This window comes from Panthera pardus, unplaced genomic scaffold (genome assembly GCF_024362965.1).
Source record: "Panthera pardus isolate Hobbes unplaced genomic scaffold, ASM2436296v1 HiC_scaffold_12, whole genome shotgun sequence".
Lineage (NCBI taxonomy): Eukaryota > Metazoa > Chordata > Mammalia > Carnivora > Felidae > Panthera > Panthera pardus.
Genome location: NW_026526677.1, coordinates 54,846,889 through 54,918,977, shown reverse-complemented (window position 1 = coordinate 54,918,977; position 72,089 = coordinate 54,846,889). Strand labels below are relative to the sequence as shown.

General features: G+C 39.0%; 3 protein-coding genes and 3 pseudogenes across 3 annotated transcripts; 2 read left to right on the top strand and 4 right to left on the bottom strand.

Annotated features, from left to right (window-relative positions):
- Nucleotides 1-4,498: 4,498 nt before the first annotated feature.
- LOC109267085 (high mobility group protein HMG-I/HMG-Y-like) lies at nt 4,499-4,820 on the bottom strand (annotated as a pseudogene).
- Nucleotides 4,821-13,872: 9,052 nt separating this feature from the next.
- LOC109267113 (olfactory receptor 51E2) lies at nt 13,873-32,052 on the bottom strand. Its single transcript, XM_019449604.2, has 2 exons — nt 31,891-32,052; nt 13,873-16,255 (listed from the first exon to the last, which is right to left on the bottom strand). The coding sequence occupies exon 2, from the start codon at nt 16,195-16,197 to the stop codon at nt 15,235-15,237; it is 963 nt and encodes a 320-aa protein (XP_019305149.1). The 5' UTR covers nt 16,198-16,255; nt 31,891-32,052; the 3' UTR covers nt 13,873-15,234.
- On the bottom strand, nt 24,417-25,562 carry LOC109267114 (olfactory receptor 51F2-like). The gene is given in 1 exon segment (XM_019449606.2): nt 24,417-25,562. A coding segment is annotated over 1 exon segment (936 nt). The 3' UTR covers nt 24,417-24,626.
- A 10,715-nt stretch (nt 32,053-42,767) lies between the features above and the next one.
- On the top strand, nt 42,768-43,799 carry LOC109267027 (olfactory receptor 51F2-like). Its single transcript, XM_019449537.2, has one exon. The coding sequence runs from the start codon at nt 42,855-42,857 to the stop codon at nt 43,797-43,799; it is 945 nt and encodes a 314-aa protein (XP_019305082.2). The 5' UTR covers nt 42,768-42,854.
- Nucleotides 43,800-53,563: 9,764 nt separating this feature from the next.
- On the top strand, nt 53,564-54,733 carry LOC109267084 (olfactory receptor 51F2-like; annotated as a pseudogene).
- Nucleotides 54,734-71,101: 16,368 nt separating this feature from the next.
- Nucleotides 71,102-72,045, bottom strand: LOC109267026 (olfactory receptor 51F2-like; annotated as a pseudogene).
- Nucleotides 72,046-72,089: the final 44 nt, after the last annotated feature.

Sequence of the window (72,089 nt, the reverse complement as noted above, 5' to 3'; positions counted from 1 at the left end):
GATAGGGATTTCATTAAGTGTGTAGATTGCTTTGGGCAGTATAGACATTAAAAAAAATTTTTAATGTTTATTTTTGAGAGAGAGAGAGAGAGAGAGTGTGTGTGAGCAGGGGAGGGGTAGAGAGAGAGGGAGACAGAATCCAAAGCAGGCTCCAGGCTCCAAGCTGTCAACATGATGTAGGACTCAAATCCATGCATGGTGAGATCATGACCTGAGCTGAAGTTTGATGCTTAACTGACTGAGCCATCCAGGTGCCCTGGGAAATATAGACATTTTAACAATATTTGTTCTTCTAATCCATGAGCATGGGATGTCTTTCCATTTCTTTGTGTCATCTTCAGTTTCTTTCATGAATGTTTTATAGTTTTCAGAGTGTAGATCTTTCACCCTTTAGTTAGGTTTATTCCTAGGTATCTCATTATTTTGGGTATAATTATAAATGGGATTCTTTTTTTAAAATATCTCTTTCTGCCACTTCATTATTGGTGTATAGAAATGCAACATATTTCTGTGATTGATTTTGTATTTTGCAACCTTACCCAATTCGTTTTTCAGTTCTTGCAGTTTTCTTTTTGGTGGACTCTTTCAGGTATTCTGTATAGAGTATCATCTCTTGTAGAACTACTTGTAGTGTCATCTACAAGTAGTGAACATTTTACTTCTTTATTGATTTGTATGCCTTTTATTTCTTTTTGCTTTCTGATTGCTGTGGCTAGGACTTCTAGTACTATGTTTAATAGATTGGACATTCTTGCCTTGTTCCCAACAGGGGAAAAGTTCTCAGTTTTTCCCTATTGAGGATGATGTTAGCTATGGGATTTTCATGTATGGCCTTTATTATGTGGGCTCATGTCCTCTCTAAGCCTACTTTGTTGAGGATTTTTATCATGAATGGATATTGCACTTTGTCAGGTGCTTCCTCCGTATCTGTTGAAATGATCGTATGGTTCTTATCCTTTCTCTTATTGATATGGTGTATCACATTGATTTGTGAATATTGAACCACTCTTGCAACACAGGAATAAATACCACTTGATCATGGTGAATGATGTTTTAAATGTATTGTTGAATTAGGTTTGCCCAGTATTTAAATTTTTTTTTAATGTTTATTTATTTTTGAGAGAAAGAGAGAGCACGAGTTGGGGAGAAACAGAGAGGGAGAGGGAGACAGAATCTGAAGCAGGCTTCAGGCTCTGAACTGTCAGCACAGAGCCCAACGTGGGGGTCGAACGCATTCACTGCGAGATCATGACCTGAACCAAAGTCAGATGCTTAACCGACTGAGCCATGTAAGCGCCTCAGTTTGCCAGTATTTTGTTGAAGATTTTTGCATCTATGTTCATCAGAGATGTTGGCCTGTCGTTCTCTTTTTCAGTGGAGTCTTTGGTATCAGAGTAATGCTGGCCTCATAGATTAAATTTGGAAGTGTTCCTTCTTCTATTTTTTGGAAAATTTTTTTTTTCTTGCTGCGCTATTTTTTGGAAAATTTTGAGAAGAATAAGCATTAACTCTTTACGTGTTTGGTAGAATTCACCTGTGAAGTCATCTGGTCCTGGACTTTTGTTTGTTGGGAGGTTTTTGATTACTGATTCAAGTTTTTTACTGGTTATTGGTCTGTTCTGATTTTCTGTTTCTTCCTGTTTCCATTTGTTCATTGTTTTTCTAGGTTGTGCAATTTGTTGACATATAGTTTTTCATAATATTCTCATAATTGTTTGTATTTCTGTGATGTTGGTTGTTATTTCTCCTCTCTCCCTTGTGATTTTATTTATTTTAGTCTTTTCTCTTTTTTTCTTGATAAATTTGGCCAGAGGTTTATCAGATCTATTGATTTTTTTTTTCAAAGAACCAGCTTCTGGTTTCATTGATCCGTTCTATTTTTTTTTTTTTTTTAGTTTGTATATCATTTATTTTCGCTTTACCCTTATTATTTTCTTACTTCTGCTGGGTTTAGGTTTTGTTTTTATTTTTCTAGCTCCTTTAGGTGTAAGGTTAGGTTGTTTATTTGCAATTTTTTTGCTTCTTGAAGTAGACCTATATTGCTATAAACTTCTGTCTTAGAACCACTTTTGCTACATCCGAAAGGTTTTGGACCATCATGTTTTCATTTTCACTTCTTTCCATGTACTTTTGAACTTTTTTATTTCCTGGTTGACCCATTCATTGTTTAGTAGCATGTTATTTAACCTGTATATATTTGTGCTCTTTCCAGAATTTTTCTTGTGGTTGACTTCTAGTTTCATAGTACTGTGGTCAAAAAATATGCATGGTATGACTTTGATCTTAAATTTATTGAGGCTTGTTTTTTGGGCTAATATGTGATCTTTTCTTGGGAATGTTCTATGTTCACTTAAAAAAATGTGTACTCTTCTATTTTAGGATGGAGTGTTCTGAATATATATGTTTCATCCATCTGTTCCTGTGTGTCACTTAAAGCCATTTTTTCCTTGTTGATGTTCTGTTTACATGATCTGTCCATTGATGTTTGGGGTATTAAAGTCCCCTACTATTACTGTAATATTATCAATTAGTTACTTTGTTTTTTGTTATTAACTGGTTTATGTATTTGAGTGTTCCCATTCTGGGTGCATAAATATTTATAATTGTTCTATCTTCTTGTAGGATTGTCCCTTTATTATCATATAGCATCATCCTTTGTCTCTTATAGTCTTTGTTTTAAAGTCCATTTTGTCCAATATAAGTATTGCTACTCTGTTTTTCTTTGTCATCCATTTGAATGAAAGATATTTCTTCATCCCCTCACTGTCAATCTGGACATGTCTTTAGGTCTAAAATGAGTCTCTTATAGGCAGCATATAGATGGGTCTTGTTTTTTTAATCCATTCTGTCACCCTATGTCTTTTTATTAGAGCATTTAGTCCATTTATATTCAAAGTAATTATTGATATATATGTATTTATTGTCATTTTATTAGTTGTTTTATGGTTGTTTCTGAAGATCTTCTCTGATCCTTGTCTTTCTCTCTTTCATGGTTTGCTGATTTTCTTTACTGATATATTCTTTCACTTTCTTTATTCTTTCTCTTTATTCTTTGCGTATTTATTAGTGGTTTTTGATTTGTGATTACCATTAGGTTTGTATATAATGTCTTCTGCATATAGAGTTTATGTTAAGTTAATGGTCATTTAAGTTTGAACTCACTCTTTTTTTTCTGGAAAAGGATATTTTTAAATTCATATAACTGCAGATAGGGAAATCAGATTAGAGAGGAGGGTCCAGACTGGGACAAATAATGACTACTCTCCCCCGCCGCCCCAGCAGAACAGGGGAGGAGGTGTCCCCTATACCTCAACAGTCAATACAGGCCCCCTATCACTCTTCTGCAGCATCCTAGGGGCAGGGTGCCACCCTCCCTGGGCCTGGAGTGGTTGGTGACACAGTCTGCTTTGCCCCAGGCCCCTTCTCCTAAGAGCATCTTGGAGAAGAGGAATGTGGGCAGAATGGGAGAAGACAATGACAAGGAACATTTGATGCTGGTCATAGCAACAATGACTGACATCCAAAAATGGAAACATTGAACAAAAACAGTGCAACATTCCAAAGGTAGTTTGTGAACAGAGGAAAAATGGAAGCAAAACCATCAGGGGTAGGGAGGAGAAGAAGGTGGGGTGGGCAAGGCTAGTTCTTTGTTTTTAGTGTTCCATGTGAGGAAATAGGAAACTGAGGCCTGGGGTGGAAACAGATGGGTTTGAACAGTGGCTTAACCCCACTGTAGGTGGCTGCCACAAGGAACATGGGTCTCCTGGACTTCACCTGGAGAAAGGATGACTGCATTTCATCACTGCAGTAGATTTCAGGGTGGGAGTGAGGTGCACTGGATCCCATTTAGAGAGGGTAAAGGGCTCAATCCCTTCCTGCCTTTTCTTCCTGTGCCCCAAAGGGGGCTGTCCAACCTAGAGGAAGGACTAGGGAAGGTGGGGAGAAAAGTGGATGTGAGCTGCACCTCATGAAGTAAAGGCTGGTTGGGGACATCTTGGCACTGAGCACCCCTCTACATTGTCCATACCAGCTTCTGCCAGTGCTATGGAGTGGCGCATATTACAATGAGATGGGGCTGGGCCCCTTTTAAGGCCAGGGGAGCTGTCCCAGGCTCCTTAGTGGGAAGCTAGAGGGAAGAATGGGGAAGCAGAAGGGACCCCCCCCAGCCAAGAGCCCAGTCAGCAATGTCTGCATCACTGAGCATGGGGACACAGCAGAGGCAGGGTGAGGCAAGGTGCAAGGTCAGCTTCGTCTGGCAGGGCAAATGTGTGCATGGGTGAGAGGGGTTGCTAGAAACCGAGACCAAAAGAAACGGCTCCTCACTCAGCTCTGGGGCTCTGCAGCAGCTAATGTGCTGTGTAGTATGGTGGTGAGAACACAGGTGGGTGGCAGTGATGGGTAGGTTTGGGAGAGGGGTGGGGGCAATGGAAGTGGAGTGGAGCTGTCCAGTCCCAGAAGGAAACTGCTTCTTGGTGATGGAGCAGGTGGTATGGTGTAGTTACTGCTTTTTCTATGAGGACTCCCAGGAAATGCCCTCTTCTGCCACCTTCTCCAGTTTCTTTGGCTCTGCCCCTTGATTTCCTCCTGGGAGTTGTAGTTTTCTGCATCTTGACAGCACCCTTGTTGTTTTTCCCCTTTGGTTGGCCCTGAGGTTGCTTAGGTGCTGACATCTCACTGGGTTCCTTCTGACTAGCTACCAGCACCGACCCAGGACTCATTGGAGGCTACTTGCCCAGTCTGCCCCACCCCTGCTTCTCAGTACCATTCTTATCCTGCTTGAAGGCCAAGGGCTGGCTGGACTTTGAGTTCAACTCCTTCATCTTCCCTTCTCTCCAGAACAGGTAAGGGAGCAGTGGCTGGGATGCATGAGCTTCACTGCCAGCCTATGTACATTCTCCAGACTGCTAGGAGTGATGGTGCTGGGCACTGAGGAACTGGCCTGGCTCACTGCGGCTGCCACCAGTAGCAAATGCAGATGCCTTCTGGGGGCTGTGCCAGCACCAGATACAGCTCAGGCTTGGAGTCCCAATTGGAGGCAGTTAGAACCCATTCTTTACTCCTCTCCTCCCCATGTTTTAGGTATATGTTGTCATATTTTATATCCTTTTATTTTGTGAGTTCTTTGACTGATTTTTTTAATAGGTCTCTTCTTTCCTCCCCAAAAGTGGTCTTTTTAATGGTCTCTCCTTTCCACTCAAAGAGTCCCCTTTAATATTTCTTGCAGTGCTGGTTTAGTACTAGGTCACAAACTCCTTTAGTTTTTGTTCATCTGGGAAACTCTTTATCTCTCTATTATGAATGATAGCTTTGCTGGATAGAGTATTCTTGGCTGCAGATTTTTCCTATTCAGCACTTAGAATATATCATTCAACTCTATTCTGGTTTGCCAAATTTCTGCTGAAAATTCCCCTGCTAGCTTTATGGGTTTTCGCTTGTAAGCTACTGTTTTCTTTTGTCTTACTGCTTTTAAGATTTTTCTGTATCACTATATTTTGCCAGTTTAATTAAAATATGTCTTGGTGTGGATCTGCTTTTGTTGATTTTGATGGGAGCTCACTGGCCTCTGGGATCTGGGTATCTATTTCCTTCCCCAGGTTAGGGAAATTTTCAGCTAATAAATTTTCTCCCCCCGCCCCCCTTCTCTCTCTTCTTCTAGGACTCCTATAATTCGAATGTTATTATATTTGATGGAGTCACTGAGTTCCCTAAGTCTGTTCTCATTTTGCATAATTATTTTTCCTCTATTTTGTTCATCTTGATTACTTTCCATTACTCTGTCTTCTTGGTCACTAATTCATTCCTATGCTTCTTCCATCTTGCTGTTCATTCCATCAAGCATGTTTCTGATCTGGTTTATTGCGTCCTTTATCTCTGCTATTTCTTATCTCTGTGTTAATGGTCTCACTCATGTCTTCTACTCTTTTCTCAAGTCCAGTGAGTATTCTTAAGATCAGCACTTTAAATTCTCTGTGAGGCATGTTATCTATTCCACTTAGAACTCTGGCTGAGGACTTATCCTGTTCTTTCATCTGGGATAAAATTTAAAATTTTCTGTCTTCTCATTTTGTGTAAGTCTCTGTACCTGTTTCTCTGTGTTAGGAAAGTCAGCTATGTACTTTTTTCTTGAGTGTAATGGTCTTATGAAGAAGAGGTCCTGTAGTGCCTTACAGTATAGTGTCCCTGATTCCCTAGAGTCTGGCACTTCTGGAGTGTGCTCTCTTGTCTGGCTGCTTTATCCTTTAGGCCAGTCATCTGCAGAGGCTCTCTTTGCCTATTGTGGGCAGTATTTGGGCCCTGGCCTAAATGTGGTGCATTAACTAGGTGTGTTCTTATCTGTTTCTGAAATGAGGCCTGTTGCCACTGCCACAGGAACCAAGGCTCTGCAAAACTCCCTTGTTGGGAGACATGGTGTGAGCAGAGGCTTGTGCAGGACTTCTGGGGGAGGTAGTCCACCATGCTGAGACTGAGGCTAGTGTAATTGGGAGGGGTGTTTCTGCTGGAGTGGTGGGGCTGGGTGTAAGAAAGTTAGGTAGCAAGTGGCCCTGTGCTTATGCTGAAGGGGAGGGGAGGGAAATGGCACTGGCTAGTTCCTTTGTTCTTGGAGGAGTCTACCTGGGATTGCTGTCTCTCTGGGAAGTGCTCCAAGATGAGCAAATAACCTCCCCACTGTGTGCCCCAGGTACTCTTCATATCTCTGTTTCCATGCTGTATGTCTGCAAGATGTTTGCCTGCCTCCTCTCCAAGAGCAGCCCCAATGCCCTCCAAGCTCTCCCCGAGCCAAACATAGTGACCTTTAAAACTCCAGGCTTTAAGCCCCACTGGTTGCAGGAATTCATAAAATTTGTTGCCTCTTGCTTTCCAAGCCAATTGCTATGGGGATTTATTTTCCCTGTGCATTCCCCTCAGTGCTAGTCTGTCTCTGTGACTGCAGCTCCATTCCTGCCGCAATGGCCACAATCTATTTCTCTCCCAAACCATGCTCTGTACTTCCTACCTTTCTTCAGTGTCGCCTCTTCTACACCTTTAGTTGTAGAGTTTGTTATGCCAATCTTCAGGTTGATTTCTGTGGTATTTAGGATAATTTGTTAGTTATCTAGTTGTGTTCATGGGAAAAGGTATGTCTAGGGTCCTCCTACTCTGCCACCATATTCCAAACTTACTGACTCCTTAAGATTTTTTTTAAAGCTTTTTATTTTGAGATGTTTGTAGATGCACAAGCAGTATTAAGATTTAATATAGAGATTTCATGTACTCTTCAACCATTTCCTCAAATGGTAATATCTGGCAAAATAATAGTACAGTATCAAAATAAAAATATCAGCATTGCTACAGTGAAGATACAGAACACTTCCAGAGACACAAGGATCCCTCATGTTGTCCTTTTAGAGCCCCATCCACTTTTCTTCCTCCCATCTCCTTTTTAATCACTGGAAATTACTAATGTATTCTTTATCTCCATAATTTTGTGAATTCAAGAATATTATATAATTGAAATCATACAGTATGTAATCTTTTGGGATTTTTTTTTTCCCCACTGCATCATTCTCTGGAGATTTATCCAGATAATTTAATGCATTAAGAGTTCATTCCTTTTAAATGCTGAGTAGTATTACAGAGCAGGGCTGTACCACAGTTTGTTTAATCATTCTATTGAAGAACATCTGTGTTTCCAGTTTTTGGCCATTATGAATAAAGTTGCTATAAACATTTATATGCAAGCTTTTGGTGAACATAACTCTTCATTTCTCTGGGATAAATGCCCAGGAATACAAATGTTCAGGCATGTTACTTGCATGTTTAGTATTTTTAGAGATTGCCCAATTGTTTTCCAGAGTGGCTGGCTATATACCCTTTTACATTTCAACCAGCAATCCAGTTTTCCCACATCCTTGCCAGTATTTGATATTTTCACCTCTTTTTAAAGAAACTAGCCATTCTGCTAGATATATAGTGATATTCACTGGGTTTTAATATTTATTTTCTACTGGCAAATAACTGAGCTTTTCATGTGTTTTTTTTGCATCTGGTTCTTTTTCCATGAAATGTCTTTTCATGTCTTTTGCTTATTTCTACTTAGATTTTTTTTCTAGTTAAATTTTCAGAGTTCTTTATATATTCTAGATTCTAGGGCTTTGTTAGATATATCACTTGTAAATATATTCTCTCACTCTGGAGGTTTTTTTTTTCATGCTCTTAACTGAGTCCTTGACACAGAAGCAGTTTTTAATTTTAATGAATCCTAATTTATCAATTTTTCCTTTAAGGACTCATGTTTTTGGTGACAAGACTAAGAACACTTTGCCCTAAATCCTGAAGATTTACTCCTAAGTTTTTCTAAAAGTTTTAGATTTATGCTTACATTATTATTATTATTATTATTATTATTATTATTATTATTTTACATTTAAGTCAGTGGTCATTTTTGAGTTAAAGTATGTATTGAGGTACAATTAACAAATAAAATTATAATATATTTAAATAAATTAAAATAAATAAATTTATAAATATATTTGTATTTATATGATGATTTGGTATCTGTATACACTGTGAAAGGATTCCCACCACTGAATTAATCAACACATCTGTTATCTTACATGTTTTCTTTTCTTTCTTTCTTTCTTTCTTTCTTTCTTTCTTTCTTTCTTTCTTACTTTTTTCTTTCTTTTGTTCTTTCTTCTTGCTGAGAACATTTAAGTTCTACTCTCTTGGCAAATTTTAATTATCCAATATAGTATTACCAACTTTAGTCACCATGTTATACTTAGATCCTCAAAATTTATTCTTGTAACTGAAAATTTATACTCTTTTACCAACTTTCTCTATTTCCCCATCCACAGCCTCTGGCAATAACCATTCTACTCTCTATGAGTTTGACTTTTTTTTCTTCATTACACATATAAGTGATATAAGTGGTACTCTACAGTATTTGTCTTTGCCTGGCATGTTTTGTGTAGCATAATGCCTTTAATTTCCTCCATCTTGTTGCAAATGGCAAGATTTCCTTCTTTTTTAAGGCTGAATAATGTTCCATACCTTTTCTTGTTTCCATATCTTGGCTATAGTGAATAATACTGCAATGAATATGAGAGTTCACATATGTTCTTGAGATAATTATTTCATTTCCTTTGCATGTATATCCAGACAGACATGGGATTGCTGCATCACATATGGTAGTTCTATTTTTGTAATGCCCCAAATTTTGAATCCGAGAGACCACCAAGGAGCCAATACCGATGCAAATGCACGAGAGTTTATTTGCAAGCTCGAGCTTGGGCCCGAGTATACCTGACACAGCGGAGCAGGGACTTGGACCCCTAGGTTAAGAGGCGTAGCAGTTTCATGGGGGCCAGTGGCCAATGAGATTTATAACACACACAGAAAGTTGCATAGTCACATCAGTCCACACGCAGGTGGCCAATCAAATTACAATTTACCCTATAGTAACTGTTTGAACTAGCCCATCACTCTGGTCAGAATTGGCGTGCAAGTTTGGCGGGCAGAAGGCGGGGTTTAAGAATTGGCGTGCAGGTTTGGTGGGCAAAAGCCAGGGTTTACATTCTTTGGCAGTTAGGGGTTCCGCATTCCTATATGAGCCGGTTTCCAGTAAGGGTGTGCTCAGCAGCTTGACTAGAGTGGGGGAGTGTCTTAAGCAATAAGTAGGTCATGTGGGGGGGTTATACATGAGACGGTGGGTGTAGCACAAAATGGAGTTAGTCTTGCTCTGCTTGTCCAGGGGTAGGGGATTTTTGTTAACTTCCTTGGGTCCCACATTTTTAATTTATTGAGTAACCTCCATGCTGTTTTTCATAGTGACTGTACCAATTTACATTCCCACCAAAAATGCACAAGTTTTACTTTTTCTCCACATTCTTGTCAACACTTGTTATCTCTTGTCTTTGGATAATATATGACAACCCCTATAATATCCACTATTTTTTTTTGTTTTTGTTTTTGTTTTTGTATTCCTTTCATCTTTTATAGGTCCTGGAACATTGTAACTGATTCTTGAATGCTTAACATTGAATGATATTAAAAAATGGACTTTAGGCATGAATTTTGGCATGGCCTGGGAGAACTGGTGATGATAATCATTGGAAAGAATCTTAGATATGTGATGCTGCTAATCTCTGGTCATAAATATGGATTGAGAGTAAATCTTTTCTTCTAATAAAAGAAAAGTTTGGGGAAATCTCTGTCCCCAGAAACAAATTTATGTTCAATCATCATTTCTTGTCAATCTAGTTTGGAGCAAATGATTTGCTGCTCAGAGATGGGGACTAAATGAAATTACTGGGGGATGGAAACTATCCTACTTACCAGACAACCTCAGACTCTGACTCTCAAGGGCAATTGGCTACCTAAACAAGTGCCCTCCACTGACCAGGCCAACATAAACATGACTGGGAACAGGGCAGTGTTTTTTTGATCCTTGGTCCCTGGAGACCCCTTTTCACTGGGAAAGATACTCTCATTTCAGTGAGCACTTGCCTGAAACCCAGAGGCCTCTCACGGCAGGGGCTGCCTACGATCACCTCTCTAAGTTGACTCAGCTCTGCAAGCACCCAGAGGGCCTCCTCCTGGAAGCCCTTCCAGATCAATGGGAACCAGAAGTCAAACACTCTCCCAGGACTGTGGCCCATGTGAACAAGGAATAAGCAATGGCCATAACTATCCCTTTAGTTTGCCACATTCTAGAATGCAATCACATTTTCCTGGGACAGCTTTGAACAATATGACCTTCTGTTGGTTTTCTTCCTTTTGTACGTAAAATTAGTCATATCAATCCTATTTGAATCCCAGTTGAATCTTACTTCTCCCTTCTACCACACTTAGTCCTGGTGAGAGAGAGAGAGAGAGAGAGAGAGAGAGAGAGAGAGAGAGAGAGAGAGAGAAGCACATTTCTTAAACTCCAAGCTTCCAGGCTAATGTAGCTAGATGACTGTTTACAAAAAATCTGTGGCTTGCTTGCCACAGACAGAAACCACATTTCTATCCCTTCAATATCCCTGTGAGTCAGGGATTATCACCCACTGCCCTCTCCATGGTAATGATAATAATGAGTATTTATTGAGTTCAAACTATGTACTAAATACTGTGCTAAGCATTATATGTGGATTATTGCACATAATTCTCACTAAAACCCTGAGGGGTAGATAGTGTTATTATCCCTAAGAACAGATGAGGCAAACAAGGCTCACAGAGGGTGAATTGACTTGATGAGCCACAAAACTGTTTGGTCTTTCTATTGGATTGAGCTTCCTTTTAGGGAACTTGTGAATATTTTCTAGGGTGGAAAATCCCTGCCATTGAGATTTGAAACTGGGTTTCAAAACCCAGTTTTGAGTTTTGAAAGAGTCTTAATTGGTAGAGTTAGGGGTTGGTGATAGAATTGATAAATACTACCTTTGGGCAAATAGCAGGTGTGGCCTCAGGGAAGGGGTTTGGCTGTTTTATGTGAATCAGAAGGCAGTTTCCAGGAGTCCCTGCAGGGTTTCAGTTTTATAGGCCCTTTGGAATTGTTTAAGACTTCTCAATGTTCAGAGCACATTATATTTAGAATGGGATGGGATTCAGAGATTATCTAATTTAATCACCTTGTTTTATAGAGTTAATTCAGAGAGATTATGTGAATTAGACAAGGTCACTCACCTAGAGGCAGAATAGGAACTATACCTCCGAGCTCATAAATCCCATCCTAGAGCTCTTTCCTTCCCTTAATACAAGAGATTAAATATCATCCTTATTGGTTACTTTTATAAAAGGGTATTTTCTTTAACCCCGTATATCCAAAATACAATCATTTCAACATGTTCTTGATAAAAAATTGATAATGCTAATGAAAAATTTGCCTTTTTTCTTTGGTGACCATTTATTGTGGTGAAAGAAACATAACACAAAATGTACCACTTTAGCAGTTTTTTAAGTGTGCAATTTAGTGGCATTAAATTAGTTGCACATTGTTGTGCAACTATCACCACTATCTATTTCTAGAACTTTCTCATCAGTACAAATTGAAACTCTGTTCTCATTAAATAACACCTCATCATCCATTCCCCTAGCCCCTGGTAACCTCTATTCTACTTTCTGTGTCTATAAATTTGTCTATTCTACATATTCATGTAAGTGGAATCAAACAGTATTTGTCCTCTTGAGTGTAGCTTGTTTTACTTAGCATAATGCTCTCAGGGTTTATCTATATTGTCATATGTATCTAAATTTTATTCCTTTTTATGGCTGAATAATATTCTATTGTATGTATATACCACCTTTTGTTTATTCATCTGTTAATGAACACTTAGGTTGTTTCCACATTTTTGGCTACTGTGAATATAGTGTTGCTATGAATATAGGCAAACAAGTCTCTGGACTACTTTTGTTTATTTTTTATTTATTTAAACAATTCTTTTAACATTTATTTATTTTGAGAGAGAGAGAGCAAGCGTGAGTGGGGGAGGGGCAGAGAGAGAGAGAGAGAGACAGAGAGAGAGAGAGAGAGGGAGACAGAGACAGAGACAGAGAATATGAAGCAGGCTCTGCACTGTGAGCACTGAGCCTGATATGGGGCTCAAACTCACGATCTTGAGACCATGACCTGAGCCAAAATCAGGAGTTGGCTGCTTAACGGAATGAGCCACCCAGGTGCCCCAGTCTTTGGACTATTTTTAAAAAATGAAAATGTTATTTTACTTAGCATAAGTTAGTAAAAGAAAGACAAATACCATACGACTTCACTCATACATAGAATTTAAGAAAATAAATGAGCAAAGACAAAGAGAGAGAGAGTGAGAGAGGCAAACCAAGAAACAGACTCTTAACTATAGAGAACAAACTGATGGTTACCAGAATTGAGGTGGGTGGGGGGATGGGTGAAATAGGTGATGGGGATTAAGGAGTGTACTTGTTGTGATAAGCACTGGGTGTTGTATGAAAATGTTAAATCACTATATTGTACACCTGAAACCAATATTACACTGTATTTTAACTAAATGGAATTTAAATTAAAACTTACAAAAAATAAAAGCAGTGTTTAAAAGAAAAAAATGAAAATCTTAGGGCAAAGGGAAGGGTCGGGGAGATGGCAATAGAATATGAGTAAGTTGGGCTGCAGTGGAATACCATGAGAGATTTAAAAGCAAAAGATACATACTTTATTAAATTGTCAATATGGCCATGCTCTTAGGCATATGGAACTAGGTGGGAGGGTATGATTTGAGGTTGAGTAATACATAGGAAGATAGAAGAGGATGGAGGTTGTGGAGAGAGACATAATGAGGTTCAGTCTCATTAAATGAGTCTCCAGTCCTCATTATTTGGGGTGAGTCCCGATACCTGAATCTCTACTTTTACAGAGAATGGGCATCTCTTTGTTTCTTTAGGGAAGTCACTCATTTCTTCCATTCTAGTTCTTTCTCTCAGTCCTAGTCTATCTGTGTTGATTAGCTGTGTGACTTTGGAGGCCACTTGACTGCCTCTGAGCAGGGAATCACAATTGGATGATCACAGATACATATACTAGGAGGACCCTTTCTCCAGGGGAGAGGTTAAGTGTCTGATGTTTCCTTCTCCTAAGGAAGCTCTAAGGAGATTGGAGTCTCCCCCTTGGTTCATCCACCCAAATCTCCCACCAACATTTATTCAGTGAAGCTACTAAGAGACCCAATGATTGTAGTCACATTTCAGCTTCTCATCAGATCTGATTTCAACCATAAAATGGAAATATCCCACCTTGAGAAAAGATGCATTCAGCATCTTCACAGTTGTACAAACAATACCTGTGGTAGACTAGGAAAGTAGACTAGAGAATCTCCTGCATCTTCAAATCTGAGTTTATAGGATTCTATAAATATAAAAACAGTAGGCATAACACTTAGCAAAATTTAAAATAAAATTTTATTGTCTTATACTTAAGTTAAAACCCACACATATGAAATGTTTAAAAGATACAGGATATACTGACAAAAGGGAGATATGGGTGAGAAGATGTAATCTATAAGTAGACAAAAATACTCTCCCTTAATCTGGAAAGAAACAGGCTGTAGAACATGAAAGGTGACTATAAATCACGAAGAGCAATCTGGATTTGTTGCTCATGAGGGCAGGGTTATCTCTCAACACAAAGTCACTCATCTTAGAAGACACACAGCAGAGAGAAAACAGGATTTGCACAGGCTGAAGAAATAAATGGAATATATTAAACAGGAAGCAATATAATGTGGAAATTAAGTAACTATATTTGGTTATCAAACTCAATTTCAAATCTTGGCACAGCACCCACAAACTGTATGACTTAGTTATCTTGTTAATGAAAAGCTCATTTCTCTCACTTGTAATGGGACAAAAATGGTACCTAGCCCCCAAAATTGTTGTGAAGATCAGATAAAATCTCTAAAGCAGTTAGTATAGTGCCTAGAACATGGTAAGCACTTAAGAATGTTCATTGGCATTATTGTGTAGGGCTTAGATAAATTTTCAGATATTGCATAGTAAACCAACAATGAGGTCTTTGACAAGCTTAGGTTTGTGTAAATTATCAGTTTCATTTTCTTCATTTTGAAAGTTACACATGTCATTTAAACAAGACATCCATAATAAATAAATTTAGAAAGTCAAAACTAAAATGAGTCACTAATTTGAGCACATTTCCTTGAAGGCATAGATTGCTTTTCAAGTTAATTTCAATCATGTGTCCTTTTTATTTTATTTTTAACATTATATGCATGTTTCATTTTATAGCAGAGTCTTTAAAGGTCACATAATATTCTTTTAATATGGATTGTTCCACATATATTTCATTAAATAAATGGACCATACTCAAATTTACTATTCCTTACTTTTATATATTATATCCTGTGATCTTTAGTATATGATTAATAGTGGTGTAGCCAATGTATTTTATGAAAAACTGCTTTCAGCATTTAGGGATATTTTGTTAGGATAAATTTCCAAAAGTGAGAAAGCATTAAAGCATATAAGTTTTAAAAATTTCTTGCTACATATTGCCAATTATACCATCACTGTGATGCTCAAGAATTTATATTCCAAAATTGTGAATTTTCATTAATAAAAACTAATTTCCTATGAAAGGAAATCATGGTAGCCTCCAAAGTTTCATCCCAAGCAGAGGTAGCATTTGGAGGCCACAGCAGGAAAAATCATTAAATAGGCAACTAGAAATAAGCTAGTATTATGAAATCATTATGTCAAGCCACTAAGGATAAGGGAAAGTGGTAAAGATCACCTGCTTCCCACAGCCTGAGGGTCCTTGTCACAGCTGATCTTGAACATAGCTAGCATCCGAGTTCTGATCTTTTTGGTCTTGGCACCGTAGATGATGGGGTTGATCACAGGAGGCAGAAATAGATAGACATCACCCATAAGAACATGCACGATGGGGTCAAGGCTCTTTCCAAAACGGTGAACCACTGAGAGTCCAATGAGAGGAACATAGAAGGCTAAAACCACACCGATGTGTGACATACAGGTTCCAAAAGCCTTGGCCCGCTCTGACTTGGAAGGCAGTTGTAGAACTGTTCGTATAATCAGAAAATAGGACAAGGAGATGAAGAGGACATCCACGCCCATAACCAGCAGAATGGCAGTAAGACCATAGACCTCATTGGGCAATGTGTCTGCATAGGCCAACTTCATCATATCCTGGTGCACGCAATAGGAGTGTGAGAGCACATTGGAGTGGCAGAAGGCCAGCCGCTTGATGAGCAGAGGCAGTGGGATAAAGAAGAGGGATCCACGGACCACGGCCACCATGCCAATCTGGGCTGTTACTGTATTGTTGAGTACTGCTGCGTGGCGTAGTGGGTGACAGATGGCTATATAACGGTCAAAGGCCATGGCCAGCAGGATGGTGGACTCAATAGCTGAGAGGGCATGAATAAAAAACATCTGGGCAATGCAGGCATCATAGGTAATCTCCCGGGAATCAAACCAGAAGAGGGCAAGGATCTTGGGCATGGTGGATGTGGACAATGCCAGGTCAATGGCTGCCAACATGCAGAGGAAGAGGTACATGGGAGCATGCAGGCTGCGCTCCGTCCTTACGATGAACACCACGATGCAGTTTCCAAACACTGCTACGGCATACATTGAAAGCAGGGGGAAGCCGATCCAGAAATGGGCTTCTTCTAATCCGGGGATACCAATGAGTACAAAGGTGGCATGTGTGAAGTTGCAGGAACTCATAGCTGGCACCGAGTAGGGGGCACTGGAGAGGGTGAGGTCACACTGGCAGCCAGCTAGCCTGCAAGGACATGGAGCACAATCAGAGAGGCCAGCCCTGGAATCCTGGAAACTGAATGTTTCTCAGCTCTCCCTCTCCTACTGTCTCCTCCCACTCTTCCAAGCCATTTACACTCTTTCATAAGCTCTAAAGTCCTCTTCCAAAGGAAAAATGGTAGTTAAAATTCATTTATCAGGGAGCCTGAGGTGGCTCAGTTGGTTGAGCGTTTGACTTTGGCTCAGGTCATGATCTCACAGTTGGCGATTTCGAATCCCACATCAGGCTCACTGTTGTCAGTGGAGGGTCCGCTTTTGATCCTCTGTTTCCCTTTCTCTCTGTCCCTGTCCTATTTGTGCTTTCTCTCTCAAAAATAAACATAAAGAAATTCATTTATCAGTTACTATTCCCAAGGACCGTTTACATTTTTTAAAGGGAACCTGGGGAGAACAATGCTTATCCCAAAATGTATCCTTTCCAAATTCCTTCAGACTCCTGGCCCACACCTTCATTGTCTGGATACTGGGTGGTCCTTTTCTCAGATAAGTGTTAACAGATACCCTATTGGGAACCCCTTTACAGGTGTGTTCTCCTTCCCTTCCTTTCCTTCAATTGTTCATTCATTTTATAAGCATCTACTTATATGATCTACTATGTACAAGGCAATTTTCTAGATGCTCATGACACAGAGATAAAAGACACATCTTTTGCCCTTCAGATGCCTTGTCTATGGTGGAAGATAGACAAGTAACAAAATTATTAGAATTTTGGGATAAGTGTTAGCATAAAGTGTGCATTTAATGCATAGGAGGGGAAGAGAAATGATCCTTTTGTTTTTAAACATTAAGTAGGAATTAGAGAAGGGATTAATGGGTATACCAAGACAATGGGGATAGGTTTTGGGTTTTTTTTTTTTTTTTTTCCTTCAGACTTCCAGGATTTTAGGTCCCTAGGTCTAAGGCCAGCAAGGGAAGAAAGAAACACAAAAACAGGAATTTTCTAAAAATGAAAAAAAAAAAAAAACACTAAGGAAAAGAGGCCCACAAGTCAATCTATTGAGGAAAATAAGGAAACTCCTTTGGGAGTAGTTCCCTCCACTGACTTATCTGGGGATGAAGGTCCTGGCTTCCAGCAGATCAGGGTATGTGGCCTCCAACAGATCCTAGCTGCCTGGCATTGTCCCTTGTGAAGGCTCTTCTCTCTATTCCTGGCTGATGTGTTTCTCCACATAAGACAGCTGCCTCCAAGGCCATATTCCTTACCCCAAGGAGATCTTAGGTTGAGTCCTAACACTCCTAGAGCTTTGTCTTTTTTGGAACCTCTGCCAACAAGTCATTCATATTAGGGGAAGCTTTTTGCTTTTGGAAGCCCTGTCCTGACTCCCACTGGCTCTGCCCCTGCCCTCCCACCCACACACCTGGACTTTGACCTCATCAAACACTTTCCCCTGCTAGGCTCCCTAGGTGCCCTGGTTTTTAGAGCCAATTGTTTCTAAAAAGCCAAAGGCTTGGCTTCAAGAGGTAGGGCCTCTGAATCTTGGGAAACTCTGCAGGTGTCTTCATCAGTGATAGTTAGGTAAACCTGTTCATTTTCTCAGGCTTCTTCTTCACTCCTAATCTGAGTCCTTACTGCAACTGGGAGTCTCTCTTTTATTTGGCTTTAAGGGGGAGGGTTTGGAGACCAGCAGTCTTAAAATATCGTGTGATAAAATGGGAACTAAAAGATGTGACTTGGATTATCCTCATTGTGGATAAGCAAGGGAGAACAAATTCAAGTCAAAGGTCACAAAATTCTCAAGTCAAAGATCACAAATTCATACCTCTGACCACTATTTTCTCTTCTCCCTATCCTCAGATCTTATGCAAAGACATAATAGCTACTCTCCTTGGCAAATATGAAATCCTAAACTTAGCCCCAAGCTTCTGAATGAAAAGACCTTTTCATAGACAGATAATTGCATCCTTCAATGAGATGAAAGATAGCTTATGTCTTGTATCCATCCAGTCATCTATGTATCTATCATAGGTAGCTTGGGGTGGGAGATTCAGAAATCGAAACAAGTCAGGCTGAAAAGTATGGGTAATGCTAAGGAAACTTCCCTGGAGGGAGGCCAGCTCATTGGACCTTGGTTTCCAATAGAAATGGGGCCCCAAATGAAGGAAAAGTCATGGAGGGGGAGTAGGGGGAACACAGTAATGTATTTCCCCTTTCCCAAAGCCTCTTGCACATGTTACTATGTGAGTACCCACAGATATAAGGGTCTCTGTTGGCCACAGAGTTGGATCGTTTCCTGACTCCTCTTTCCGCAGGGCATCTTTTCTGCTTTGCAGGTAACAGTCTAAGACTTTGAACCATTATCTTGTCTCCCCAGTTACCTATCCCAGAAGACCTCATGTCTCTCTCCCATGTTGTCTGGCCTTCTGCCTAAAGTGACCTCTGTCTAGGACCAATTTCAGCTTCTCTTTGGGTCTGAATGTGGCTGTTGCATTCACTTTTACTTGCCTTTCTGGACTGTCAGCCAGTGCTCTGGGACATTTCTTCTCGGCCCATGAAGATGTGGGTTGGACAAAGGGGCTTTCCCCTCCTTCCATGAGACCATTATGGTGTCCTCAAGGTCTCTTAGGATGGCAGGAATTTTGGCTTCCTGACCCCAGGCGAGAGTGCACTCACTTGAAAACCATGCAGTCCTACTGAGAGAGAGCGCAGCTGGAGCTGGCTCTCCCTTTCACAGGCCTATTTATAGCACTGCCTAGGAGGCCCAAGGGGACAGACTGTGGGAGTATGAACTGAGGCCCCTGGGGCTTGGCAGGCAGGAGACAGTATCTCCATGTCCATGTGGGTGTCACAGGATCTCAGGATCTACATAAGAGTGAAAACATATGGTACCTGTCTTTCTCTGTATGACTTATTTCACTTAGCATAACACTCTCCAGTTCCATCCCACTGTTTTAGGTGTGTGTATGAGGGGAGGTGATCACAAGAGGGCACTGACTCTTCCGTCACTCCCACACTTACACATATAGGACTTTAGACAATCTATCTGCACTCTTCCAAATAACTCAAATTTCCCCAGTTAACAACAGAGGTTAGAGCGTTTCCTCATTAGCCACTTTCTAGACATGACAGGCAATATGGATCTATAGTTATGTCCCTGGGCTCTAGGAGTTCACATCCTCTTTAAAAGCCAAGATGGGTACACAAAACCAGTAATTTCCATAAGTCAAAATAAGGGCGTGTACTTCTTCAGATTTTCATTCCCAGCTTTTCTTTCAGTTGATGAAATAGACCTTGAAGTAGGGAAGCCACTCTATTGCACCTGTGTTAGGTGCACACATAAGGCATGGATGAGATAAAGGCTCTTTGCCTTGGTTGCAGAGTTATTCGTGATAATACTGGTTGGAGAACTAGGTATGCTGATTCTTTATTCATTCACATTTAATGAATATTTATCAGGGGTCTACAATGTAATAAGATATACAAAATTCTTTTTTAAAAGTCCACCCTCATGAATTATACATCCTGGTAAGAGGGACACATGGTACATGGTTATTATGTGAAACTAAATAGTTTCTTCTTATAACTACCTAAAGAGAAAAAAAAAGTGAAGAAGAGAATAGGTAAATATTAGGGTGGAAAGTTGAAATTTAAAAAAAAATTTAACATTTATTTATTTTTGAGGGACAAAGAGAGACAGAGCATGAGCACGGGAGGGGCAGAGAGAGAGAGGGAGACACAGATCTGAAGCAGGCTTCAGGCTCTGAGCTGTCAGCCCAGAGCTCGATGTGGGGCTCGAACTCATGGACCACAAGATCATGACCTGAGCGGAAGTCCGATGCTTAACCAACTGAGCCACCCAGGTGCCCCTGAAAGTTGAAAAAACTGTTTGAGAACAGTTTCTTCAGAAAGAGGGTGAAGGGATGCACAAAAAGGCACTGAGCTCCTGGACCACTAGACCACCAGAAATGAAAGTTGAAATTTTAAATGAAGTTGTTGGGGGAATATCTCACAAAATGGAGACATTTGAGGAGAAGCCTGGAGAGAGTAAGAAATATATCCATGGAGATCTCTGAGGAAGGCTATCTGAGGAAGAAGAACAGACGCTACAAAGCTGAGAGAGAAGTGTATCTGGGAGTTTAGAATAACAAGGAGGCCAGTGTGTCTGAGCAGAGAGAACAAAGAGGAGAGCAATAGGGAGATAGGATCAGATAATAGGGAATTGGATCATATAGGACTTTATAGGACTTTTTATAGGACAGTTAAGTATTTTTACTTATAGTATGAATTCAGGTAGCTACAATAGCAGCTATGTGTATACTACTCACCTCAGCTTTCAGGAACTTTTCTAATTCATTATGAGCTTGTCTACCTTGGTCAGAGGTGACATTTGCTCTTCAAACCACCTATTCCCAAATTGTCCAAATTACCCACTTCCTAGTGATAAAAGCTTCCAAGTTTCCAGGATTGTTGGATAGTGGGACTGTCCATAGGTTAGTGTGTATGTAGGGAGTGATGAGGTAGGGGAGAAATACTGTAGAAGTACTATGATCATCTTGGCTATCTGGTTTTTTAGACTGACGTTCCTTCTCATTCTGATTTTTAGGACTCTGTGTACCTCATCATTCTTCTCTATGTTTCCCTTCCTCTTCCCCCACAAACAAATAAATATCAAGTCTGTAAATGTACATCATCTGAACTTTTTCACTTCTTTCCAACAGTGAATGAATGAGTCATAGTCCCTGGTCATAGGAAGTGGGCACAGAATCTATGGTGAGGAAGTAGTTACAGTAGGGTCTGAAAAGGGATGTCCTGAGAAAGAGGCACAAAGTTCTGCAGAAGCACCTGGAAAGGACACCAGATGGACTTGAGAAGTCAGGAAATGCCTTTGAGATTAAGTCACTTCTATTCTAAGTCAGGAGAAGGGAGATAGTGAGGGTGCTACAGAGGGAGGTAACAGCTTGTGCAAAGGGTTGTAAGTGACCCAGAGCAATCACAGCTAAGAAATGCAAGTGGTTTGTTGTGCCTGCAGCCCTGAACAGAGGGCAGGTGATGAGGCTTGAGACCTAAATAGAGCCAGGTCATCCAGGGTTGTTATTATTTTATTATGTGGCAGACCCTAGTTTGGAGTCTGGAAGACAGAATGAATGAAACAAAGTTCTTATTCTCAAAGACCTTACCTTGTAATAGGGAAACTAGAGAATAAATAACTATTTTGGTGGGGGAGAGGAATACCAGGGATTAAAAACAAAATAGGTAATGAAGAGAGTGAATGTAGACAGGAATTGCGTGAGTGTTGTTGTTGTTGTTATTTTTAATGTCAAGGGCCCTGTAGTAAGGTAACTTAGGCAGAGACCTGCATGAGTTGAGGCAGTAAGCCATGAGGGTGTTTGGGGAAGAACATTCCAAGTAGGGAGGACAGAAAGTGAGAAGTTCGATGTTGAAGTATGGTTGGTGGGTTTAAGGAAATATTTGGAGGCTAGTGCAGGTATAGTAGAATGAATAAAGGGGAGAGTAGTAGGAGATGAAATTGGGATGGTACAGGGGAGTTAAATCATATAGATCCTCATGAGATATTATAATGACTGTGAATTTTCCCTGGATAAGACACTGGGATATGTTGAACAGAGGAAGTGGTATGATCTTTTTTATGCATTAAAATAATCACTCTAGGGGTGCCTGGGTAGCTCAGTCAGTTGAGTGCCTGACTCTGGATTTTGGCTCAGGTCATGATCCCAGGGTTGTGAGATTGAGCCCTGTGCTGGGCCCCACACTGAGTGTGGAGCCTGCTTGGGGTTCTTTCTCTCTCTCTCTCTCTCTCTCTCTCTCTCTCTCTCTCTCTGTCCCCCTCCCCTGCTTATGCATTCTCTCTCTCTAAAATTAAAAAAAAATCACTCTAGGGACACCTGGGTGGCTCAATCGGTTGGGCACCTGACTTCAGCTCAGGTCATGATCTCACAGTCTGTGAGTTCGAGCCCTGCGTTGGGCTCTGTGCTGATAGCTCAGAGCCTGGAGCCTGCTTCAGATTCTGTGTCTCCTTCTCTCTGCTCCTCCCCTGCTCATGCTCTGTCTGTTTCTGTCTCAAAAATAAATAAAAACATTAAAAAAATGGAAAAAAATCACTCTAACTACCATGGGGAAAATAGATAGTAAAGCAAAAGTGGTGGGGTGCCTGGTGGCACAGTTGGTTAGGCATCTGACTCTTGATTTTGGCTCAGGTCATGATCTCACTGTAAATTCAAACCCTAAGTCAGGCTCTGTGCTGACAGTGTGGAGCCTGCTTGGGATTCTTTGTCTCCCTCTCTCTCTGCCCCTCCTCTGCTGTCTCTCTCAAAAGTAAATAAATAAACATTTTTTTCAAAAAATCAAAAGTGCTGAAGAAAGATCTACCAGGAGACTATTATATTTCAGGTCCAGGATATTGTTGGCTTGGAACATGGTGGTAGCATCAGAGATGGTTTAAAGAAGCTAGATTCCAGGTATCCATATGTGGAATATCTGAAAGAAAGAGTCATCAGCATTTGCTGATAGTTTGGATGTGGAGTGGGAAAGACAGACAGGTGTCAGAAATAGCTCCAAGAGTTCTATATCAGCAACATGAAAAATAGAATTTCTCAGGGAAGATGTGGTTATGTGAATATTAGGATATGGTTTTGGGCATGATAATCTGAGATGACTGTTAAACATTTTAGTAGGAGTACTGATATATAGCATATGAGTCTGGACTATAAATATTAGTTTGGGATTTGCCAGCATGTCGATGGTATTTAAAGCCATGATGCTAGATGAGATAACCAAAAATGGGAATATAACAGAGAAAATCAGGTCTGAGAACAAAATCCTGGAACTTTCCAGCATACAAAGATCAGGGAAGTGAAGACCAACAATAATTGAGACTGAAAATGTTATTGTCAAACATACTGAGAATTTTCACACCATCCTTTTTATTATAGTACTGTTGTCACCTAATAAACTTCCTGTAGATATGACGGACTACTCCTTCCTTGCTGGAACTGATACCACCTTAAGGGGCCAACTTTACCGAATGATATCAATGTGTCATTGAAACGTGCTGTAAATATTTGAGAATTAATGGACATACCCAGGTTGGAAAAAATAATTAACTTGTTGGATTAAGCCTTTATATTAAGCATATGGCCACAAATTGAACATTTCCAAGTAAATGATACAAAGTGAAATTCATTTGCAGTTCTTAGTCATTTTTCAGTTTCTGCTGGAGCAGAAAGTTGGTGGAAAGCAAAGAGAAATTCTGGAATACGTTTAGTTGGGAAAGAACAATCGGGTAGAAATACATTTGTACTTTTCAGGTTTGAAAATTCTATTTTGGGGTTTTTCTCCATAATGTGGTTGAAAATTTCTAGAGGATAGAGTTGTGGGGTTTTTTGTTTGTTATTTGTCTGTTTATTTGTTTTGCTTCTTTATGTCACCCAAATACAAATTACATGGACTCGTATATATATATATATATATAATATATATATATAATATATAATATATATATATAATATATATAATATACATATATTATATATATAATATATATAATATAATCATGTATGTGTATATATAATTATATATGTATTATATTATTATAGGTAAAAATATAGTTGAAGTTAGGAGTGTTGGGGACCCTGGAGTCAGTTTGCATGCATGTGAAGTATGCTTTGTTGTTTATGAGATGTTTAAGCAAGTAACTTAACATTTTTGTGCCTCAGTTTTTTCATTGATCAAAGAAATAACTACCTTATAATGTTGTTTTAGATGTGTTAATAAATGTAAAAAAACACTAAGAACCATGACTAGTCAAAAGAAATAATGTTAGTAAAAATTATTTTTTTAAGTTTATTAGAGAGAGAGAGAGTGGGGAGGGGCAGAGAGAGAGAGAGAGAGAGAGAGAGTGTCACAAGCAGGCTGTGCACTGTCAGTACAGAGCCTGATGTGGGGCTTGAACTCAGTAATTGCAAGATCATGACCTGAGCTGAAAGCAAGAGTCAATCGCTTAACTGACTGAGTCACCCAGGCGCCCCTGTTAGTAAAAATTATTATTACAGTTAAGAAAGTACTACCTATTTCTCATAAAGGAGTGGCTTTCTCATAATGTGTCATTCTAACTGCTATAAAGAGGACCAAGTAAGAAGATATAGTCTGTTGGCAGGATAAACAGTTTAGAACAAACAGTGGTGGGTAGGAGAAATTCTAGACTTAGGACTTTACACTATTCATCCTTTCTATCTTCAAGTCTCTGTCTCCTCATCTGTAAAATAAAGGGTCAAGGTAGCTGATGTTTTACATATATTCCAGATTTAATTTTAAATTTTTGTTTCATGATCACAAGTTTTGTTTTTAAATTCATAACGTAGACCACTAGAATTCTATGATTCTATGTATCTTTGGAATGGAGAATTTTTATCATAGCTCTGTGTATCTTCACACTATAGATGAAGGAGTTCATTACAGGAGGGATCAGGAGGTAGGTGTTAGCAATCATTGTATGAACATAGGCTGGGGCTCATGTCCCAAATCTGTGAACAAAGGACAGACTGATCAATGGAAAATAGAAAATAGCAGCAGTCCCAATATGGGAAATACATGTGCTGAAGGCTTTCTTCCTCTCTTCTGGGGATGCAATGCTGAGGACAGTCTTAATAATCAAAATGTAAGAAAGGAGGATGAGGATTGAGTCAACACCAACAGTAGAGATCATGGTAGTCAACCCAACTGCATTGTTGATCCTAGTGTCTGTGCACGAGAGCTTCATCACATCAGGGTGGAAGCAGTAGGAGTGGTGGAGCACATGGCTGTGGCAGAAGGACAGTCTTTTAAGAAGAGCTACCATTGGTGTTAGCATTAGTGTCCCCCTGATGACAGTTGCCACTCCACTTTGAGCTATTCTGGAATCAGTTAAAATGGTGGCATACCTGAGTGGATTAGAGATGGCCACAAAACGATCAAAGGTCATGGCCAACAACACTGAAGATTCCATGACAGTGAAGAGTTTAATAGAGAGCATCTGTGACAAGAAGGCATTAAAGCTGATCTCCCTGGCATCAAACCAGAATATACCCAACATGGTGACCAGGGTAGATATGGACAGGCCGAGGTCAGTGGTGGACAGCATGGAGAGGAAATAATACATGGGTTCGTGGAGGCTGGGCTGAGTGACAATGGCAAAGAGAATCAGGCTATTTCCTGAGAGGGCGGTTATGTAGAGAAAGCAGAAAGGAATGGAGATCCAGGTGTGGAAGACTTCCAGCCCAGGAACACCAGTTAGCAGGAAAGTGATGGACGTAGATGTGATATTCTGGAAGTTTGACATGCTGGATTAAAAATACAGAGTTCCAAGATGAAACTCTGAAACAACAACAACTATATTTTTTGTATTAATCTAATTATAAATAATGTTATCAATCAAAAACAAACCAAAGATGAATATTTATATACTATGTAAAAGTGAATTACTCACTTAAATTAATAAAGGAATTGTAAGATTTCAACTTCTGTAGTAGGTATCATTCTTGTATGTGTCCCAGACCATCATTTTTATGTCCTAGAACCCTTTGTTGGTAGTTATGTTTATACTATGTGACCCTTTCCCTCACTTGTCTAGCCAGAGATAACTAGACTAAGTGAAGACACCCTACTAAACATAGGTCAATAATATTTCATCCTTTCTGGACTTCCAAATGTGATAAAGAGGTAGCAGTTTAGTTTTTCTGTGTAGTTGGCATCAGCGAAAAATAGACTGGGACTGTTAGAACAACGATAGTACATCAGCCTTAAGTATAGGAAACAGATAAGCTTACAATTTGGGAAGCCAGAAAATACTGAGAAAGAGATGGTTATGATACAAAGCAACACATATGAAATAATAATAAATGGCTTAGGCACTGGGTGCAGTCATGTGCAGATATCTATGGTATCTAATCTTTAAATTGACACTTGCAGTATAACATCTGGTGTTTCATTTGGGTAATGGAGTTAGAACACAGATCTACCACCATAGAGACAGAGGCCTCTGCTCCCCATATGGTATAGCATGCTGCCTTATTCAAATATATTTCTCTCTTCAATCTGCCTGAAGACTAGCTGTTTTACATTCTGTTAAGACATACTTCTCAGGAGATATTTAATAGAATTTTACTATTTTGCTTTGGAAGAAAAGATATAACTTTACTGTGAACATTGCATTTCTTTTTTCATTGAGTACAGAATTGCAGGCTAGTCAGATGGGCATGTATGTGTTGGAAGAGGGGGTCTTGGGAAAACAGACATTAGGGCTATGACTGGAGAGGGTTCGATCAGTAAGGTAACTGGTTGTCAGGGGAACCTAAGTGTTTCCCAACCACTCAAGTTCACCCAGATAAAGTGCCTCAAGGATTCCCTAAAGAAATCTTAGTTTTAAAAATTGGGAACTTTTTAAAATTGAGATCAATGAAAAATTAGAGGAAAAAGAAATGCTAAGTTACATGAATTGACTCAAAAAGTGAACTATAACTTTAGACTACAGTTTAGAGTCATGAGAATATCCTCAGGGAACCAATGAAATCACTGTCAGAAATGTATTATACAACCTCTTAATAGAAATAAAAGTTGACAGAAAGGGAATGTTCATTAAGAAAGGGGACATTTTGGGGCACCTGGGTGGCTCAGTCGGTTGAGCGTCCGACTTCGGCTCAGGTCACGATCTCACGGTTCGGGAGTTCGAGCCCCGCGGTTGGGCTCTGGGCTGATGGCTCAGAGCCTGGAGCCTGCTTCCGATTCTGTGTCTCCCTCTCTCTGTCCCTCCCCCGTTCATGCTCTGTCTCTCTCTGTCCCAAAAATAAATAAACGTTAAAAAAAAAAATTAAAAAAAAATAATGAAAAAAAAAAAAGAAAGGGAACATTTTCTTTTTGACACTGCTTCCAATGACTGTTTATTGAGTGTCATGATACAACCAACATTACACAGAAGTGAAATGGATACAGATTTGTTCACCTGGCATGCATTTCAGTTAATTGTGAAATTTTGAAAGTTAACAAGTTTACCAAATTTGTGGTTTAACAAATTCTATTAGCACTTTTCGTAAATACATTGATTTCTGAAAAACATTCTTAGTAACTCTATTTAGCTTTTAAAAAGTATGTATTGATCAGAATGGCAATCTAAAAATCTACTTGTTAAATGAATAGTACTTGTGATCATTTTATTTTAAATTATTATTATTATTATTATTATTATCTCATTTTCCACAAGTCCTTGACCTGTGTATTTACTATTAATTTCCAGAACGCAGGTCTCAGTTTTTGACATTAGCAACTTCCTGGGGTCCATGGGAGCTAGGGTAATTATGAAAAAGGGAACAGTTCAATTGTGTATAAAAGGTTTGGGGTATCTGGAGAAGGCTTCTCAGGAAAATAAGTGATTGAAAGATTGCTATGCTTTCTGTAAGTAGAAAGGAAGTGTTCAATCAAAGCTTTTAGAATGGTATATGTGGAAGTGTTGAGCCAGAATGAATCTATAATATCTCTTCCTTTGCTCATGACTTACACTCTCAGGGACATTAACTGAGCACCTACTTTATGCATAGTGTGGTTAGAAACCAACAAAACCTCTCTTAAAGAATTTAAAATCAAGTGAGGGAGAAATAATAGCACTGTTGATAAATAACTTCACCATCTAGTGTATAGTGGTGAATAACAAAGAGGGTTATGGAGGTGCAGAACACCTCCATATGTGTCACTCAAGTCTGGCTATTACAAAGACTTTTACGATGATTATTACTATGACATGCAATGTTTGAGTTGTAACTTTTGTTATTGAGTTCCAGGAAATTTTATGAGAGATCTTTTTTTTTTTAATTTTAAAATGTTTATTTATTTTTGAGAGAGGGAGAAAGACAGAGCGTGAATGGGGGAGGGGCAGAGAAAGAGGGAGACACAGAATCCAAAGCAGGCTCCAGGCTCTGAGCTGTCAGCACAGAGCCCAGTGTGGGGCTCGAACTAACTGTGAGATCATGACCTGAGCTGAAGTCGGACACTCAACTGACTGAGCCACCCAGGCACTCCAAGAGTTCATTTTTAAAAATTGCTATCTGAATAATTTCTCTTTCTTCATTATTTCTCCATGGCTCACTTTACATTATTTTATTAATTCAAACAATTTATTCATTGAACATTTTTGTTCTTCTTGTCAGTTTTCCCCCTTCCCTTTCTTGTTGAGAGATCAGAATAAGAACATAAAGTATAGGCTGAACTAATCTGAGCTGAGTCTGGCAGAGGGAAGAGAACTCCCTCAAATCCCTTCCTTTCCATTGCTCTACAGCTGGTCTTCCTGTACCCTCTCCTCATCCATGCTGGGTGTAGACACAGAAGATTCCTTATTCCTTTTCATAGCCAACAACTCTATTTAAGCTCTTGATCAACCATCATCAACACTTAGTTCATTATAGTATCAAACTGGGAGCTCACTGGGTATTGTTTTAGCACTAAGGATATGAAGCAAGAAAAATAACAGTGGTTTAGTGCCTGAGAAAACCAGAGAGGTTGTCAACATCTCATCTTCTTAAGGCTGAAAACTTTATCTTTAATAAGAGCCCAGTGACTCCTGTGAAAATGAAAACTTACCAGTTTTGAACACGTACTACATGCCAGGCACTGTAGTAGGCACACTGCATAATAGGAGGAGTCAAAGAAATACCACTAGCTGTAGAGTAGACAGGATAAGGTATTTCTAAGTGATAAGACAGAATAGTGTGGAGTGACAGATTCTGAGTGTGCGTATGCATGAATGTGTCTGTGTGTGTCAAGAGGAATTTATTCCAAGAACTCTTAACCAAGAAGATGAATTATAATTGTGTGAAGTTTTGATGGATGAATGTAAGTTTATAAGGATGAAAATGAGGAAAAGGGTGTTCTTGACATACATAACAACATGAACAGAAACTGAATGAAATAATAGCACAGAAAGTTTGTTGGACAACTACAAGAAAATTAAAATTCTGGAGACTTAAAAATGATCCAGGTGACATGGGAGACAAGCTAGAGAAATTCACAGGGCCAGGACATGAATATCTTGCATTCCACAGATAGGAGAAGGAACTTCGGTTTTAGTTGCAGAACATCAAGAGCTAGGCATTTCCAAATATTTTATGAATAAGTAAACAAATCATTCTTCATTTCTTCTCCCTTAACTCCGAGAAAATTCCTTTCCTTCTTTAGTATCTTCAATAGTACCAGTGGCTCCTTTTATGCAGCTTCACTTCAATACTCAACTTATACCCCAAACCATTAATGAAAACTTCCCACACGTTTATATAGATATTTTCAACACATTCAATTCAACTAAGATATATTGACCATCTTTCACAGTTGGCCACTGTGCTTTGCTAGTAAGTGAAATAAAACACAAACCTTGTTTCTCCCTCAAGTTACTGCCTTACCTTTTGCAATGACAAAAATGTTCTTTGAAGGACCATCTGCCTGGCTTTATTTTTCCTTCACCTTCAGTGACAATCTGGGTTCTTTCTCCAGTGACTCAGGAAATTCTCCAACTTATGTCACCAATGACTTTCTATTTTTTTTTTAATATATGAAATTTATTGTCAAATTGGTTTCCACCAATGACTTTCTAAATATCAGGTCCAAATGTTTATTTTCAGATTTGTTTTCCTCTCCCTCATCTCAAATTTTCACAGTTGTTGGCAACTTTTCTTTGAAATGCTCCTTCATTAGCTTCAATGATAGTAATTCTGTAGGTTTTTTAAAAATCTGTTTATCAAACAGTGGTTTTGTTCTTTGTCTTTTCAGTTGTTCTTTAGGAGTCTTTTTCTTTCAAGAAACCCCTGTTCTTTTCTTGCTGTCCAGTATTTTCTCTTTGGAATATCTTAGTTTTTCCCAAGGCTATAAATAGCACTTATATCCAGATGATGCGTAAATCTGAAATCTAATTATAGCTTTTCCTGAGTTCTATAGTTCAAAAGTTAACAGGATCTTTGAAGCCATGGTAAAATGTCTGGGCTGAAATTCGAAGGCAGTAATGAATCATGGAACTAGAGTGAGATGATCAAATAGGCGTTTTGGGAAAACTAACAGGCAGCAGTTTGGAGAACAAGTCAAAGCTCTCTGCTAAGTGCCAGTGAATAAAAGGTGAATAAACTACTTTATCTACCCTTGAGGCATACCCCACCCATTATCTCTCAGACACTTCCACCTCAATATGAGCCAAACAGAACTCATTCCTTTCCCCATTCCAAACATGGTGCTCTCTCTTCTGCCTCATTTATCAGTAAATGACATCAAACTCGAACAAATAATCTAATCAGAGTTACTGCCTTCATACACACACACACACAATCTTCTCCCTCTCATCCCCTATGTGCAAATGTTTTTAAAATATTTATTGATTTTACTTCTAAAATGTCAAAAACTGGAGAATGAGGAGGTTTATGTTTGAAGGCTAAGTAATAGCAATGTGGTTTGTAGTGGGTACTTGAAGTTGCATTTCATTGTGCTTTTCTTAACTGGAAAACTTATCTGTTCATATCAAAGAATAAAGGGGGACTAATAGATATTATTAGGAAGAGGTACCAAAATTCCCCCAAACAACTCTTCATGCTGCCATCACCCTGGAATCTGTTTAATCCATCCTCTCCAATCCATGTACAACCTTCCTTTTCACATGTGAGATATAAGCTATAGTCTCTTAATTTTCCTGCCCTCTCAGATCACAGTGATGCTCTTATTTCGTTGTACTGTTGTGAGCTATAGCTTGTGGCTATGTCTTTAGCTGCTGAAACAGACCATATAGCATTATCAATATTGTCCAAGCCATTGCTCATGGCATCACTGTAGCATGTGACTGATCTCGGTTCAGATCCTTGCTTAAACATAACTACTTTTAAGACTCTTTATAGCAATAATAATAAAAAAAATTACTCATAACAGCAGCTACCATTTCTTAGAACTTATTTTGTGAATGTTGCAGAGCTAAGCACTTGAGAAACATTCTTTCAATTCTTACTACAACATCATTTGGCAAGTATTATTAAATTCACTTTGATTCCCTTTTCCTGATAACTGAGTATCAGAGGGGTTATGAAACATATTCAGAATCACACACAGCTAATGAATGTCAGACTTGGGGTTTTAAACCCAATTAAAAAAAAACTTCAACACTCCTGCTCCCGAAAACTATTGTTTTGTGTACAAGTAGTATAAACTTTCTTTGATCCAGTTTCTCCATCTAGAAGGTAGACTGTATACAGTGCCTAATACTGTGCTTGGCATGCAGTAGGTGTTCAAAATTAGTACTTTTACAAAATTTTTAGTCAGAATAATTGGGCTTAGAAATGACTTTTCAACTCCTGACAACCTCTTTGTTTTTCTCAAGCACCAAACCACTAACCATGATAAACATATAAGCACTCTAATAGAGCCATTTGCTTAACAAACCACAGGCTATCCAACGTACGCTGGGCAGAACAAAATGCCCCTTCTTTGCAGGTTTCCTGAGAGTAAATAATTCTATAAATTCTACTGTCCATATCAGCCCACCATCTCACTATCTAATCTAATTCTGCACATTGTGAGGAAATTCTTCCTGTGGATAAGAAAGTTCAGCTTGCCTACAGTCAAACGTTTTCATCGAACAAAATGGTTTTACTTACAGAGTTTCTATAGCAGTTTTGCTGGTCTCTTTCAGGCTCAGAAAGCTGAGGAGGCTTTAGATTCCGGGCGAGGACCAAGTTTATGAGAAGACTTGTTCCAGCCTGGATAGAGACAGGCCCAGAGCTGAGAGGTCTCTTCCTGGCAGTGGTGTCACTCACTGTGTCTCCAGGGTGTGGTGGTTCCCAGAAGACTTCTTTTGCCTTATACAGTCTTTGTCTGTTCCATTATGCAATTACTTATTGTGACTATGTGCTTTTTAGGCTGATGTAATTTTTTTCCTTGTGCCCTTTTATTGAAGTGTTTTTTGTAGAAACAATTTTGAGATATAATTCACAGATCATAAAATTCGCCCGTTTAAAACGTACGAATTCAATAGTTCATAGTAAATTCACAGAGTTGTACCATAAGCATCATCATGGTCTAATTTTAGAAAATTATCATCACTGTAAGAAGAAATCCATGCCGATGGGCAGTCACTCTGAAGAGGATTCTAAAAAGTATACTAACTCACTAAAAGTCATCTCCTCTGGTGAGTGTAAATCACACTCCTCTCCATAACTTCTTAGCATCTATTGCTATTCGTGGCAGTTCTGTTTCATAAGCCTACCTGTGCTTCTTAGCAGACTCTCTTACAAGTAGGAGAAAACATAATTTACTCATGTATACATACATGCCAGATAATATTGCATAAGAGTGTCCTATATTCCAAACATCATGCTAAGTGCCAGAGATTTATAAAAGGGGGGGGGGGGAATACAACATAGTTCTTAGTGTCCAGGGGCTCTTAGTTTAGTTTAGAAATACACAGTTAACTGATAATTACCAATACTGATAATCAATGATAATGTTATCGTAGAGGCATGAACCAAGTGCTTGGAGAATATCATAGGTAGAAATCTCAGTCTACAATTGTGTGTGCAGAAAATAAATAATTTTCTTTTTCATAATTCAATCTATTTTCCGTTTAGAGTCCCAGCCTACTAGCTGGAAGGAAACTAACAACAGTAATTTGGGTTTCTTCCCACTTGTGTTTAAATTTTGTGGATCTTAGATTGTACCAAGGAATTTGAGTATGTGGGTGATGGATCTGGCCAGTGATGCAATCTGATATGAGGTGACATTTGCCCTCTTTAGTCTTGAATAAATAGAGTACCTGCAGATTGCTATAGGCTGTCTGTCTTCTCTACTTATGGCCCCTTTAGATTCTCAGATGTTCCCACCATTTCTGGACCACTCTAGAGCATATGGGTCTTAGACTCCATCCTTGATTTCTGTCTCTTACACTCTGCATATAAACCTGCAAATCCTAATACTTTTGAAACTATAACTGGAATGTAATCACTCTTCATCACCTCCAAAATTTCCTCCCCCTTCTGAGGCACCAGATAATTGGATATCTCTCACTTGGATAATTTCAGTAGTTTCCTAACCATTCTCTCTGCTTCTATCCTTAACTTTCCCTACTACCAAGTCTGTTTCACCACAGACAATATCTTGGCCTGAAATATTTCATTCTTTATAATATAACAACAACATTTTACTATGCATTCTCTGCCTAAGGTATTATGAAATGTTTGTGGTAGAAAAAATAATGCCCCCCAAAGATATCCATCGCCTAATGCCTGGAACCTGTGAATACATTACCTTTACATGGCAGAAGGGATTTTGCAGATGTGATTAAAGTTGAAGAGATGAGATGAGGACATTATCCTAGATTATCTTGGTGGGTTCATTCTAATCACAAGATTCCTTAAAAGTGGAGAACCAGAGAGGTGACAGCATTAAAAGGACTTGATCCACTATTGCTGGCGTTGAAGATGGCAGAGGGAGGGAGACCATGAGCCAAGGAATGTGGGCAGTCTCTAGAAGGAGAAAAGGCAAGGGTATTGATTCTCCCATATGCACTCTAGAATTTAGTCCTGCTGATGCCTTGATTTTAGCTCCGTGAGACTCATGTCAGTCTTCCAGTCTGCACAACTGTAAGATAATAAATTTGATGGAAGAATCCATTATTACTTTGATTTATACAGTTACCAAAGATTAGAGAATTTAAGCAACTTACTTGGGTCTCTCAGTTAATAAGTGTCACAACCACTATTAAAAGCTTGGGCTACTGGAGACCCTTTCAGGTTTTAAAACTCATTCCCTAGAGAATCTTTACATGACCATTCATCGACTACTAATTCCAATTCAGATTGCTCTAAACCTAACAGCATGTGTGCATGTGTATGTGCCAGACTGGATTTTAACATGTTGTCACCTGTGTGTGCTTATATTTTGTGTATGAAGGTTAGTCTTTTATATCTCCTCACATTGAACTTCTTGAGATCATTGGAAACATTTTCTCCACCAGGCTGGGCAAATTCTAGGGCACTGACTGCTTTCCGATCAGTCTCAGAAACTACTTGGGAATGTTTATGTTTATGTATCCCCTGGCCAAAAGAATGTTATTTTTTCTTATAGCAATAGTGTTATAATAACATTATAGTATATTCTGAGCCAGAGCTTGGTGCATGCACATGGAACTGTTGTGCCTGCTGTTAGAGCACTGGCACACATTGTACACCTATTTTCAAAGTATGGTCCATCTCGCTGTCCTACACTTGCACCAGTCCAGCAGAACAGTAGCTGGTTATTCAGTTCAGCCTTCCAAAAGTCTGAGCAGAATGCCTCTCAATGAAGTCACATAGCCCCAGGAGTATGTAGTTATCAATATATCAATATCAATACCATTGAACCTGGGAAATACCACAGTCTGTGACATCATTACTGCATATAAATGTTTTCCCAACTTGTTAATCCAAATAGGAAGAGCAGAATTAGAAACAAAAAAAATTGACATAAGGACTTGCAATAAATATTACATATTGAGTGCCAATGTATTTACTACAGTAAGTAGTAAAATATTCTTGCCTGTCAAATTAGCAAATTTTTATTTGCAAAGTTTTATAAAAAACTTATAATGCACAGTGTTATATTGTTGTGTTATCATGGACTAAATACTGTTTTACAGTAGAACTTTGTGAAAGTGTATTTTCCAGTATATTGTTGGCTTACAATGTCCATAAGATTCTCTTCCTAGAAATTTATCCAAAGAAAAAATAGAGATATGGACAATGCTTTATAGAGAGGAATATTTATTGTGATATTATTCATAGTAGTAAAAATGTAGGTAACAAAAATTCTCAATCACATAGAAATAAGTAAAGCATTTTCTCCAGTCATAGGATACAAGCTTTAAAATTCACACATGAGTAGCTGATATGGATGGTCATCCTAAATCAGGAAATGGGAAAGCAGAATTCAGGGCTGGAAGTTTCCTGAAGCAGTAAGCAGTGTAGGTTCTGAAAGAAACAGTCTGAGACAGGAGCAAAAGGCCAGAGACAAATCAGGTAATCTAGGGTTAATGTATCCAAATTATAGAAACAAATTTAAAAAGCAAGGAAAGAATAACAATAATAACAAACACTGGTTGCTGCATCAGTATTTGTGTTTAGAAATGATCTGTTTGCTATTTACCAAAAATATGAAGCTCCTACAACTCCTACTGGCCCTCCATGGTCTGGTGAAAGTTTCATTCTCTTCTCCTGGATTCAGCCATGTTGAATTATTAGTAGTTCTACCCTGTGGATATGGCCAACATTAATGATTCAATTTTAGTCAATAAATAAATGTAGCTCTTTCTTTACTCTATCACCTTCTTCTGGCTATTTCTATTATTCCTATTTATCCCACTCTTCTCTGCTCCCACCATGTTTTATACACACTTCCATCAACATTCTTCATGCATTCATTTATCATTACGAAAATAGTGTATGCATACTATGTGTCTGTTATTGAGCAAGATTTGAGGTTATAATAGTGAACACAATGGATATTGCTCCAGATGTTAAAGAATTTAGTGGAGGATGAAATTAAGTATGTGGGGAGTTACAATACTGTGTTATAGTTACTCTAAAGAAGGAAGATTAATAGAGATTTCTGCTACTAAAGAACCAATAGCATCAGCATCACCTGAAAGCTTGTGAGAAATGCAGGATATCAGATGTACTGAATCATAATATGCATTTTTTTCAAGATACATAAGGGACTCATGTATCTCATTCAAGTTTGAGAAGCACTGATGTAGATCACATGGATATTGAGACCTAGCCCTATAGTCAAGGGAGGCTAATCAAATATAATAGCTAAAATGAGATCTGAGGAAATAAGGATTTCCTGAAAGAAGCTAGGGCTGAGGATAGTAGCATAGAGGGTAGGGAGAGGCAATAATAGCAAATTAGGGAAATGTTGCAGGAACGGTCAACAACATGGTCAATAAAACAGGTGTTTTATTCTAGAGGCAGACTGAACATAATATTGGAGAACTGTAATTCAGGGAAGTTAAAAAATAAACACAAATATAAAACAAAAACAAAGGAAAATAAAACAGTCCACAATATTCGGCTTCCGTTAATTTATCTTAAAATTTTTTAAAATGTTTTATTTAGTTTTGAGAGACAGAGTACAAAGGGGGGAGGGGCAGAGAGAGAGGGAGACAAAATCTGAAGCAGGGTCCATGCTCTGAGCTGTCAGTACAGAGCCCAATGCAGGGATCGAACCCCAAAACTATGAAATCATGACCTGAGCTGAAGTCAGATGCTCAACCAACTGAGCCACCATTAATTTATCTTTAATTTTGAAATAATAAAATCTTAGAAATAGCTATTTTAAGTTTAATGTAAATGTAAATTTTATGTCAATAAAAAATAAAATCTTTTTTGAATTACATTTGAGGCAGAACTTAGGAATCAGTAAACAGCTTACTACTGCCTTGGAGAACAAGGCTCAGAGGTGAGCAAAAGTGGCCCTTGGTTAGGGAGTTGGAGATGAATTCAGTAGGGTTGAAGCAGAGAGGGTGGAAAGACAGTGCTTTTAGGATAGAGCCAAAAGGCCTACAAAGCCAGATTCCTCAGAGATCTGTGAAGCCAGAGGATTGGAAGCAGGGTGATGTCCTTATCAGATTTCTTTTATTACAGTGACTGTCTTACCTGTCAGAAATGTGAACTTCTTGAGGGTAGAGACTACACCTTTTAATTCTTGATATCTGGAGCATAGTATCTGACACATACCAGTCACTAAATAATAATTTATTAAAATTTCTATATTAATGAAAAAGATAATTGTAATGACAGTCAATAATCATAAATATTGACAATTGTTAATAACCTATTATGAGTGAGTACAAAGTGTTCTATGCTAACTTTTCTATAGATTAATATTGGGTCACTTTATTTATTACATGAACTAAATCTATGGAGCAGATACAATTATTATCCCCATGTAAAATTGAAGAAATTGAGTGGAGGTGGTTGCATAATTATCCCATGGTCACACTTTTGATGACAGAGCTAAGTTTTGGATCCTGGCTATCTGGTTCTAAATACTTTGATTTTAACCAGTGCTTGTCAACTCTAAAGGAATAGGTGAATGCAGAGAAGGTATTCAAAATATTCAAGCCTTGGGACACGCCAATTAGAAGAGACACTCTATCAACAGAATGAAGGAGGGTCATTATGCCCTCTGTTTGTGTATCCACTAACCATTAAACTTGGGCTGTTGAATGGTTTAAATCCCTCAGTTTGCACTAGAAAAGAACCTGAAGTTCTCCTAACAGAATACTAGCTCCAGCAGCCCTGTTCATGGACCAAGGCTCTTTAGATTGGAATCCTTAGCATGACCAGCAAGATTTTCACATATATGTCCCTGTAATAGCCTGGCTATCCCCCTTTTGCTTCTGTATCTTGGAAACAACTGTTTGAATTATGCATTTTTCCCATGGAGTCTCAGTCATTTCATGACAAATTTATTCAGGGCTGTGAGGATGTCTGCCCCATCTGTTAAAGTGCTTTCTGCAGGAAGACTAAGTTTCTATATTAGTCCTGAAGATACCTCAAATGGGTAGCTTATTTTCAGATTTTTGATGAACTCCTGGAAAAAACTATGTCTTTCCAGACTTTCCTAGGAATCTAGAATCTTGTGACAGAAGGAAAAAAAAAAAACTACACAGAACAAGTAAGCAATGCTAATGATAGTGAATACCTCATTCGTTTTTTCCATATAGCAGAACTTTGCAAGGCAGTGCCCTCTTGGCATAGCTTTTTATGCCACGAAGTATGTTTAATTAGTTACTGTTCTTGAAACTACCAACACTCTCAGTCCCCACAATTGTCAAAAGGCTGTATTAGGGGCGCCTGGGTGGCTCAGTCGGTTAAGCGGCCGACTCTGGCTCAGGTCATGATCTCGGGGTCCGTCCGTGAGTTCGAGCCCCGCGTCGGGCTCTGTGCTGACAGCTCAGAGCCTGGAGCCTGTTTCAGATTCTGTGTCTCCCTCTCTCTCTCTGCCCCTCCCCTGTTCATGCTCTGTCTCTCTCTGTCTCAAAAATAAATAAACGTTAAAAAAAAAAATTAAAAAAAAAAAAAAGGCTGTATTAATGACCAAAGTCTGAGGGTCATTAATGAGTATCCATATGCACAGTTTTAACAGAAGCTGTCAAACATAGTTAATGTCTCTACCACAGGGATAAATGTATTAGTGTCAGTTTTAGACCAGTTATCAGAGTAGTATAGTGCCTGTGGAAGCTTGCAAGCCACATCTTGATTGCTCCCAATTTCTGGCGATGATGAATAAAAAATAAACATTCATATGCAATTTTTGTGTAGATATAAGTTTTCAACTCCTTTGGGTATATAAGGAGTGAAATTGCTGGATTGTATAGTAAGAATATGTTCAGTTTTGTAAGAAACTGCCAAACTGTCTTCTAAAGTGGCTGGACCATTTTACATTTTTCTGGACCATTCCTTCAGCCATGAATGGGAGTTCTTGTTGCTCCACTGACTTTCAGGATTTGGTGTTGTCAGTGTTCTGGATTTTGGCAATTCTAGAATCATTATTATTTTAGTTTGCATTACCCTGATGACATATGATATGGAGCATCTTTTCATATGCTTCTTTGCTGAATCACTTTCTTTTAAGTTATCATTTTATATGCCTGTGTACAAGTTAGGAACAACTCTCCAGATATTCAGAATGCTCAGGAACAGTCATGGGCTCTGAACCAGATAACACTGCAGTGGCCTCAGTGAATACAGTTATTCACCCCTCCTCTCCTACCTGTGTTATCTATGTGTTATGATTGCTGCACTACTGGCAAATGACTGGTAAGCAAATTCACGGGTGATCCATTAACACCCCTTTTCCCTTACTTTTACTCTATGAAAGGTTTTGACTTAACAGCTGTTTAGGGGTCAAAAAGCTCTTGAATGAACTGGAATCCTGGAATCTCCAAGATATTTCTTTGGTGAATTAAGAATGAAGCTGCATGCAAAGAAATTGCTCTTTGTGGTCTTTCAGGGCACAAAGGGTTAGCAGGACACAGGTGTATAGTTCTCTCCTAGGGATTTGATTTTCTGTTGGGAAAATAACTCTCACCAGGCAGCTTCTGAGCCCTTTGTAAAGCCTGCTTTTCTGAGGTCTGATACCTGAGTATTCTGTTTGAGTTCTCTTGGCAAAAGAGAACCTCTTTGGAGATGGCTTAATGGGGCAGGACTGGTCAGGAAGTGTTTTCCTAGCCTTGGGACAGAAGCATCTTTCTGCCCATAAGGTTTTGAGGTTGAGATAATCTCTCTCTCTCTCTCTCTCTCTCTGGCTTTAAAAGACTCTCTGCTGCTGTGTGGGATGACTCTTCAAAGAGCAGAGGGTAAGAGCAAATGACCTCCCTTTCCAGACTCAAGATTTCTCCTTTGCATAAGGTGTTTTAGTGCATTGAAATCTTTTCTGAATACATCAAGGACTCTACAATCTTAAGATAGTTTATAAAACCAACAGTTCAGAGAAAATTGGTGAACTTAGTAGTATATACTTGACAAATTCATATACTATATATATTCATATATCAATTTAAAAACAATTGATATAATAAAATATACATTAAAGTCATGAAACTATGAGCATGTGTTCATCATTGAACATATTTTAAAAATTAAATTCCTTTTAAATAAGTAATGGCAAAGCATGGCATTTGAAGTCAGAGAGAATAGAGTTTAATTTTTAGATCTGCCATTGTCATGTTGTATAAATGTGAGAAAGTAACATGATTCCTTTGAGCCTTGGTTTTCTAATTTTAGCTTCAGTTTTCTCATCTATAAAAGGAGCTCATAAGACCCAGGGCATGTTGTGATAGTGATGGATGCAAAGCTTTATAGTGGGGGCAGTCTATTTATATGTTCTTGGTAGTCTGGTTACAAGGATTTGTTAAGTCATGGCCCTTGTCTTGGAAGAATTCTCCACTGGGGAGAAAGAGACATTTAAGTATACCTTCCCACGAATAGTTATTTAATATTTGCTCATTAGTTTTAGTGCAAGAGGACCAAAGGAGGGTTAGGAATCATAGAATTAAAAGGAAAAAAAAGCTATTATTTTCCCACAAGCTTCACTAATGGAGTTCCCTGCATTGGAATAGTCCCACTCTGTTTTCCTTTGATTCAAAAAAGAGACCAGAGGAAGCATGCAAAGCAGTGGAAAGAGGATTCAGAGAAAGAGATATAATGAAGTAAATTGTTACATAGTAGGCATTTAATACATTATCAGTGTTGTTACTAAAGAGAAGGCTAGTTTGGATACTTAGATAATCCTTTGGGGGTCTCTTAATTTATTTAACTCTAATACAAAGAACATTAACGCGAGAACCTGTTTCCTCATCTTTAAAATAAAGAGGTTATTATTTAAAGGTCCTTACAACTTCACACAGAAAAAATTATTTTTATCACCAGGTCTATCTTTGTATAGAAATATATCTGGTAGGATGAATACTAGATTAATCAGAAAAAGTGTTGATCTCCCATTTTAATATATGCCAATATGGTTACATGAACTTTATTACTAATTTGAAGGGGTATCTATCAGGAATCACAATACATGCCTGATATTAAGGGTCTAGGGTTTATTACTATTACCAGATATAATGAATTCATTCATTGAACAGATACTCTTAGAAACTGTTGTGCCAGGCATTTTTCCTGGCTCTGAGATCAGAGGTCTGAGAAAAACTGATGAGGGCCTTGTGTTTTCCTGGGGGTTTATTTTCAGCTTAGTGGCACGCCTCTCCAGTCTCATCAGTAGACTTCTTCTTTTTTGAAAATACTGCTATTCCCCAGGGCTCTTTCCTCTGACCTCCTTCACTGTTCCTATGACTTTAAACCAGCCATCAGTTAGACAATGCAGGAGTCACTTTTTTGGCAAAGCAAGTTAAGTACATATTCTAATTCTTGCATGTAAGTCACAGGTGAAAAAGTGAGATTTGTCTTCCAACTGATGTACAAGCATTGAAACCAACCAATGGATTTTATTTTGTTATACATTGCCCCTCAATTCAGATTTTCTAGACATTATTTTTTTGTGTGTGTTTGAGTTCTGAAGAGCCTTCCTATATTGAACATTTTTCTCTTTTCTTCTCTTCAAATGCCCTCTTCATCACACTTCATGTAATGAATTATCCCCACTCTAGTCAAAGCTACTGCCTGTTAATAGAGTTGGAATGAAACTCACCAAGTTGACTTATATACACTTCGATATTTTCTTTCCCAGAGTCTTGGACAGGCCTTCTTGTGGTACCAGATGTAATTCTAATTGCACACGCTGGAATTTTGTAGATATTTAAATATTTGTTGAGTCAATACACACGTGAATGAGTAAAAAAAGAGCACATACCTTAAAAACCAAGTATTATTTCTGAAGATAAAATAGGGTGTAAGAACACTTAGGACAAGAATCACTATAGAGGAACTTCTTTAATCCTACAGATTTCTTGATGTGGGTGAACATGTCATCATCCTTCACCTGAATGGAGATTAACCCAGATTCATGACAGTTACTAAGGGACCACACCCACCAAAATCTCCATTCATTTTCTTATTCTTTCACAATAATGGAATATTAAGAATCATAATCAGGTAATTCCTCTCTAATTGTTATGTCTTAGCTTGAAATTAGTTCCTTTTTTCTTGTAAGGTTAACTTTGGGCCATATTTCTTCAGGGAGAATTTCCTTTAAACAATATCCGATTCAAGGCTACTACCTATACAATGAAACGCTTTATCAGTTATCACCCATTGCAGTCTATTTGCCAGATTGAATTTGCTCTTCAATAATATTTAGTTTTTATCAATAGCCATTGTGCTATTTAATCAGTGGTATTAGAAAATATTTAATATTGTCTTTATGATCCTCTTTTATTTGGATGCATAAGGACTTATCTTTTTTATTTAATGTTTATTTTTGAGAGAGAGAGAGAGAGAGAGAGAGAGAGAGCGAGCATGCGCAAGTGGGAGAGGGACATAGAGAGGTGGGCAGAGGATCCAAAGTGGGTTCTGTGCTGACAGCAGTGAGCTCAATGTGGGGCTCGAACCCGTAAACTGCAAGACATGAGCTGAAGTCAGGAGCTCAACCAACTGAGCCAACCAGGTGCCATAGGACTTTTAAGCCTTAATGGACCTCTTAAGGGGAAAAGAGAAGTGAAGAAAAGCAGGATGAATTGGCTTTTGTATTGTCCCAGAGTTGCACAGAAATATCCTATCTGTCCATGTACACGGAATCATAAAACTGGAAAATATGTTACTGTTATCTACTCTAACCTCCTTTTTTACACATGTATGTGAAAATGTACTGAAGCCTAGATATAACATGTTACTCTTGCTAAAACCCAGGTGTCCTTGTATATGATTTAGTGTTCTGTCTCTTTCCTTAGTTCACCCAAGATGGACTCCAAATCTAAGAAAAGGATAATTGGGTTTGCACTTCCATTGAAGAACAAGACAAGGCTCACTAGTGATCCTGGATTGTATGATGTGTAGAAGAGAGTGAAAACATTTTCCTTGCCTACTTGTATGGTCCTTTCCTTCAGGGAAATCTGCTTCCTTCACTCATCATGTCATCCTTCAATCAGAGCATTTTCCACCCTGCAGTCTTCTTTCTTACTGGCATCCCTGGCTTTGAAACTTACCATGCCTGGCTCTCCATCCCTTTTTGTTGTCTCTATGCCATTGCCATCTCTGGGAATGGCATGATCCTGTTTGTGATCTTCACTGAGTCGAGCCTCCATGAACCCATGTACTATTTCCTCTCCATGCTATCTTTCACAGACCTAGGACTATGCCTTTCCACATTGGTCACCATGCTGGGTATTTTCTGGTTCAATGCTCGAGAAATTAGTTTTGATGCCTGCATTGGTCAAATGTTCTTTATCCATGGTTTCACATTCATGGAGTCCTCAGTACTCCTGGCAATGGCCTTTGATCGCTTCACTGCCATCTGTAACCCACTGAGATATGCCACAATCTTAACCAATTCAAGGATCATCAAAGTGGGCTTTGCCATTGTTATTAGGGGGACAACGGCTCTAGTGCCTTTACTCCTGCTCCTAAAGCGTCTGTCTTTCTGCCATGGCCATGTTCTGCACCATTCATATTGTTTCCACCCTGATGTGATGACGCTTTCATGCACAGATACCAAGATCAACAGTGCATTTGGTTTGGCCATTGTTATATCTACTGCTGGCCTAGACTCTGTGTTTATCCTCCTTTCCTATGTTCTGATCATCCACTCTGTGCTCAACATGGCCTCCCCAGAGGAGCGGAAAAAGGTCTTTGGTAGCTGTGTCTCACACATAAGTGCTGTTGCCATCTTCTACATTCCCATGATCAGCTTGTCACTGGTGCATAGATTTGGGAAGCAAGCCCCTCCCCTTGTGCACACTCTCATTGCCAATGTTTATCTGCTCATCCCTCCTGTGATGAATCCCATAATCTACAGTGTGAAAACCAAGCAAATTCGTAAGGCAGTGCTCAAAATATTCCTTTCTAAGATGATTTAGGAATTTTTTATTTTATCTTTTCTTCCCATAGTCTAACTCATATTTGATTATTATATTATTTATTTATTTAAATTAGAGTTAGGTAACCTACAGTGTAGTATTAGTGTTAGGAGTAGAGCCCAGTGATTTATCACTTATATATAACAGCTAGTGCTCATACCAACAAGTGCCCTCCTAATACTCATCACCCATTTAGCTCATCTCCCACCCAACTCCCCTCTAGCAACTCTTGGTTTGTTCTCTGTATTTAAGACTCTCTTATGGTTTGCCTCCCTCTCTCTTTTTATCTTATTTCTCCTTCCCTTCCCCTATGTTTATCTATTTTGTTTCTTAAATTCCACATATGAGTGAAATCATATGATATTTGTCTTTCTCTGAATTATTTAGCTTAGCGTAATACACTCCAGTTCCATCCACGTTGTTGTAATGGCAAGATTTCATTCTTTTTGACTACTGAGTAATACTTCACTGTGTGTGTGTATATATATATATATATATATATATATATATATATATATATATATATATAAAACACCTCTTCTTTATCCATTCATCAGTTGATGGACACTTGGGCTCTTTCCATACTTTGGTTATTATTGACAGTGCTGCTATAAACATGAGGGTGCATGTGTCCCTTCGAAACAGCACACCTGTATCCCTTGGATAAATACCTAGCAGTGCAATTGCTGGGTTGTAGGGTAGTTCAATTTTTAGTTTTTTGAGGAACCTCCATACTGTTTTCCAGAGTGGCTGCACCAGCTTGCATTCCCACCAACAATGCAAAAGAGATCCTTATTCTCTGCATCCTCACCAACATCTGTTGGTCTGAGTTGTTAATATTAGCCATTCTGACAGGTGTAAGGTGGCATCTCATTGTGGTCTTGATTTGTATTTCCCTGATGATGAGTGATGTTGAGCATCTTTTCATGTGTCGGTTAGCCGTCCGGATGTCTTTTTTGGAGAAGTGTCTGTTCATGTCTTTTGTCCATTTCTTCACTGGATTATTTGTTTAAAAATTTTTTTTTTAACATTTATTCATTTTTGAGAGACAGAGTGTGAATGGGGGAGGGGCAGAGAGAGAGGGAGACACAGAATCTGAAGCAGCTCCAGGCTCTGAGCTGTCAGCACAGAGCCCGATGCGAGGCTCGAACTCATGGACCATGAGACCATGACCTGAGCTGAAGTCAGATGCTTAACTGACTGAGCCACCCAGTCACCCTTGGATTATTTGTTTTAAAAGCTTGATATGTTTCTCGTACCAGAGAGTACTGCTGTATTAAAAAGGGGTCATACACTGTCCAGGGCTTGGCACTTCAGGAAGTGTTTCTGGTACATGCTGTGTGCACTCGCTGTTGTGTTGTGGCTGCTCTTTCCCCCCTGGTCAGGCCTCTGCAGAGCTCCTCCTTGCTTGCAGTGGTGGAGTGTTTGGACCTTTAACTAGGTGTGCTTTGATTTGCTTTCTGAAGTAACTCTGGAAAAAAGAGGAAGGAGTAAAGCCTGATCCCATAAAAAGAGAAAAGGAAAGAGAACGATACAACAAAAAACCAAACAGAGAATCAAAAAACTATTATAAAGCTGATTCCAAAGAAAATGAAAGGAAAAAACAGAAGAAAAGAAAAAAGAATAAAAAGAAAACAATAAAAATGACCGATTAAAAAAAAAAAAGGAAATGAAAAAAACAAACAAGAAACTATGAGCCTGATTCCAAAAAAAAAAAAAAAAAAAAAAAAAGAAGGAAGACAAAAGGAGAAAAGAACTCTCAGTGTAGTGTTGAGGCGTGATTTTCAGTGCACTTGGTGCATGAGGGGTGCTGGCTATGCTGGCTCTGGAGGAGAGGCCTACCCAGTTGGCTCAGAGTCAGGCTTGCCCCAGTAATTAAGTAGTTGCCAGGCAAGAGGGGCAGGGTTTGGTGTAAGGCGGTCCACTTCACTGGGGGCTGCTGTGTTTCTTTCTGAAGTCGCACCTTGTTGATGTTGGGGATAAATGGCACCACCCCAGTCTCTCTTGCCCAGATCAGGGATCTTACAACCCCTGCTGTTCAGGCAGCCCTCACAGAATAGTGAGCGCAGTCAGCTGGCCCTGGGCCACAACTCCCCCGCATTTTTTCTTTGGCACATGGCCGGGATTCAAAACCTAGAGTCTTAAAGAACTGGCACTGTGCAGAATTGAAAAAGCCTATTTATAAATGCTTTCATTCTGTTCTGATGATGCAATAGCTTCGTATTTAGTGAGTTCAAGAATGTAGATTCTTGGGGATAGGGACTGTGTCTCGTGTACCTTTGGCCTTGTCACAAATGCTTCCATTGGCACAGAATAGGACCACAGGTAAAATATTTCTACAAAGTGGACAAATGAAGTCATGAATTGGGGTTTAAACAGCCTTATAACCTCTGAGGTACAGCATGATTCAAGGGATATTTGATATAATTTCCCTCAGTAGGAAAGTCTAAGTTACAGTAATTCTAACCATTTATTGGTAATGCTTATTATTTCCCCAGATAGACTACTCATGGCCACAGAACATGAATAAGCCTAGAAAACATGAAGTCAAATAAAAATCAAACTTACTTAATTCTTAAAAGGGTTATTCAGGTCCCTTTGGTAAATGTATTAAAATTTTAACTATGTAATATCCAGTGATTTATTCTTCAAAATACGTGTCTAATGGGGGAAAGTGGGCCAAGATGTGTTGTGATGTTCAACATATCATTATTCGTTGCAATGCAAATCTGGAAACTGCTTAAACAATTATTTTAGGGTATTGGTTAAATAAAATATAAACTCTCATGCAACCAGCTAAATACTGACATAGGTATAAATTTATATATTATTAAGGGAAAAGATAGATTAGTTTACAGGGTATGTATCACTGTTTGTGTATATATTTCATGGGAACACACACACATACACTTGCATATCCACTCACACATATACATTGTAAAAGTGTGGATAGATATGTTCCAAATGTCAAAGTACTTGTCTTCCGATAATTAGAGATTGGCTTGTTTATATTTTCTGTGTACTTTCCTGCAGTTTAAAAATGCTCAATAATGAGTGTTTAAAATTTTGCAGGTAGTGAAATAATTGATTTCCATTTAACACCCACTTGAAAACACAGTAACTTTTTTGTTCTTCATCTTCCCTTGTAACTGCTTCCCCATGGGTCTTCACAATCTGTCTTCATACCACCAATTTATAATATGACATCCACTTCCTGCTTTTGTCCATTGCTGTACTAACTGTGGTTCAAAACCAGGGCATCAGAACAACTTAATGTCTTCAACCCCAACCTGGAACTACTTAATCAGAAATTCTTTAGATGGAGCCTGGGGATTTATATTTTAACAAGCTACCTCCAGGTTAGCAGGCATGTTAGATAACACTCTTCTGGGATGTTTTCACTTCTGAAAAAAATACCATAAATATCTTGCTGTTTGTCTTTGATTGTTTTGTGCTCTATAACTGAAATATTCACCTGCTCTCCACCCGCCCCTAGTAGTTGCCTTTTCCTTCTTCTAGGTGCCATTAATAAATCTTTGTCTTATAGGCAATTAGGGCCATCTTCCCTGACTGACTTAAAAATTTTTGAAAACAGCCATTGAACTTTCAAATTAATCTATCATGCACAGATATAAGCATAGTACTTTATTAATAATAGCTAATTTAATACATGCTTACTGAATTAACAACTTTTACATAACTTTGCAAATATTTTTCTTACATATTTTGGCCATTTTCATTTTGGCAAGTGCTGTGGAATGTACTGGTGTTGAAACAGTGAAAAATGAAGACATAATTTCTATTTTTAAGGAGTAATAATCTGACTAAACATATATAAATTCAAGTAATGTTTAAAACAGTTTGTTTCTTTTGAATGAGACTGGATAAAACATTGAAGCAGATACTAAGAGGAATCATTGATGGTGATCTCTCTGTTTGCCAGGAAGAACCTGAACTAAAGGGGATATCAACAACTCAGGAAACTCTTAGTCTGAAGAGGAAAATATACCTCCTAGAAATTTACTGTTTAACAGAGGAGATATAATACACATTCAATTACTTCTAAGGAGTATACTTAAGGAGTATACTTCTAAGTATAAACATAACAGATTCAAATTGCATGGATTCTCAGGAAAAGTTTTAAAAATGGAGAACTTTGAAGGTAGAGAACCATATATATTTTTTCTTTGAGTATAGTTGACACACAATGTTACATTAGTTTCAGATGTACAATTTAGTGATTTCACAAGTTTATATACACTGTGTTATGTTCACCATAAGTATAGCTATTTGTCCCCTTACATTGCTATTACAATATCGCTGACTGTATTCTGTATGCTGTGCCTTTTATTCCCGTGACTTACTCATTCAACAACTGGAGTCCTGTGTCTCCCACTCCCCTTCACCCATCTTAAAAGTGTACCAAATTTACCCAATTTATGTTGTAGGAAGATACATTTATCTGCTGTGTGTGGGGGTAGAGGTAGAGACAGGAGTGAGCTGGTGCATATATGGCAGGTGTTTTGTTTGGGAATTTTTACTCACAGACTCACATTTAGCAAGGTCAAGGCACTATAATACCAGCCCATGGATGGAAATGACAAAACTAAATGTAGTGAGATAGAAAGGGAAGAGAGTCATGAGGTGGAATGAACCCTTGGGAAACTTGGTACTCGGGGGCCGCAGAAAAGTCCACCAGGGTTTTCTGATTAGGAGATTTCATGAAGCCTGAGTCATGGCTCCTTATATGTGCTACCTGTACCTGAGGAGAAAACCTCCACTGCTCCTCAAATCCCTTTCTGGCAAAGAGGACAGGAAAGAAGACAGCTCCATACTTTGTAAGTAACACTGTGCGCTTAGGGAAAACATCAAGCTTCACACCCACCGGTTTCCTTTAGAATGAGGAAGAGTTAATTAACTGCAAAAAGCCCTCATGAGTGTCTCAGGAAAACTGTGGAAGGGTTTTTCCTGAAATCAGTATTTGGGTACATCATGTTCTGGCCAATGGGGTTCAGTTGATCTGTGGCCCATATGTCTTGACTCTTGGAGCAAGTTGTTAGCAGGTCCTTGAATTGTGAGTTTTTTGGTTAGTTGAGTACGTTTCAAAATCATTGCCTAAGGGCAGCGGGCAATGCTGCAACCACCTACCACCAGCATCAACCTCATCCTCATTTACCATTGTTAAGTGCTTCCCCAGTACTCGTTAGCAGATTAAATGCTTCACAAATGCTATCTCAGTGATCCTTACAATGAATGCTATTGGTAAACTTAATTTTATGGAAGTAAAACCTAATATAAAGTGCTTATTTGGAGAACCTCAGCTAGTTGGTGGCAGAGCCAACACTTGAAACTAGGTTTGCCTGACCGTACAACCATGTTAGTGACTCTCTGGCATCAGAGGAGAGAGCTAACTCAAGGTAGTCCTGCATGGGAGCTGTTGCATGTTCTTACTATGGGCCTGGAATATTGTTTTCACAGAAGAGAGAATCACTATTGAGAAGTGGAGGGGGGCACATAAAAGTTTACCTTAAAATGCCAGCACAAACCTTTCATTAAAAAAAGCCTCAACACGTGCACACACACACACACACACACACACACACACACACGCTTCCTTTTGTGGGAATGAAAGAGTTCACAGAGATGCTTCCAGTAGTCACATCTGTAATTTGAAGCCAAATAGCATAAATTAAATACCACAAGGCTGTAATGTGTTAAGATCCTGATATATTTCCAGAATTCCTTGTCAGTATACAACCCTTGGATTTAATTTTTATCAAAAAATATCTATTGACTTCCCACACTGCACAGTACAGTTCATGGTACAGGGAATATAATGGTCTACCTGCCCATAGCTGATTTCAGTTAGAGAGGCATATTTTCAAGTAATTTATGATCATGCAATGGAATTAACACTATTCTAGATGAATAAATAAATAAAAATATGACTCCAGAGGAAGAAGTAATTCCTTGTGACTTGACATGGAGAAGGTGATTCCATAAAATGCTTCCTAAAGAAAAGAATGAATCTAAGAATGAATCTAATGAATCAAAGAATTTAGGCTTATTCAAAGAAGAATGGGAAGTACATGACTTAAGCAAAGCACAGCACTGTGAGAGAACTTACTATATTTGGTAATTTGGTGAGGTAGGAAAGGCCCAGGTTGATCATATCAAAAGGTTCCTGGGGGGAGGGAAGAGGTTGGGTATCAGGAAAAGTAGATTTTTGTTAGATTGGGAAGATCCTTGACGGCTATAATAAGATAGGAAAGAGTTTCAACCTCGTGCTGAAGACAAGGAAGAGTTCTGTATGAGGAGTGACAAGAAGCTGTATTTTTGAGAGGTCATGCTGGCATCAATATGGAAAAAGTTTGTAAACACTTGAAACTCAAGGCAGGGAAATTACTTATGAGAATATAGCTGTAGTTCCTGCAAAAACTAATGAGACTGCTATGTAAAATAGAGATGATAGAAGTGGAGGATAAGGATGGTCAATCAAAGGACATTTTAGAAGCCAAACCTATAAAAGTTTATAGATTGGTTGGCCTGGACAGTTTTGGCAGGCAGCATTCTAAAAAGGTGCTGACGATTCCTGTCCCCTATGAGTATAGTCCAGTATGAAACCCACCCCCTGAGTGTGCGCGGTTCTATGGATGTGATGGAATATGTCATGTTGTACGTATGGCAAAGAGAGTTTGCAGATGTCAGCGAGGTTGGTGATGGCTTGACTTTGAGTTTTTCAAAAGGGAGATTATGCTGGGTGGGCCTGCCCTAATCATGTGAGCCTTTAAAAGAGACAGGAGCCAGCAGAGAGACTCCTCTACTGGGTTGGAAGATGCAGCCTGTTGGGAGAGGTCCAGATGACTGGGCAGAGGGTAGAGGGTAGTCTCTAGGAGCTGGGAGCAACCTCCAGTCAATGGCCAGTCAGAAAGTGGAGACATCAATTCCATACCACAAAGAATGCCAACAACCTGGATCTGTCTGGAAGGGACCCTGACCTCAAGATGAGGACACAGTCCTGGCTGAAACCCTGATTTTAGCCTTGTAAGACCCTGAGCAGAGATCCTGATACTTCTGCTTCTGCTTAGGACTTGCTGAAATGTGAGTCAATGAATTTCTTGTTTTGAACCTTGAATTTGTGCTAGTTTTTCATGCAGCAATAGACAACTAATCCAACAGAGTATGCTTCAGTACAAAAAGAAGCAAATTTCAAGAATAGGTGTGAACTATTTAAGAGGGAGATGAGGAAAGACAAATATTCAATAAGTTGTTGGTGAAGGGAAGGAGATACATGCGACAGGAAGGAGGCAGAGTTATGTTTAGGTTGGGAAATAAATTGAAATATTTATAGACGGTGCTAATGGTACAAATGAAAGTGTCCAAATTTTAATAAAAATAAAGAAGGAAATTTGGTGGGGCTATTTCACAGTGCAGAAAGACATCTACGTATTCTTTATGTTTTCAGTGTTTAGAAAACGTCCAAATTCCTTACCCTTTGATGGTGATAAAATAATTCCGTACTGGACTCCTGCTACCTTTAAACACTTTTAGCACCTTATATCTCATGTCTTAGTGACATTTGTAAATTATCTAATACAACATACCTTGGACATGCTTAGAGTATCTTCATGGTGATTTTTACCTAGCATCCCCTGCACAAGTGTTCTTTATATTCTCAAAGTAGCCTCTCTTGATCCTTCCCCCACAAGACTTTCTAATACATTCAACCAGTGTGTTTTAAACACAAACCCATTATTTTATATATCACACTGCATTTTATTTGTCTGTTTACATGTTTGTTTTCATAAGTATCTTATCCTTTCCTAAATATCCTTGAGGGCTGGTACCATGTTTAATTTGGTTCTGTATCCATCTAGCGGATTACAGCCTGCACTTTCTTTCTTTCTTTCTTTCTTTCTTTCTTTCTTTCTTTCTTTCTTTCTTTCTTTCTTTCTTTCTTTCTTTCTTTCTTTCTTTCAAGAGAGCGAGCACAGGAGCAATAGAGGGAGAGAGAGAAAATCTTACTCAGGCTCCATGCTGGGCTCATGACCCTGAGATCATGACCTGAACCAAAATTAAGAGTCGGTCACTTAACACACTGAGCCACCCAGGGACCCCACATGCACTCAGTAATTTAATGTTAAACTATACTAATATCCAGAATTCATTTAGGGGCTTATGTGGTAGGGTTGTCTTTGGAAGTGAGCAATAGTTTTTCTTCTGAATCAGGAAAGAATGTAGAAGAAAAATCATAGCTGTGGAGGAAGAAGGGACCACATAAAGAAGATATTAAGCAGTAGGCATTGCCCAAGTCAGACTTAGATAATATTTTCACCTTTTGTCTCAGCTCAGAAGACAAGACCTGTGATTAAGTGGGAGGGGTATGCAAATAGATGTGGGAAAGGAAGGAAAAGAAATGATTATATAATATTTTAAATTTAATTAAAAAAATATAACAGCTAATATTTGTTGAACTTTTACATCACAGTGAACTACCCTCCTTAGTTTTTCATATATATTAACTAATTTAATCCTGGTAATAATTCTATGGAGTATGCATATCATTATTACTTTAGGGATGGAAAGTTCAGGCACACATATTTAATATCTTATCGTGTGGGTATCTTAGCCAATAAATATATCAGTCAGTGCTTGAATGCATCAAAAAATAGAATATGCAGCCCAAAAAATTGATTTGGGATACCAAATAAAAATTTGTAACATCAAAATGTCCACAGTACTTACTTTGAGACCCTCTATATTCAAACAGTTCTGTTTGTAATTGTCTTGATGGCTTACACTAGGTATGTAGTACAAAAGTTAATTAGGTACAGTTCAAGTTATGGTATTGCAAAGAAACTGTAGGTTCATACAGAATATTTTCACAACTACTAACAGATAGTAGGGGCTCAAAAAATGTAGGCTATTTTTTTTAAGTTTTTTTTAGGGTTTATTTATTTTTGAGACAAAGACAGAACATGAATGGGGGCGGGTCAGAGAGAGGGAGACACAGAATCCGAAGCAGGCTCCAGGCTCTGAGCTGTCAGCACAGAGCCCGACACAGGGCTTGAACTCATGGACCGTGAGATCATGACCTGAGCCGAAGTCAGCCGCTTAACCGACAGAGCCACCCAGGCACCCCCAAAAAATGTTGGCTATTTTTATGTTTGGAGATATTCAACTTGATTGAAAGAAAGTATCCAGGAGATGAGAGCATTCCTTTTTTTTGCCCCCAGAAGCCAACTTACTTTATTTATTATATCAGAATCCCTGTATATACTATTTGTTGTTTATCTAAGATTTCATACAACACAACATATACATTTCAAAAAATATTTCTTTTTTTAAAAACTTTTTTTAATGTTTATTTTTGAGAGAGATTGAGTGTGAGTGGGGGAGGGGCAGAGAGAGGGAGACACAATCTGAAGCAGGCTCCAGGCTCTGAGCTGTCAGCACACAGCCTGACATGTGATCGAACTCACGCACCATGAGATCATGACCTGAGCTGAAGTCGGCCACTTAACCAAATGAACCACCCAGGCGCCTCTCAAAAAATGTTTCTTGACTGCTTACCACATAAAGTAAGTGATGGGTGCAATCCACTTAAAAGGCAATGAATTTAAATAAGATGGATCATTGCTAGATTTGTTTATATACAAATTCTATATCCTCACATAATTGTTCATTTCCTGTTTTCTGCTTCTCTATTAGATGTGGCCTTAGTTTTCTTTATTTTTTAACTAATCTTCATAAGCTCCTTCTATAATATAGATACTATCTCTTATAAATGTTTACCTGGTGAAATAATTAATTTCAGGTTGAATTCATTATAAAGAAATGCAATTGATCATTGCAGGCTATTCATGATAAGATTCTGCAGTTTGAGTTCAACATGTCAACTTTCCAGAATACCACAGCTATGTCCATCATTTTCCTACTAACTGATGTTTCTGGGTTGGAAGTCTTCCACACCTGGATCTCCATTCCTTTCTGCTTTCTCTACATAACCACCCTCTCGGGAAACAGCCTGATTCTCTTTGCCATTGTCACTCAGCCCAGCCTCCACGAACCCATGTATTATTTCCTCTCCATGCTGCCCACCACTGACCTCGGCCTGTTCATATCTACCCTGGTCACCATGTTGGGTATATTCTGGTTTGATGCCAGGGAGATCAGCTTTAATGCCTGCCTGTCACAGATGTTTTTCATTCAACTTTACATTGTCATTGGAGTCCTCAGTGCTGTTGGCCATGGCCTTTGATCGTTTTGTGGCCATCTCTAATCCTCTTAGATATGCTTCTATCTTAACTGAGCTTAAAATAGCACAGATTGGAATAGCAATCATCACCAGGGGGCACTAATCCAGACTCCTATGGTGTTGCTTCTTAAACGATTGCCCTTTTGCCACAGCCATGTGCTCCACCACTCCTACTGCTTCTACCCTGACGTGATGAAGCTCTCGTGCACAGACACCAGGATCAATAGCGCAGTGGGGTTCACAGCCCTGATCACCACTGCTGGGGTAGACTCCGTCTTCATTATTTTTTCTAACTTGTTAATCGTTAAGACTGTCCTCAGCATTGCATCTTTGAAAGAGAGGAAGAAAGCCTTCAGCACATGTATCTCCCATATTGGGGCTGTTGCTGTATTCTATATTCCATTGATTAGTCTGTCCTTTGTTCACAGATTTGGGAAATGGGCCCCACCTTATGTACATATCCTGGTTGCCAATACCTACCTGTTAATCCCCCTGTGCTGAACCCCATCATCTACAGTGTGAAGACCAAACAGATACGCAGAGCTGTGCTGAAAGTTCTCCATCCCAGTGCAACAAAAGAATAGATGGGTTTTTCAATGTTTTCGATTCTTTGTTATTGTATAGATGAGTAAAATGCCACTGATAGAAGTTAAAATGCTGAGACTCGTGCTTGGGATAACAACATCCCAAAAGATCACTTTAGTTTTAAATAAGAAGACCATGGGCTAAGAGAGAAATTTAGGCTAAAATTATCTACCTATTATTTCCTCAGCCACAATGATATTAAAATTTGTTCATTTAAGATGAAAGATGTTCAATTACTGAGATAACCAGAATGACCCAGTTTGGATTTCAAATGTGGAGTTGTTTTTTTTGTTTGCTTTAAAGAAGAAGGTGGGAGAGGCGCCTGGGTGGCTCAGTCGGTTAAGTGTCTGACTTCAGCTCAGGTCGTGATCTCGCGGTCCGTGAGTTCGAGCCCCACATCGGGCTCTGTGCTGACAGCTCAGAGCCTGGAGCCTGTTTCAGATTCTGTGTCTCCATCTCTGTGACCCTCCCCCGCTCATGCTCTGTCTCTCTCTGTCTCAAAAATAAATAAACATTAAAAAAAAAAATAAGAAGGTGGGAATAAAAAGTGTGTTAACAATAGCTTGTTACTGAATTTTATTATCTAAATCTGGCACATAAAATTGGCATTGCCCATGGTTATGGCATCATTCCAAATATTTTACTTTTTCTCTGCCTCTGACTTCCATAACCTTTAATATAATAGATAGTATTATCATCAATACATGTTTTATTGCTTTGTCAGTAACCTGAACTTTTTGGTCAGATATTCTTACTTTCCCCTAGATCTTCAGGAAATATTTATAGCACAAACATCCTATGAAAAATAACTCTTCTTACTTCAACTTCAGTCTGTATGGTTTTTTCAGAAGTACTAATGTCATGCTTAATGCTTAATAAATCTGTTTTTGTTTTTGGCAAATATAATCTCAAGAGTACCAGGAACCAGATGCAGAGATATTTTAATCTGTTTGGATTTGTGATGCTATGTTTGGGCTTTCTCTTCAAGGAAGATTAAAGTGGGTATGTTAATCATGTTCTGGATAGGAAGACAGAAGTTATACCAGTGGTTAACACTGGGAGTATTTAATCCAAGATAAACAAGTATAGGTGGACTGAAGGCACAAAGGGAATACAGAAATAATAGAGATAGTAACTGCAGGGTATCACTTCCACCTTTATGTCTGTGGGAACAAAGATAGGAGTTTGAAGTATTGAAAACTTAGAAGCATGGTGAAGGTCTTCCCCGAACTGACACTCAGACCCCTTATGGAAAGGTGCTGTCCTGTTGATTGTAGTACCTCAGGAGCCAAGAGAACAGACCACATAGATCCAAGACTCACACCCCTGTGAAGAGGCACTTCATAGCTGTAGCTCATGCTTCAGGAGCACAGAGGAGGACCCCTCATGGACCTGAGACTCAGACCCCTGAGATGCACCCCACTGATGTCTGGTTCTGTTTCTTCTGAGGAAGCGTGATGAGATTTTGCTGGGAGTATTGGGAAGAAATAAAACTAGAAGGAAGAACCAGTGATATTGGCGTTGTTGTATGGCATTGACAGGAATCACAAGCAAACATGCTGGGATACTCATCCTTTTAGTAGCTTCCAGTTTCCTTCTATCATATTCCAATTAACAGAACATAGCAGGGAACCAGCTGGCAAATGATAATTGTGTTTCATGATTCCCACCCTTATTATCAAAGCAGAGTATAAAGAATTGTAGTTATATTTATTTTTTTAATTTCTATTTATTTATTTAATTTTTATTTTTTTTCAATATATGAAGTTTATTGTCAAATTGGTTTCCATACAACACCCAGTGCTCATCCCAAAAGGTGCCCTCCTCAATACCCATCACCCACCCTTCCCTCCCTCCCATCCCCCATCAACCCTCAGTTTGTTCTCAGTTTTTAAGAGTCTCTTATGCTTTGGCTCTCTCCCACTCTAACCTCTTTTTTTTTTTTTTCCCTTCCCCTCCCCCATGGGTTTCTGTTAAGTTTCTCAGGATCCACATAAGAGTGAAAACATATGGTATCTGTCTTTCTCTGTATGGCTTATTTCACTTAGCATCACACTCTCCAGTTCCATCCATGTTGCTACAAAGGGCCATATTTCATTCTTTCTCATTGCCATGTAGTACTCCATTGTGTATATAAACCACAATTTCTTTATCCATTCATCAATTGATGGACATTTAGGCTCTTTCCATAATTTGGCTATTGTTGAGAGTGCTGCTATAAACATTGGGGTACAAGTGCCCCTATGCATCAGTACTCCTGTATCCCTTGGGTAAATTCCTAGCAGTGCTATTGCTGGGTCATAGGGTAGGTCTATTTTTGATTTTCTGAGGAACCTCCACACTATTTTCCAGGGTGGCTGTACCAATTTGCATTCCCACCAACAGTGCAAGAGGGTTCCCATTTCTCCACATCCTCGCCAGCATCTATAGTCTCCTGATTTGTTCATTTTGGCCTCTCTGACTGGTGTGAGGTGGTGTCTGAGTGTGGTTTTGATTTGTTTTCCCCTGATGAGGAGCGATGTTGAGCATCTTTTCATGTGCCTGTTGGCCATCCAGATGTCTTCTTCAGAGAAGTGTCTATTCATGTCTTCTGCCCATTTCTTCACTGGGTTATTTGTTTTTCGGGTGTGGAGTTTGGTGAGCTCTTTATAGATTTTGGATACTAGCCCTTTGTCTGATATGTCATCTGCAAATATCTTTTCCCATTCCGTTGGTTGCCTTTTAGTTTTGTTGGTTGTTTCCTTTGCTGTGCAGAAGCTTTTTATCTTCATAAGGTCCCAGTAGTTCATTTTTGCTTTTAATTCCCTTGCCTTTGGGGATGTGTCGAGTAAGAAATTGCTGCAGCTGAGGTCAGAGAGGTCTTTTCCTGCTTTCTCCTCTAGGGTTTTGATGGTTTCCTGTCTCAAATTCAGGTCCTTTATCCATTTTGAGTTTATTTTTGTGAATGGTGTGAGAAAGTGGTCTAGTTTTATTCTTCTGCATGTTGCTGTCCAGTTCTCCCAGCACCATTTGTTAAAGAGACTGTCTTTTTTCCATTGGATGTTCTTTCCTGCTTTGTCAAAGCTTAGTTGGCCATACGTTTGTGGGTCTAGTTCTGGGGTTTGTATTCTATCCCATTGGTCTATGTGTCTGTTTTTGTGCCAATACCATGCTGTCTTGCTGATGACAGCTTTGTAGTAGAGGCTAAAGTCTGGGATTGTGATGCCTCCTGCTTTGGTCTTCTTCTTCAAAATTACTTTGGCTATTCGGGGCCTTTTGTGGTTCCATACGAATTTTAGGATTGCTTGTTCTAGTTTTGAGAAGAATGCTGGTGCAATTTTGATTGGGATTGCATTGAATGTGTAGATAGCTTTGGGTAGTCAAAATGTCAATACATTTTGACAATATTTATTCTTCCAACCCATGAGCACGGAATGTTTTTCCATTTCTTTATACCTTCTTCAATTTCCTTCATAAACTTTCTATAGTTTTAAGCATACAGATCTTTTACATCTTTGGTTAGATTTATTCCTAGGTATTTTATGCTTCTTGGTGCAATTGTGAATGGGATCAGTTTCTATATTTGTCTTTCTGTTGCTTCATTATTAGTGTATAAGAATGCAACTGATTTCTGTACATTGATTTTGTATCCTGCAACTTTGCTGAATTCATGTATCAGTTCTAGCAGACGTTTGGTGGAGTCTATCGGATTTTCCATGTATAATATGTCATCTGCAAAAAGTGAAGCTTAACTTCATCGTTGCCAATTTTGATGCCTTTGATTTCCTTTTGTTGTCTGATTGCTGATGCTAGCACTTCCAACACTATGTTAAACAACAGCAGTGAGAGTGGACATCCCTGTCGTGTTCCTAATCTCAGGGAAAAAGCTCTCAGTTTTTCCCCATTGAGGATGATGTTAGCTATGGGCTTTTCATAAATGGCTTTTATGGTGCTTAAGTATGTTCCTTCTATCCCGACTTTCTCGAGGGTTTTTATTAAGAAAGTTTGCTGAATTTTGTCAAAGGCCTTTTCTACATTGATTGACAGGATCATATGGTTCTTATCTTTTCTTTTATTAATGTGATGTATCACGTTGATTGATTTGCGAATGTTGAACCAGCCCTGCATCCCAGGAATGAATCCCACTTGATCATGGTGAATAATTCTTTTTATATGCTGTTGAATTCGATTTGCTAGTATCTTATTGAGAATTTTTGCATCCATATTCATCAGGGATATTGGCCTGTAGTTCTCTTTTTTTTACTGGGTCTCTGTCTGGTTTAGGAATCAAAGTAATACTGGCTTCATAGAATGAGTCTGGAAGTTTTCCTTCCCTTTCTATTGTTTGGAATAGCTTGAGAAGGATAGGTATTATCTCTGCTTTAAACGTCTGGTAGAACTCCCCTGGGAAGCCATCTGGTCCTGGACTCTTATTTGTTGGGAGATTTTTGATGACTGATTCAATTTCTTCACTGGTTATGGGTCTGTTCAAGCTTTCTATTTCCTCCTGATTGAGTTTTGGAAGCGTGTGGGTGTTTAGGAATTTGTCCATTTCTTCCAGGTTGTCCAGTTTGTTGGCATATAATTTTTCATAGTATTCCCTGATAATTGCTTGTATCTCTGAGGGATTGGTTGTAATAATTCCATTTTCATTCATGATTTTATCTATTTGGGTCATCTCCCTTTTCTTTTTGAGAAGCCTGGCTAGAGGTTTATCAATTTTGTTTATTTTTTCAAAAAACCAAGTCTTGGTTTCGTTGATTGGCTCTACAGTTTTTTTTAGAATCTATATTGTCTATTTCTGCTCTGATCTTTATTATTTCTCTTCTTCTTCTGGGTTTGGGGTATCTTTGCTGTTCTGATTCTATTTCCTTTAGGTGTTTTGTTAGATTTTGTATTTAGGATTTTTCTTGTTTCTTGAGATAGGCCTGGATTGCAATGTATTTTCCTCTCAGGACTGCCTTCACTGCATCCCAAAGTGTTTGGATTGTTGTATTTTCATTTTAGTTTGTTTCCATATATTTTTAAATTTCTTCTCTAATTGCCTGGTTGACCAATTCATTCTTTAATAGGGTGTTCTTTAACTTCCATGCTTTTGGAAGTTTTTCAGACTTTTTCCTGTGGTTGATTTCAAGCTTCATAGCATTGTGGTCTGAAAGTGTGCATGGTATGATCTCAATTCTTGTATACTTATGAAGGGCTGTTTTGTGACCCAGTATGTGATCTATGCTGGAGAATATTCTATGTGTACTGGAGAAGAAAGTATATTCTGTTGCTTTGGGATGCAGAGTTCTAAATATATCTGTCAAGTCCATCTGATCCAATGTATCATTCAGGGCCCTCGTTTCTTTATTGACTGTGTGTCTAGATGATCTATCCATTTCTGTAAGTGGGGTGTTAAAGTCCCCTGCAATTACCACATTCTTATCAATAAGGTTGCTTGTGTTTGTGAGTAATTGTTTTATATATTTGGGGGCTCCTATATTCGGCACATAGAAATTTATAATTGTTAGCTCTTCCTGATGGATAGACCCTGTAATTATTATATAATGCCCTTCTTCATCTCTTTTTACAGCCTTTAATTTAAAGTCTAGTTGATCTAAGTATGACTACTCCAGCTTTCTTTTGACTTCCAGTGGCATGATAAATAGTTCTCCATCCCCTCACTCTCAATCTGAAGGTGTCCTCAGGTCTAAAATGAGTCTCTTGTAGACAGCAAATAGATGGGTCTTGTTTTTTTATCCATTCTTATACCCCATGTCTTTTGGTTGGTGCATTTAGTCCATTTACGTTCAGTGTTGTTATAGAAAGATATGAGTTTAGAGTCATTGTGATGTCTGTAGGTTTTATGCTCGTAGCGATGTCTCTGGTACTTTGTCTCACAGGATCTCCCTTAGGATGTCTTGTAGGGCTGGCTTAGTGGTGACGAATTCCTTCAGTTTTTGTTTGTTTGGGAAGACCTTTATCTCTCCCTCTCTTCTAAATGACAGACTGGCTGGATAAAGGATTCTCGGCTGCATATTTTTCTGTTCATCACATTGAAGATCTCCTGCCATTCCTTTCTGGCCTGCCAAGTTTCAGTAGAAAGATCGGTCACGAGTCTTATAGGTCTCCCTTTATATGTTAGAGCGTGTTTATCCCTAGCTGCTTTCCGAATTTTCTCTTTATCCTTGTATTTTGCCAGTTTCCCTATGATATATCGTGCAGAAGGTCAATTCAAGTTATGTCTAAAGGGAGTTCTCTGTGCCTCTTGGATTTCAATGCCTTTTTCCTTCCCCAGGTCTGGGAAGTTCTCAGCTATGATTTCGTCAAGTACATCTTTGGCACCTTTCCCTCTTTCTTCCTCCTCTGGAATACCAATTATGCATAGATTATTTCTCTTTAGTGCATCACTTAGTTCTCTAATTTTCCCCTCATACTCCTGCATTTTTTTATCTCTTTTTTTCTCAGCTTCCTCTTTTTCCATAATTTTATCTTCTAGTTCACCTATTCTCTCCTCTGCCTCTTCAGTCCAAGCCATGGTTGTTTCCATTTTATTTTGCAGTTCATTTATAGCATTTTTTATCTCCTCCTGACTGTTCCTTAGTCTCTTGATCTCTGTAGCAATAGATTCTCTGCTGTCCTCTATACTGTTTTCAAGCCCAGCGATTAATTTTATGACTATTATTCTAAATTCACTTTCTGCTATATTGTTTAAATCCTTTTCGATCAGTTCTTTAGCTGTTATTTCCTGGAGATTCTTTTGAGGGGAATGCTTCCATTGCGTCATTTTGGATAGTCCCTGGAGTGGTGCAGGACTCGGGGCACTTTCCCTGTGCTGTCTTGAATACCTTGCATTGGTGGGTGGGGCCGCAGTCAGACCTGATGTCTGCCCCCAGCCCACCACTGGGGCCACAGTCAGACTGGTGTGTGCCTTCTCTTCCCCTCTCCTAAGGGCTGGATTCACTGTGGGGTGGTGTGGCGCATCTGGGCTACTTGCACACTGCCAGGCTTGTGGTGCTGGGGATCTGGCGTATTAGCTGGGGTGGATCGGCAAGGTGTGGGGGTGGGGAGGGGCAGGCTCAGCTCACTTCTCCTTCGGAGATCCGCTTTGGGGGTGCCCTGCGGCACCGGGAGGGAGTCAGACCCGCTGCCAGAGGGATGGATCCGCAGAAGCACAGCCTTGGGTGTTTGGCAGTGCAAGCAAATTCCCTGACAGGAACTGGTTCCCTTTGGGATTTTGGCTGGGGGATGGGCGAGGGAGATGGCGCTGGCAACGCCTTTCTTCCCCGCCAAGCTGAGCTCTGTTGTCCAGGGCTCAACAACTCTCCCTCCCGTTGTCCTCCAGCCCTCCTGTTCTCTGAGCAGAGCTGTTAGCTTATAACCTTCCAGATGTCAAGTCCCGCTTGCTGTCAGAACACACTCCATCTGGCCGCTCTGCTTTTGTAAGCGAGACTCGGGGGCTATGCTTGGCCGGCGGGCCGCCCCTCCACCCTGGCTCCCTTCTGCCAGTCCGTGTAGTGCGCACTGCCTCACCGCCCTTCCTACCCTCTTCTGTGGGCCTCTCATCTGCACTTGGCTCCAGAGACTCCATTCTGCTAGTCTTCTGGCGGTTTTCTGGGTTATTTAGGCAGGTGTAGGTGGAACCTAAGTGATCAGCAGGATGCACGGTGAGCCCAGCGTCCTCCTACACTGCCATCTTCCCAGGATCTCCTCAAGAATTGTGGTTTTAGAGCTAAGATACAGTATTATTCATAGCCAGCACAGTGAGGTAATATGCATATAATACTGTTAGGTTTGATATAGCCATTACAGGGGTTTTCTTAGTTGCTGTAATCTGGACTGTTGATCATGACAACAGTATCTAGTAACTATAGTAAATGCTTCCATGGTTCACCACATACTTCTGCATATAATCTCCTGAAATGTAGCTAGTTGGCATACAGGAAACATTGGACTTGAACTATTTATTAGACCAAATGGACCTATCTGACATATAAACAATTTTTTTTCCCAACAGCATCAAAATACATTTTCTTCTGAAAGACAGGGAACATTTTCTGAGATCAATCATATGTTAGGTCACAAAACAAATCTTAACAAAATTACCTGTCGGCCTTGTTAGGGATTCTGAGGCAATTCAGATCTTTTGCATGGATGCTTCTGCTCAAATATTTTGGTTCCTTTGGGAGGGAAGTGATTCTTAAGATTGTATGCTTTCTTGGGGTGCCTGGGTGGCTTAGTCGGTTAAGCCTCTGACTAGTGATTTTGGCTCAGATCATGATCTCACCATTCCTGAGGTCAAACCTCATGTCTCTCTGAGTCTGGCAACTCAGAGCCTGCTTGGCATTTGCTTTCTCCCTCCCTTTCTGCCCTCCCTCACTTGCATGTGCTCTCTCCCTCTCTCTCTCAAAAAACAAATAAATAAACATAAAAAAAGATTGTATGCCTTCTCTATTTTCTCAACATTTGTCTTTTTGCCTTCTTTAATTTTTAAGTAGACTCCTTGTTCAACATGGGGCTAGAACTTACAACCCTGAGACCAACTGTGGCATGTTCCACCAAATGAAACATCCAAGAGCCCCAAGATTGTATGACTTCTCTTGATCCTGCAGAGGTAGGCTGGGTACTGCAAGCCTCTCATTTGCTTTCTCTAGGATGGTGCTTCTAGTTCAATTTTTTGTGCTTTCTCCCAATCCCACAGAGATCATCCAGCTTTCTGCATGTGCTTACTGGTCATCTGCAAAAACTCATACTCTCTACCTGTGGGGATGCATACAGGGAGCTAGTCACATAGGGTGTTTGGTGAGGTGTGTGAAGTATTGAGAGTGCCCATAGGTCAGTAAGGGGTCTGAGGTGAGACATCCCCACTGATTTGTGGGAAGGTCTCCTGATGGAGTCCACAAAGTGGTTAATAGGATCTGTATCCCTTCTAGGAGTTCCAAACCCTGGCTGCAGTGCTCCCAGCCTCTCCCTGTCCCTAAGTCATGCAGATCACATCACTGTTCTGTGTGGGTTGAGAAATACATGGGCCTCTTTGGCAGTATCCTACAAAGATGGAGAAGCTGGGTGCTCCCTCACTATCCTTTTACTTTCCCCTGTGGAAGATGGCATCTCTCTTGGCACTGAGTTGTGCCATCATGGGGTAGTGTGATGCAGGTAAGGTGAAATTGTTTCTATCTTCTCCAATGAATCTGTTTCCAGATTTTTGGCTCCAATGATGTGCAGGAACTTCTCCACTGGACTCCTGGACTCTTACAAATGTCTGTGGATGATTATCAATATCTGTGTTCTTTGGAGAGAAGGTGATAGAATCCACTGTTGTGCTCACATTCATTGTCTTAATCCAGGGCTATGATGTCTCTCCAGACCACTCTCATAATAGTCTGAAGAGACCTGGAGCAGTAGGATATCCCATAGAGCATCACATTGTCCATTATAGCGATGAAATGATGAAACTGTGCTAGTCATGTGGGATGGACAAGACGTACATTCCAGAGGGTGGCCGGCAAGCCTACAAAGATGCAGAGGTCCACCACATCAGTACAACTTTAGCGGCCCAGTGTTCTGGGATACGCTATGATGTTTCCTTCACCACAAAGGGAGAGCACTGTGTCTTGCTCCCCAAGCATAAGAAGGATATACAATGTCCACTTTGGGTTCTAGAGGCATGCACCCTGACTCTGCTTCTCTCTCCATCTCTTTCCACACATAATTAGGTGCAGCCTAGCTGACACTGAACTTTTCTTGACTATCAAGAAGATCCTCAGACATTTATATGTATTTTCTATTAGAGCGTTAGCTTATTTGTGTATATTCCTTCTGAATGGAGATGAAATATCTAAGTATTCATGGGCCTAAGGACCATGGCTGGTTAAGAAATGAGGCTGTGGTCCGGCCTTACCCTAACATATGCAGACAGATGTCAGTGGCTTTGCTCTCTCTTCCCCGCCCCACACATTTATGTTTCTGGGGCATAAGAGAAGATATGCTACGTGTATAACTCTAATGTGAAGACATTTCTTTTTTTTTTAATGTTTATTCATTTTTGAGAGACAGAGAGAGACAGAGCATAAATGGGGAAAGGGCAGAGAGAGAGGGAGACACAGGATCTGAAGCAGGCTCCAGGCTCTGAGCTGTCAGCACAGATCCCAATGTGGGGCTTGAACACACGAACTGCGAGATCATGACCTGAGCCGGAGTCAGTTGCTCAACCAACTGAGCCACCCAGGCACCCCTAATGTGAGGACATTTCAAAAAAATATTCTGGATTTAATATTCTATTACTAAATCTAATGTGTGTGTGTGTGTGTGTGTGCGCGTGTGTGTGTAGTGTAGTTTGTGTATACATGTGACTATTTTCTGTCAACTCATAGCCATCTGAAATAATGCCTTTAAGGATTCTTCACTGTGTAGTCTTCTATGAATTGAATATTTTCTGTTCATATTTTCATGGGTATAGTTTATCTACTATAGGCTGGTCGCCTCCAGTATTAAGAGGAAGGGACGATATATCCTGTCATGGGCAGGGAGGGATAATACATGACTACCTCTTCATCTGGACACATGGATTCTCTGTTTCTCCTGGATGTTGCCTCAGAGTTAAAAAGTACAGACCTGCCTCAGTGGCAGAACTAATCATATTTATTTTTTCTACCCTTAGGCAAATTACTCTGTGTCCTAAAATATGGCACAAAGAGGGCCAGATTGGGGCTAGTGGGACAGTAGTAAAATGACTGAATATTTCAATGTAATTCTTCAATCAAACACCCCAGAGATTGGGGCATTCTTTAGAATAGACTTCCTGTATTCTCTTACACATATTTTGAGCTGTGGTTTCATCTTTCAGTGTCATTTTATCTTTGTTCTATCTTTCATGGATTCCTGAAATTTACAGATCACTTAGATCACTGATTATACTTCTATTTATATACGAGTGTTGCTATTAATTTCATCTTTATTCAAACATATTTTCTCCTTTTTCTAGGTGAGAGTAGTTTGGACACATGTGCTCTCTCCAGCTTCCTTATGCAATCTCCAATCTTCTTTCTTTCTTTTTTTTTTTTAATTTTTTTTAACGTTTATTTATTTTTGAGACAGAGAGAGACAGAGCATGAACGGGGGAGAAGCAGAGAGAGAGGGAGACACAGAATCGGAAGCAGGCTCCAGGCTCTGAGCCATCAGCCCAGAGCCCAACGTGGGGCTTGAACTCACGGACCGCGAGATCATGACCTGAGCTGAAGTCGGACACTTAACCGACTGAGTCACTCAGGCGCCCCATTTTCTTTCCTTTTTTTTAAACATTACAGTTTTACTGATAAAAATTCACATACAGTACGACCTATTCATTTAATATGTAAAGGTTTAATGATTTTTAGTGCATTCTCAGAGTTTTGCCATTATCATCACAGTAAATTTTAGATCATTTTTATAATTCACAAATGGAACACCCTACCTACAGTCTTATCTCAGTACCTTCCATCCCACCCAGCCTAATGCAACCACTAATCTACTTCTGTCTCTGTAAATTTGCCTGTTTGAGACCTTTCATATATACTGAATCATATGATGTGTAGCCTTTGTTACTGACTCTTTTCAATTAGCATAATATTTTTTTTATTTCAAGTTTTTATTTAAACTCTAGTTAGTTCACACTATATAGACTGTATGTTAGCTAAGCTAACTTGACAAAAAATTATATTTAAAAAAAAAGCAATAGCCAAATTATGGAAAGAGCCCAAATGTCCATAGACTGATGAATGGATAAAGAAGAGGTGATATATATACAATGGAATATTACTCAGCCATCAAAAAGAATGAAATCTTACCATTTGCAACAGTGTGGATGGACCTAAGGTGTACTATGCTAAGCAAAATAAGTCAATCAGAGAAAGACAAATATCATATGATTTCATTCACATGTGGAATTTAAGAAACAAAGTGGATCATAAGGGAAGGGAAGGGAAAATAAAATAAAGAGAGAGAGAGAGGCAAACCATAAGAGACTCTTAAATAAAGAAAACAAACTGAGGGTTGCTGGAGGGGTGTTGGGTGGGAGGATGGGCTAAATGGGTGATGGGCATTAAGGAGGCCACTTGTTGTGATGAGCACTGTATGTTATATGTAAGTGATGAATCACTAAATTTTCCTGAAATAATTATTACAATATATGTTAATTAACTTGTATTTAAATAAAATTAAAAAATTTAAAAAAAAACCAATGGTCAAGAAATGTGAGGATTTATTTTTGTATCCTCAATTCTATTCCGTGGATCTATATGTCTATCCTATGCCAGTACTACATTGTGTATATTATTATAGTCATGTAGTGAAATTAGAAATTGTTAAGTGTAAATCCCCCAATTTTGTTCTTTTTCGAGATGGTTTTGGCTATTTGGTGCTTCAAATTTCCATATGTATTTTGGGACTAGCTTGTCAGTTTAAGGAAAGAAATTTGAATTTTGATAGGTATTATATTACATTATATATTAATTTGAGAGTATAGCCTTAGTAACCATATTAAGTAGTCAATCCATAAACATAACATATCTTTCCATTTATTTAGGACTTCTTTTACTTCTTTGAGCAGTGTTTCTGTGTACAATGTTCTCAGTGTGCAAGTCTTACCCCTCCTTGGGTAAATTTATTTCCATGTATATTTATTGTTTTTGATGCTATTGTAAATGGAACTTTTTCTTAATTTCAGTTTTGGATTGTTCATTGCTAGTGTATAAAAATACAATTACTTTTTTATATTTTGATCTTGTATTCTGTAACTTTGTGTAAGTCATTTATTATTAGTTTTAATAGTTTTTAATAGGTTTCTTAGGATCTTCTATACAAAAAAATCAGATCATCTACAAATAGAAATAGTTTTACTTCCTCCTTTATAATCCAGATAGCTTTTATTTTATTGCCTTTTCAAACTGACCTGGCTAGAATTTCCAATAAAATGTTGAATAAATTCGTGAGAATGGACATCCTTGTTTTGTTCATCATTTTAGGGTAAAGCATTCAGTCTGTCACCATTAAGTATAATGTTACTTGAACTTTTCACAGATATCTATTTATCAATTGAGAAAGTAACTTTTCTTCCTAATTTTTGAGTGCTTTTACCATAAATGGATGTTCAATTTTGTCAAAAGTTTTTCCTGCATCTATTCATATATTGAGATGATCATTTTGTTTTTGTCTGTTATTCTATTGTTTTAGTGTAAGTATGTGTATATTTTTTTCTTTTTTCCCCCCAACTTTAAATAAACCTTGAATTTCTGGGATGAATCCCCCTTGGTTATAGTATATAATCTTTTCTATATGTTGCTGAATTTGGTTTGATAATATGTTATTGAGGATATTTGCATCTCTATTCACAAGATATGTTGGTTTTTAATATTCTTTCCTGTGATGTCTTTGATTTTGACCTCAGGGTAAAATGGCACCAATAGAATGAGTTGGATGTGTTCTCTCCTCTTCCATTTTCTGAAAGAATTTTTGAAAAATTAACATTAATTTTTCTTTAGGTGTTTGGTTAATTAACCAGTGAATTCATCTAGATCTGGGTTTTTCTTCTTTGGAAATTTAAAAATTACTGACTCATGATTATCAAAGAACCAACTTTTGGTTTTGTTGATTTTATATATTGTTTTTTAATTCTCTATTTAATTAATTTCCACTAGCTTAATCATTATTATTTTCTTCTTTTTGCTTTTAATTTTTTAACGTTTATTTATTTTTTAGAGAGATAGACAGAGTGCAAGCAGGGAGGGGCAGAGAGTGAGGTAGACACAGAATCTGAAGCAGGCTCCAGGCTCTGAGCTGTCAGAACAGAGCCAGATGCAGGGTTTGAACTTACAAACCACGAGATCATTGCCTGAGCCAAAGTCAGACGCTTAACTGACTGGGCCACCCAGGCACCCATCTTCTTTTTGCTTGATTTAAGGTCAGTTTGCTCTTTTCCCCAGCATTTTAAAGTGTATGGTTAGGTAATTGATTTGAGATACTTTCTAAAGACATGACATACCAAAATTGTGAGGTGAAGCTAAAGATTGCTTAGAGGAAAATTTATAGCCATAATGCCTATGGCTATAAATTTTCCTCTAAGCAATCTTTAGCTTCACCTCACAATTTTGGTATGTCATGTCTTTATTTTCATTCATCTCAAAGTACTTTCTAAATCCTTTCGTGATTTCTTTTTTGGCCCATTATTTTTAGGAGTATATTGTTTAATTTTCTAGTATTTGTGAATTTAAAAATTTTTGTTACTCATTTATAATTTAATTCCATTGTGGCCCATTTCTCTTGGAGTTAATCCCCTGATTTACATGGATAGATAGGCAGGATAGAATATGGCCTATTCAGTTTGCCTCTCTTGTCGTGAATCCTGTTCCTTATAATAGAGCTAGGGAAAGAGTGATTGAGGCCCCAGTATTCTCTGGCTGCCATGCCTGGGATAGAGCTTCTGCAGTATGACTATGGCTGAGTGCATGAAGACAGCCACTGACCTCTTGACTGCATTCACCTGGAATTTAGCTTCCACAGTTGGAGCTGAGGTGAAAAGAATGAGGAATATGGTGGTCTGCTCTTTCCAGGAGATATCGTAGCCTTAGACTGACAACTGGTGAAGATGGGGGTGGGGCTGGGGCTGGGGAAGGAAGCCCTATGTCCTTAGCTACACGGAGTGGAGCTATCAATATGCTGTACTGTGGGGGAAGGGAGGGGCAAATGCTGGCTCCTATTCAAGGGCCACAGACTCCCACTGTTCTTACAGTAATTTAATAGATTTTCTTGAACAGTTCTTCTGCTGTATGCACTTAGGGCAATTTTCAGAGAATTTAAATGTTTATACCCATGTCTATATATAATTTTCACAATTTATGGTTGTTTCCCTGGGGAAACTATCCACAGATTTCCTCATGTTACCATTCTTCCCTTTTTTTTTTTTTTTTTTGTAATAGGCTTCCTGCCCAGTGTGCAGCCCAGTGCTGGGCTTGATCTTTCTGCTATCCTGAAAATTGATCTTTCCAGTGCTTTAGTTTATAGTTTTTTAAAAAATGTTTGTTTGTTTGTTTGTTTATGTATTTATTTATTGAGAGAAAACATGAGTTGGGGGGGGCAGAGAGAAAGGGAGAGAGAGAGAGACCCAAGCAGGCTCCAAGCTCTGTGTGGAACCCCACAGGGGGCTTGATCCCACCACTGTGAGTTCATGACTTGAGCCAAAGTCAAGAGTCAGAGGCTTAACTGACTGAGCCACCCAGGTACCCCTTGACTTTACAGTTTGAAGAGCACATTTTGATGGTATCTTGATCTTCCCAGCTTGGAAAATAGCAACAACATTGCTAAGAATATATTATTCTTACACATTCTATTAATCATTTTGCTTACATATTGTCACATATCACATAGTACATCAGATTTTGATTGGTTGCTTTATATCTACATATTTCAGTAATTATGATAATATCTTGTTGTTTGTCTCTGCCACCCTATCATATTGTGCAGTGTCTGGCAATAGGAGACACCCAGTAAATGAAAGAATGAATCAATGGTGGTTAAATTATATATAAGAATAATAGATAGGGGTGCATGGGTGGCTCAGTCAGTTAAGCGTTGGACTCTTGATTTCAGCTGAGGTCATGATCTCATGGTTTGTGAGATCAAGCCCCATGTTGGGCTCTGTGCTGATGGTGTGGAGCCTGCTTGAAATTCTCTCTCTCTCTCTCTCTCTGCCCCTCTCCTGCTCGTACTCTCTCTCTCTCTCACAAAATAAGTAGATAAACATTTTTTAAAAATATAAAAAAAGGATAATAGCAGGGTTTAATTGAAGATTAAGCAAAACTTAATAACTTTTTATTATGTATACTTTAAAAAAACAAAATGAGACAGAAAGATATGTTACAGTTTTAAGTATAATTTTGGAGGCAAATAATGGGCAAAGTATTCATGTTACCTATTTTCATTCATGCTTTCAGAAATTTATATTAATATATATAATACCCAGGCGCACCTGGATGGCTCAGTCGGTTGAGCATCTGACTCTTCATTTTGGCTCAGGTCATGATCTCATGGTTCATGAGTTTGAGCCCCATATCAGGCTGGGTGCTGACAGTGTGGAGCGTGCTTGGCATTCTCTCTCTCTCTCTCTCTCTCTCTCTCTCTCTGTCTCTCTCTCCTTCTCCCTCCCCCTCCTCTCAGAATAAATAAATAAACATATGCATATATATATATATCCCATAATATTAGGATATTATTAGGGTATTATATTATATTATACCCATAATATTAAGATATTTTATTGATTATTTTTAAAGAGTAGATTAGTAATAGTTCTATTGAAGATAAAAAATAAATTTCTGTCAAATTGCATCTCCTACCCATCCTACCCAACTTTCTAGTTTTTTTGGTTTCAGGTCACTAATGAAAGCATACTGATTAAACACTAGGTCTTGGAAATGATAGCTAAGGAGTAGATTTTATTAAAAAGGTATTAGAGTCAAACCTCAAATCACTTGGTAAAGAGGACTTTTTTAATGGCTCTATGGATCTGCTTGGTTTTTACACTGTAAATAATAGGATTCATCACTGGTGGAAGAAGCAGACACACATTAACCATAAGAATGTGTAACATAAGGAGACGCCTTTTTCCCAAACCTATGGACAAAGCACAAGCTAATGAGAGGAATGTAGAAGATGGCCACAGCACCTATGTGGGAAATACAAGTGCTAAAGGCTTTATGCCAGTCCTCTAGGGAAGCAATGTTTAGGATAGTCTTAATAATCAGAATATAGGAGAGAAAAATAAAGGTGGAGTCCACTCCCACAGTAACTACAAGGGCAGTAAGTCCTAAAACACTGTTGATCTTATTGTCAGAACATGAAGCCAGATTATATCAGGATGGAAACAATAAGAATGAGGAAGCACATGGCTTTGGCAGAAGGATAAATGTTTAAGAAGTAGGACCAGAGGCACTAGGATCACTGTTACCCTGACAAGGACGGCAAACCATACTTTGACAATTCTGGAATCAGTTAAGATGGCAGCATAGCTCAGTGAGTTACAAATGGCAATGAAGTGGTCAAAGGCCATTGCCAGGAGCACTGAGGACTCCATGACGGTAAAGAGTTGAATGAAGAATGTCTGGGCAACACAGGCATGGAAACTGATTTGTCTTGCACTGAACCAGAATATACCCAACATAGTGACCAGCGTTGAAATATACAAGCCCAAGTCAGTGGTTGAGAGCATAGAGAGGAAATAGTACATAGGTGCATGGAGACTTGACTTGGTGATGGTGAAAAATAGGATTAAAGCATTCCCAGAGAGGGAAGTCATGTACAGATAGCAGAAGAGGATGATGGTCCAGGTGTGGGTAGCTTCAAGACCTGGAGATGTTTTCCCGTCAGGAAAAAGAATACAGAAGTTGAAGTGATGTTAGGAAAGGATGACATCATTACTATGGAAGAATAATTCTTTTGAAATAAAATACCCTAGA

Excerpts from the sequence above, each read along its gene's own strand:
- LOC109267113 (XM_019449604.2), bottom strand. The coding sequence starts at position 16,197 with ATGAGTTCCTGCAACTTCACACATGCCACCTTTGTACTCATTGGTATC.
- LOC109267027 (XM_019449537.2), top strand. The coding sequence starts at position 42,855 with ATGTCATCCTTCAATCAGAGCATTTTCCACCCTGCAGTCTTCTTTCTT.